The 72,089-nt window shown below is 41.9% G+C and overlaps 1 protein-coding gene across 1 annotated transcript; it reads right to left on the minus strand.

Moving 5' to 3' along the window:
* Window positions 1–17,015: 17,015 nt before the first annotated feature.
* On the minus strand, window positions 17,016–40,435 carry LOC115101720 (hepatocyte nuclear factor 6-like). Its single transcript, XM_029621188.2, has 2 exons — window positions 39,376–40,435; window positions 17,016–17,407 (listed from the first exon to the last, which is right to left on the minus strand). The coding sequence occupies exons 1-2, from the start codon at window positions 40,433–40,435 to the stop codon at window positions 17,025–17,027; spliced, it is 1,443 nt and encodes a 480-aa protein (XP_029477048.1). The 3' UTR covers window positions 17,016–17,024.
* Window positions 40,436–72,089: the final 31,654 nt, after the last annotated feature.

Consider the following 72,089-nt stretch of genomic DNA (forward strand, 5'->3'; position numbering starts at 1 on the left):
GGAATAAGTACTATTTTTTCTATCAAACAGCAGTTACCTTGCCAGCTAGATCATTCAACTAAAGAGTAACCAGTTTCTATTTGATCGGAGAAACCTGCATGATGTAAAAAGTGTCTGTCTCATTACATTGTCATACATTTTATCTCCAGCCTGTCGGCCACAGAAAATGACATGTATTCATTCTACCATATCCTATATCTGCTACATGATTTATGTTAGATAATTGTTTTGACGGAACGTTGGTGGAGCGCTGCAGCAATGCGTCACTCCAACAGCACCTCGGAGAGGCAAACTGGGAATGGACAAGCAAAATATTTGGTGCACCTGCCTTTGACAAAGTGGGCTCTGCTTATCACAGGGCAGCATCAACGCTCACCTTAAAAACCGTTATGCCATTGCTTGAGACAAAATATCATTGTTTTGGGTCAGAATTATGTGAGGATTTATGTGTTGTTGTTGAAGGTGGGTCTTGGTCAGTTTAGCTCAGAAAATGACGCCCTCGTTAATCTGCCACTGTTGGCGGCCACCTAATCCTGCCTAATGAGCGGGCCAGCCGTAATCCAAAATCAATCCAATTTTGCCACAGGTCGCACAATGGCCGGCTGAAGCTAGTTGTTGAAAGAAGTTGGCTAGCTTGCTAGTGAGTCTAGGCTGCTTCCAAACACAAAACCTGGTTAGACTGTTTCAAGTTATCTAGAACAACAAGATCTCATCGTGTCCCGTCTAACGTATTATGGATGAACGTCTTTTTGTAATGCATTCATTCCGCGTGGTTACAGGGTTAAAACAACATTAATTCAAAGGTTAACAGTTTAGGCATTACTTCAGAGTTGTTAAGATTTTGCTACGGTATGGGGAAGGCTTAAAAAAATGTTTTAAAGCAACACACTAGGTATCATCAGTATTCATGGCTTGCTATAGCATTGAGAACTGTCAATAGCGCAGTGGTCTAAGCAGCACGCTCCAGCTGCAAACCTCATGGCAGCAGGTAACCTAGTGTTAGACTGTTGGGCCAGTAAACGAAAGGTTTAGAGCTGACAAGGTACAAATCTGTCATTCTTCCCCTGAACAAGGCAGTTAACCCACTGTAGGGTGTCATTGTAATTCAAAATAATAATTGTAATTAAAAATAACTGACTTGCCTAGTTCAATTTAAGAAATGATTTTGCACCCAGTGCTGGGAAATTGTTTTTCTTTCATTTTGTGAGTGCTGAGGAAGGCATATATACTCAGGAACTTTTCAAACATCTGAAATCCCTGTCTACTTCTAGTGACCAGCCTGATCTAGAACAGTGAACGACTGTAACTGTGTACTTTTTTTGGCACAATGAAAGTACAAACGCTTACCACGTTCGAACACACACACACAAGAGACACCCACATCCAAGCACGGCCTCCAAGACCCAAATCTCATTCTCAGTCGTATTTCCTAATCAAATCAAATCAAATCAAATGTATTTATATAATAGCCCTTCGTACATCAGCTGATATCTCAAAGTGCTGTACAGAAACCCAGCCTAAAACCCCAAACAGCAAGCAATGCAGGTGAGAAGAATTGAAGGTAACTTATTATCAGTGGCGAATAAATTGAGACCCTCAATTCCATAAAAGGAGCCAGACCCGCCCTCTGGTTATTCTCAAGCATGCTTCTCTTTCTCACTCTCTTGCGAGCAAAAGGAATGCGGTGAGATGTATTACTCATAATTTCAGAGAACTGGGGTTAAGCAAGTAAGTTCTCTTTCAATTACTCGTTTCGATATCTCACATGTGGGGATATTGCCAACTCCCATATGCAATGCTCTCCAAAGCCAGGGAAGTCCCAACATCAGCAACCCTCAGAGGTCCCGAAACCAAGGGAGTGTGCACCAAAAAGGTGCACAGACAACCCAAGGGGAAAAATCTCAAAACAAAGTGAGGGGAAGCAAGACGCATACAACCTCAATCTAATGAGATATGCCCCAAACAGTGCCCGGGAGGTAAACTCCTATGTAGGAAAGGGACCTCAGAAGGCCATCAGCCAAAATAATGGTCCCCATGATCTGGCAGGATATCGTTGAAATGAGCGAAGAGCCTTGCCTGAGCTCTCCTATAACCCAAGTAGATGTGAACCACACTTACTGGGAAGCGACTGGGAAATGACGGGGAAATGAAGGAGGAATGTCGGGGGAACATCGGGGGAAACGACAGGCATCCCTTATAGGGAAGGAGACAGGCAAAAAGCCACAGGCTCCAAGGTGTGACAATGGAAAAAAGTTGACCCCGCCCAAAGATAGGGTTAAGTACAGTAACCTGAAAACCACCTGGACAGACTGTGGGCGCGAACAGTGGCTTGTAGAGCACTGTTCACACATACGCTTAGGGACACCAAGGGCAGTAGTAAAGCGAAAGGAGGAATATTATGTCACAATGCTTTTAATTGGCTAATAGCTGCTGTGAGAGGATTTTAAGCACAATAGACACAGACAGCTAAAAGCTTGGCGAATGGACGTAAGTGACGTGCCCACCATAGAGACTACCTAACAGTTATGGATAAACTGTATCACTGGCGGGACCTTGGCAGGCCGAGAAAGCGGCAAAAAGACCCTAAAAAAGATAAACCTTCTCCTACCAGGAGCATAGGAACCTGGAAAGCAGAGTGTAGAGATGAAAAATCTGTATAGTCACACCACTTCTCCACGACATAAACGCACCAACTGTAAAAACAGAGAGCGTGCATAAGTGGCCTGTATCATCTCCTTTTTTCTTTTTTTCCCCCGGCTACGCCCCGAAGGCTAAAGCATCTTGATGAGCAGGGTTGTAACTGCCGATGGGAAAAACGCTGGTCATCAAGGGCTCGCAGATGAGGAGGGAAAGCATACGGCATGACCCTCTTCTCCTGAATGTGTCACCTCTTCCACCCCAAACGGTCACCGTGTTTACCAGAAACAACTAAAAGCAAACAACTACCAGAAACAACTAAAATCAAAGGGTAATAGTTCAGGGGTTCATTCAGAGTGGATAAGGTTAGGGCTCTGGTTTGGGAAAGGATTGAAACTAAATAATTAAAAACGACAAGCTAAGTTTCACCAGCACTCCCCATCTCCTGCGCTATCTCAAGGATTTCTGTGAGATGAATCCCATTGTCATCCTCGTCATCGCCTAACTCGCCTTCCCCTGACACTGTGTCGTCAGACAGTGAGGGGAGGGAGGGAGTCGAGGCTATCCATGACCTTGCTCCAACTTGGCTCAGTTGCGGAGTGCTGAGCCTCGGCTGTCACTGTTGGCTCGGAGGCCAGACGGGATATCGAAATAGAAGCACGTTTAAGCCTCCTCTTCAGACCTGCCCTCGTCAGCAGTCTGCAGTGGTCATATGATTCAGGGTCCCAAGCAATTGATGCATAGAGGGTGGTACTCCCCACAATCATGGAGCCGCAATAACTTGGGGGTTCGAGTGCTAGGCCTCGTTCTGGGAAGGGATAGCAGTGGCCATTGTGAGGGACAAGGCTTGCTAGTGGGACCAAGCAATGCCTGTTGAAAGAACAACATAGATGTAGATGGCATGGGCTAGCTAGTTAGGAGCTTTGCGGCTAACAGCTAGCAATATTGGCCACTGTATAACGCTATAGCCACGAGGCTAGTGGAGTGTTAGCTAGCAAGCAGCTATCTTGTGGTGAAGATGTGCCGTGGCTAGCTCAGTGCTGGCTAAAGGAAACCGTGTGACTGAGTTAGCCTTCAGAAAGAGTGCTCCCGCAACTGACGAGAAGGCTGTGAGCGTTGGTCTAGTTAACAGAATGGGTGAATGTATGTTAAACTAGATGAGATAAGGGAGCTAGTAATGCTACCGTGTTGCTACCTTGCTTCTCAGCAAGCTAGCCAAGTCTCAATAGCTAGCAGTGACGCTAGCTACAGTACCAACAGAGACTGAGAAGTAGAAAAGGAATTTTATTGAAGTGAGGGTCTCACCTCATTCACCACTCTACCTGTCTGTCTCCAACAAAAGCTTTGGATAGGTACTTCCAAGAGAGTAGCTGGTCCTAGTGAAAAACATTTTTTGAAAGAGAACCATTACTGTATCTCTTTCTGTAAGACTGATGATTACTTTGAAGAGATGGATCAGTTCTCTCTCTCTCTCAAGCAAAACTGTTTTATTTTCTTGTGAGTTTAGCATGTTTAATCTACAGTATGCATGCCTGGTCTTGCCAAACACTCACTCACACCTGTATGGAGAGAAATGGATGCAATAGATGCTATCCATGGGACTGAGTGAAACCAAGTGCCATTAAAAAAACTGACTCCTGTCCTTAAGAACCGATGTAGGTGAATACAGAGAGACTTACCTCAGGTGATTTTGATATTGTAGTAACTCAGATCATGTATCTGTCGTTCTGCCCCTGAACAGGCAGTTAACCCACTGTTCCTAGGCCGTCATTGAAAATAAGAATTTGTTCTTAACTGACTTGCCTAGTTAAATAAAGGTAAAATAAATAAATAAATAAATGTATATTTTGAAATGTAAATGAAGGACTAATTAAAGGAATCTTTTGTTTTTGTTTTGTGCATAGGTTCTACTCTAGGACTACATTTCATGAATGTGTGACTCAGATAAATGCCGTGTAAGAATAGGATTCAAACCTCAGGAGTGGTAGGAGGGATACTTTACAGTCTGACCAGCACTCATTCCTAGGTTTCTAATCTCCAATGTTATGTTCAAAGTTATTATGATGTAATATATTTTAAAACAAGACGGTGCCCGGAAGATAATCTCTCTCAACCAGGTCTGAGCTGCTGTACTTAGCCTCTCCTACTCCTAAGAAGAGTTTAGATATAAAATAAGTCTCTCTGTACTACAACATTCAAATTCCCACCATGGGACCACCATAGATTTCCTTATCTATTCTTTATTATTTTAATTTCTATAGGGACCCCTCTCTGAGGTCCCAACGTGTACCTTCCCAAGGAGTCACTGCGCAACCTCAAATAACAGCCATTTCGGGTTGTTGTGTGGAGCGACTCAAGACCATTATGAGGAACACACACATTGTGGCTTCTCCGTTTGTCTCTCTATTTGTTTGTTTCATTGTAGTAAAGTATTTTGTTGGTCAAGTCTACAATGTTAAAGCTTCACTATATCACTGGCGATATAGCCTCGTTAAGTTTGGAACCTTTTATATAGTCTAAGTATTACTGGAGAAACCTCGGAATGGGTGCTGAACTCCATCGCTCCACCTGAAGGTTATCCACACTCACACACACAAACAGTTACAGGGGAAAGGTTCTAATCTCAAAATCACAATTCTAATTCAATGGAGATATATGAAGTATGCTAAATCCTAAATACTGTTCCACTTCCTGTTGCAAATAGTGCTTGGACCCTTGGCTTTGGAGAACAGAACTGTACATACTATATATATATCATGTCATCTTGTCTGTTTCTTCTGCCATGCCTGACAGAGTAAAATGACTGTTGATTTTTAAATAGTGTAGATATGGTTGTGTAGGATATAGGAAGTATCTATAATATTCTAGCATATATTCTCTAAGTGTTCAATCCATTTCACCCAGTCACACAGCAACTTGACTTGTAGGAGAGGTACATATATATATAAATCTGTCTCTTGACTATCTGGAGGCTTTTTTATTTATACATATGTTTTATACTGTCTGTCTTGTAAAATAACATATATTTTTTGTCATTAAAGCATGTTGTTACACTGTTACATCTGTCTCCTCTTGGTTTTAAAGTCAATATGAATTCAATTTCACACTGACATGCACAGCATGCACACACTCACAGACACACACAATATGTCTGGTCATTCTGGTTATTTGCCACTAGAGGACAGCAGTATAATCTGATAAGGACTATCCTCTCCTCTGCATCCCAATACTGAAAAATAATCTAGATGACATGCAAGATCCTTACAAAATGTACACTACCGTTCAAAAGTTTGGGATCACTTAGAAATGTCCTTGTTGAGTTGCAAAATGAATAGCAAATATAGTCAAGATGTTGACAATGTTATAAATAATGATTTTTAATTTAAATAATCCTCCATTTGCAGCAATTACAGTCGTGCAGACCTTTGGCATTCTAGTTGTCAATTTGTTGAGGTAATCTGAAGAGATTTCACAGCATGCTTCCTGAAGCATCTCCCACAAGTTGGATCAGCTTGATGAGCTCTTCTTACGTGCCATACGGTCAAGCTGGTCCCACAACAGCTCAATAGGGTTGAGATCCGTTGACTGTGCTGGCCACCCCATTATAGACAGAATACCAGCTGACTGCTTCTTCCCTAAATAGTTCTTGCATAGTTTGGAGCTGTGCTTTGGGTCATTGTCCTGTTGTAAGACGAAATTGGCTCCAATTAACCACCGTCCACAGACTATTGCATGGCGTTGCAAAATGGAGTGATAGCCTTCTTTCCTCAAGATCCCTTTTACCCTGTACAAATCTCCCACTTTACCACCACCAAAGCACCCCCAGACCATCACATTGCCTCCACCACGCTTGACAGATGGCGTCAAGCACTCCTCCAGCATCTTTTCATTTTGTTTGCGTCTCACGAATGTTCTTCTTTGTAATCCGGACACCTCAAACTTAGATTTGTCTGTCCATTACACTTTTTTCCAATCTTCCTCTGTCCAGTGTCTGTTTTGCCCATCTTACAGTTTTTTCCAATTGCTAACACACTAAAATGACATGCACAGCACAATTATTTAAACTGACAGACAGAGAGCAAAACCTCTTCTCAAGTCTCCAAAAGTCTAAACACATTTTCTGCTTTATACACATTTTGCAATTCAAAATGGCACGTTTTAAATGCACTGCACACGGTTCTCTGCATAAGACACAACAATCTGACATAAAGTCACATGTTTGCCATTTCAAAACACTGCCATTCAAAATGACACTACATGAGCTAATTGGCCAATACATGTGCCACTTGGCCAAACACTTCAATGGTTAATTGTTACCACTTCAATCAGGAAGTAAGCATTATGAAAAGACCACAGGTGAGCACCTTTTGATTTACAACAACAATGGAAGCCGTTGCAGAGAGAGGAAGAGGGAGGGTGAGAATGAGAGGGGGAGGAACAGTGACAGGTAGGGGTAGAGGAGTTAATGGCCAAAGAAGACAACAACTTTCAAATGAAATCAGAGCAACCTTAGTTGATCATGTCATCAACCATGGGCTGACAATGCGAGAGGCTGGACAGAGAGTGCAGCCCAACTTGAGCCGTTTTACTGTCGTCTGTGTCATCCGGACATTTAGACTGAAGTACAGGTATGTAACCAAAATTTATTTCACACTATGTAGTACACCCCATGTCATAGTGTATAAGTTGGGTGACACCTGTTTACTTCATGAATGGTTGATGTCATACACTAACTGCACAAATGTCCTGTAGAATTTACTCTACTGTGGGGGAAATATCTTTAGGCTGCATTGTCCAAGCCCTATATTTTTGTTTTTTGTTTTTCTAAAGGGCTGAGAGAGGCAACCATGGTGGAGGAAGGGGCCAAATGTTCACCGGGGTACAGGAAGCTGCCAACCATGGTGGAGGAAGGGGCCACATGTTCACCGGGGTACAGGAAGGGGCCAACCATGGTGGAGGAAGGGGCCAAATGTTCACCGGGGTACAGGAAGCTGCCAACCATGGTGGAGGAAGGGGCCACATGTTCACCGGGGTACAGGAAGGGGCCAACCATGGTGGAGGAAGGGGCCAAATGTTCACCGGGGTACAGGAAGGGGCCAACCATGGTGGAGGAAGGGGCCACATGTTCACCGGGGTACAGGAAGGGGCCAACCATGGTGGAGGAAGGGGCCACATGTTCACCGGGGTACAGGAAGCTGCCATTGTAAACTTGGTTTTGGAAAATAATGGATTCAGATTATGAGAAATTCAAAGCCACATCATCCAAGACAACACCATATTCAGCAACATTCAATGAGTCTGTCCACATTGGCTCGCATTCTCAAGCGAAACCAAATCAGAATGAAACAACTTTATAAGGTGCCGTTTGAGAGAAACTCTCAATTAAACAAAGAGGTCAGACGAGCATATGTGGATGTAAGTACAATATTGACTGCAGTACACTACACACTACACACTACACACTACATGTTTCCCAGTGTACTGGATAACACCATATTGACTGCTTTTGTTCTTTGTTTTCAGGGAGTACTGGAAATGGATGCTCATGCAATCCCACATGAGTTCATCTTTATAGATGAGGCTGGGTTCAACCTAGCAAAGACCAGAAGAAGTGGGAGAAACGTCATTGGCCACAGAGCCATTATAGATGTTCCTGGCCAACGTGGTGGGAACATCACAATGTGCGCTGCCATCTCCAATACGCATGGTATCCTCCACCGTCATGCCAACCTTGGACCATACAACACAGCCCATATTCTCACATTTCTGGACAGACTCCACAACATTCTCATACCACCAGAGCGTATGAATGATGCAGACCATCAAAGAACTCGGTACATTGTAGTATGGGACAACGTGAGCTTTCATCGTGCAGCCCCAGTCAAAAACTGGTTTGCTGACCACCCACCATTTCTTGTGCAATACCTCCCACCATACTTACCATTTCTGAACCCCATAGTAGAGTTATTTTCGGCATGGCGGTGGAAGGTATACGACCGGCAGCCCTGTGTGCAGGCCTCTTGTGCAGGCTATGGAAGAGGCATGTGATGAGATTGATGTGGGTGCGATTCAGAGATGGATAAGGCACACAAGGCGCTTCTTCCCTCGATGTCTGGCAAGGGAAGATATTGCCTGTGATGTGGACGAGGCGTTGTGGCCAGACCCAGCTGTGTGGCAAGATGCTGCCTAATTATTTTTCTTGCCTCTTTTTTTCTATATATTTTTTCTGCACAGTTTTTCTGCAATTTTCTTTTTCAGTTTACTGTTTTTTGTGAGCATATTTTTGTTCAGTCCAATGTAAATATATCTGCTGTGCATATGTTGCACTGACTTGTTTGGTGAAAAATAAAGAAATACATTTTTCAACAGCATGTGTGTGTATCTGCAAATATTTCTGTGCATCTGAAGAATTTTTGACAATTTGAACTAATTTAGTATTATGGCAAGCATAATAAAGATGAGAGTGCTTTTCATTATGCCCAACAGTGTGTAGTTGGTTAGACAAAAATCTGGTAATATGAATGAAGTGTGTGCCTTTTCGTGCAAACGTTTGATTTTGATAATGCTATATGTAGTTTTGGTTGCAGTGCTTCATTTTGTAGGATATATGAGGTATTTTGCTGTTTGGGGGTGTGGTTTTGTGAGTTGTGTTAAGTATTTTGATAAAACCAGCCTAGTTTGCAAAATTGTGTTTTAGCAATTGTGAAAAACTGTAATCTTTTCTTTGTATTGGCCAGTCTGAGATATGGCTTTTTCTTTGCAACTCTGCCTAGAAGGCCAGCATCCCAGAGTCTCCTCTTCACTGTTGACATTGAGACTGGTGTTTTGTGGGTACTACTTAATGAAGCTGGACACTCTAATGTACTTGTCCTCTTGCTCAGTTTTGCACCGGGGCCTCCCACTCCTCTTTCTATTCTGGTTAGAGCCAGTTTGCGCTGTTCTGTGAAGGGAGTAGTACACAGCGATGTGCGAGATCTTCAGTTTCTTGGCAATTTATCACATTTCTCAAAACAAGAATAGACTGACGAGTTTCAGAAGAAAGCTCTTTGTTTCTGGCCATTTTGAGCCTGTAATCGAACCCACAAATGCTCATTCTCCAGATTCTCAACTATTCTAAAGAAGGTCAGTTTTATTGCTTCTTTAATCAGAACAACAGTTTCAGCCGTGCCAACATAATTGCAAAAGGGTTTACTAACGATCAATTAGCCTTTTAAAATTATAAACTTGGATTAGCTAAGACAACGTGCCATTGGAACACAGAAGTGATGGTTGCTGATAACGGGCCTCTGTACGCCTATATTCCATAAAAAATCTGCCGTTTCCAGCTACAATTGTCATTTACAACATTGACAATGTCTGATCAATTTTATGTTAATTTAATGGACAAAAATGTTTGCTTTTCTTTCAAAAACAAGGACATTTTAAAGTGACCCCAAACTTTTGAACAGTAGTGTACTTTACTTTACATTTGAATCAAAGGCCAAAACAAGCCAGAAAACTCTACACATCGTCTATAAATTAGAATGTGTTGCATTGACCGAAAACATTTTTTAATTCCTCTTTCAATTAAATGAAAATCAAAGAAAGGACTACCATACAATTGTTTGTTTATTTATTTAATTACTCAAAACACACATTTTACCCATACTGTTTTTTCACTTTGGGTTTTTTCTGTTACAGTCATTACTCAGTCAGGGTCTCAACAGGCGGAAATCATGAGTAACTGCACAGGCTCTCTATGCTACTGTGGAATAGAGACGGGAGAATGGCTCTCAGGCAGTGTGTGTGTGTATGTGTGATTGTATGGACTATATTGGTAAATACTAGAATAGTGTGTGTGTGTGTGTGTGTGTGTGTGTGTGTGTGTGTGTGTGTGTGTGTGTGTGTGTGTGTGTGTGTGTGTGTGTGTGTGTGTTGACATGGATGTCTGCTCTCATAAGTCTTGTGGAATATCATTAGAGTCACAGAACCCTGAGTGAATGGATCTAGATAGAAGGGAACATTGTGGAACATTGTGGTGTTTGCAAAAAAATCTGTGCTAAAGGGAACCAGTACATGAACATTTAAAATCATTATCTAGTAACAATACACATACGATGTGACTAGAATTACTTCTGATCCTGGAGAAACTCAATTTCTGAGAAATTGGTGGCTAAACCTAGGGCCAATCTATCAAGTAATCAATAATTCCAATCAATGAATTAAAGGGTAATATGTGTTTGTTTACAGGGCTTGGTATGTGAGAGCAACACACTGGAGACTCCACACTGTAAACGTGTAAGCCCAGCACCTTATTACTTTCACATATCCAGTCCAGTCCAATTCAATGTGTCAGTGCGTGTGCCTGTGTGTAGTGCATGAGCTTGTGTGTATGTAGGTGTGTACATGTCTTGTGTGTATTTGGGTATTTGAAAAACATCTTCGATTAAACGTCCAGTTAACCAGTCAGATTATCCTTGGGGAGAGTCCCTGGCACCTTGACCTCTCTGCAGCAGAGGTCAATCCTAAAGGTTGAAGGCCGAAGGGGAGGGGCCACACACAATGGCTGTTTCACCCTGAGAGCCATTCCTCCTCCTAACCCCCCATCCTGTTCAGCAGTTCTCTGCCTGCCTTTCTCCATCTTTTCTCTCCATTTGTCTCCTCTTTATTGGAAATTGATTGTCTTCTACCATCACAATGACACTTGGTTCTGATTGATTGGCAGGTAAGGGAAGAGGGAGAGAACATTTTGTACTTGGGCTGAGAGAGCGCTGGGACTCTCCTACACTCTGGAACCAAAATGGATGCCTTACATCATATACATGAGCCTATTTCAGTAGCCTGAGTGACAGTCTGTTTCTGCATTAGCCAACACTTTATCTTAGCTTTGGTGAATGTAAAAACAGTCAGGCACCCAGGGCACTACTTCAGGACAGTGCTGGTTTGAGAGATACACCCAGGTGCCTTCAATTCAACAACATGAAACAAGCAGTGAATACGCATAAAATAATACAGAGAAAAGACCAAAAGATCACCTTCATCCCTCACTGGCACACATCAGGACAGGGTTACAAAAACAACAACAGACACAACAGACCAGGAAGAAAGACGTTGGGGAGGAGGAGACAACACATACAGTACATACACACAACACATACACAACCAGCACAAACAAAATAACAACTGAAAGGAACGAAAGCATCACATGGCATCACCAGTTTCCTTAACTTCTCTTTTCCAGCCCCAGTCGTTCTTTCCTTTTCTCGCCCTCTCCTTTACCCGGGAGTACATTTCATCCTGCAGTTTCTATACAGCTATATAATATCCATGCATATAAGAATCGCTCGCGTCGCCCCTGACAACAGAGGTGCTCTGGTGGGTTGGTTCTCTTTTTAATATGGGGATCACTTGAACACACAGGAGACAGTTGGCTTACAAAGCTGTCGTTTTTAAGAAAAGAAATAAGAAAAGAAAAAGGAACACTATTTGTCCACAATGTGTTATCGTTGGTTTTCAAATTATCATTTATCTTTTACTATCCTGTATTTTTTGCCATTCTTCAGTCATATCCCCTGATGTATACTGGATGTTACCTATACACCTCCACTCTAGATTTCTTACAACCTATTGCCCTTCCCCTCACACCATTCCTTATGCCCTAGAACCCTTTCACCATCCTTCCCCTATGGCCTTAAACCCACCCTACATCCCTTATACTTGACCCTACAACTCTTACACCCTATAATTCCCCTCTACCCATAATCCTATCTTCTTACACCACACCACCCTCACACCATACCACAATACTTCCCTATTCTTTCCACAACTCGTCAGCTTTTACTTTCTATCTTTCCCACATTCTTCTTTACCCATCCCATTACTTTTAGTTACAGTCAGTCTCCCTCATAACAGGATACAGAGGAATAAATCAATAAATCAACAAACCATATCAAACAGTAAAAAGTCTTTAGTACATATTGTCCATGAATAAAAACAATTATTTTAGCAGTGACTCATGACTTTCATTGCTAATAACGTTGTTATTGTTTCACCTTTGACCTTTATATTAAAGATTTGAGGTATATTGGGATGAATTGTCTACACATGCCTGCCTAGTTGCCAAGCTAGCTGGGACAGGGGACAGGTAAAGAGGGTTAGAGCCGGGTCAGGGGACAGGTGGAGAGGGTTAGAGCCGGGTCAGGGGACAGGTAAAGAGGGTTAGAGCCGGGTCAGGGGACAGGTGAAGAGGGTTAGAGCCGGGTCAGGGGACAGGTGGAGAGGGTTAGAGCCGGGTCAGGGGACAGGTAAAGAGGGTTAGAGCCGGGTCAGGGGACAGGTGAAGAGGGTTAGAGCCGGGTCAGGGGACAGGTGAAGAGGGTTATGGCCGGGACAGGGGACGGGTGAAGAGGGTTAGAGCCGGGTCAGGGGACAGGTAAAGAGGGTTAGAGCCGGGTCAGGGGACAGGTGAAGAGGGTTAGAGCCGGGTCAGGGGACAGGTAAAGAGGGTTAGAGCCGGGTCAGGGGACAGGTGAGAGGGTTAGAGCCGGGTCAGGGGACGGGTGAAGAGGGTTAGAGCCGGGTCAGGGGACAGGTAAAGAGGGTTAGAGCCGGGTCAGGGGAACAGGTGAAGAGGATTAGAGCCGGGTCAGGGGACAGGTAAAGAGGGTTAGAGCCGGGTCAGGGGACAGGTAAAGAGGGTTAGAGCCGGGTCAGGGGACAGGTGAGAGGGTTAGAGCCGGGTCAGGGGACAAGTGAAGAGGGTTAGAGCCGGGTCAGGGGACAGGTAAAGAGGGTTAGAGCCGGGTCAGGGGACAGGTGAAGAGGGTTAGAGCCGGGTCAGGGGACAGGTGAAGAGGGTTAGAGCCGGATCAGGGGACTGGTGAAGAGGGTTAGAGCCGGGTCAGGGGACAGGTAAAGAGGGTTAGAGTGGAGTGCGGTGGAACACTGTATGTTTTGGGGGGTAGCTGATTGGCCATTGGTTTACCCCAATGCTAGCCAGTTAAAGAGAGATATCTGAGGGTGTGGTTTTGAATAACAGAAAGTGCAGACACATCACGTGGCACACTCACACTCCCGCTATAAATTACACAAAAATATCTCTGGTAGGAGTGTGTGTGTGTGACAAAATACAGACACACCTCCATACCTGGGGCACATTAACATCCGACTGCAAGCACACATACACACTTGCACGCACTGGCGCGCACACACACACACACACATGCACAAACACAGGCTCTCTGTTGATCAAACCAACACCACCCATGTCAAATATGTCAAATATGTCTCATTCAATGACCCATGTGATCATTTGGTTAACGTAAGAATGAATAAATAATAGGAATAATAAAATGTACAAAACAAAGTGCTTTTTGAAATCAAATGGGAGTTGATTCTAAGCTTGTGGATACCGTTCCATCCTGTATGTGCCCCCCTACACCTTGGCATGCGTTTAATGAGGTGAGTGTCTATGCACATTTGTACTTCTGTGCATGTCTGTTTGTGCATGTGTGTGTTCAGAGCAGTCCAACCCGTGGTTGAAGAAAAAAGGCACTCAACTCTGTCTGCATAGCTACCACCTCCCTGTGGTCAATATGCAATGCAACTGCTCTGTGTGCGGGTTTATGATTTACAATTTGTGTGTGTGTGTGTGTGTGTGTGTGTGTGTGTGTGTGTGTGTGTGTGTGTGTGTGTGTGTGTGTGTGTGTGTGTGTGTGTGTGTGTGTGTGTGTGTGTGTGTGTGTGTGTGTGTGTGTGTGTGTGTGTGTGTGTGTGTTTGCGTGCATATATGTATATGTGTTATATGTATATCTGTGTGTGTTAGGATTGAGTCCTGGGTCTAGCGTCAGACCGGCAGCTGAAGTATCTTTGGTATCCGTGGCTGTGTCACAGTCCACTCTGTTCTGTGAGGTAGCCACACTGTGTATCTATCATGTCTCAGCTTCACTTTGGATTTGAACATAATGCTTTAAACATCCTCGCTACAAACCTACAAATCTGTCCCTGGACACCTATAGGTCTCTTCTCTGCCTCTAAGTGAGACCCATCTATATCACAGGAGGCTGCTGCGGGGAGGACGGCTCATAATTAATGGCCGGGAACGGATGGAATGGCATCAAACACATGATAACCATGTGTTTGATGTATTTGAAACCATTCTACTAATTCTGCTCCAGCTATGTCCACGAGGCTGTCCTCCCCAATTAAGGTACCACCAACCTCCTGTGCTCTACACCCCCCATAGTCCCTGTTCGCATCTCCACCTTAAATATGATTATCGCCCGCTAGAAGATGCTACACAAGTGGAAGGAAAAGGAACACATTGGTTTCCATGGTAACCTGGAAAAAATATGTCTTCCTGATTCCTGCCTTTTACAGTATGTCCCCCACTAGACCTCTCCAACAGGAAACAAGAGGTTAAAGAGGAAGTGGCATTGTCATTCCATCCTCCGCCCAATTCGGTGCCCCCTCATTGGAGCTTTCAGCAGAGAGGAATGCAGGGGGCAGTCCAATTCAGGGGTCAAAGTTCAGAGGTCATAAAGAGGTCCTTCGGTAAGTCCAGCTAGGAGTCCATCTACTTCATCACACAAGTATTAACAAATATGCAGTCATTCTGTTGTGTTCCGTTGTTTCGTTTGTAAATGATCAGTCTTTTCCATGTAGATCTTATTTATTTTAATTATTATTTTTTATGTTTTAGGTTTTATTAACAAGGTGCTTCTTTACATGTATTTCCAGCACTACAGAGCACAATAGTCACAAGAAAGAGAAACTTTGTGTCTATAGTACTACTTTTTACCCGCATCAATATTATAGAAAGAAAGAGAGAGGAGAGGAGGGGAGGGGAGGGGAGGGGAAAGGAGGGGAGGGAGGGGAGGGGAGGGGAGAGCTAAAGCTCGAAAGCCATAGTTTATTTACAGTTCATTTTCAGTATGTTTTGGTTAGTATTGATAAGATCTATTAATCCATTCTTGTGAGATATGGAATGACCACATCTCCCCATAGAGCTCGTTCTCTATGGGAGGATCTAGAATGATTTGTTGGTTGCTATGGCACTGGCCACCCACTAGGGGGCATGGTAAGGGAAGTAGTTGCACCTGCTCTCTCTGATTATCATAAAAGGGTAAATGTCATTGGCACTCAAATTATATTGTGACGTTTGACCCTTGTGTTTGGCCACTAGAGCAGGGCAGTCCCCTCCTGTTACCTCGATAGAACACTCAATAAGGTCCAGATTTTTCCCATTTGATTGTAAACTCTTCGGTACCTGAACATACCCTCCAGTAGCTACATAGTTAACAGCCATACAAAATATGGAATCTTAGTCAAATCAAATCAAAATCAAAATATGACTATGGATGATAGTCTTTGGACATGTCCTCTGTTCCCAAAACAAAGCAGTTCAGGCTGTGTGTGTGTATGCACATGTGCATATGCGTGTGCGTGTGTGAGTGTCTATCTCCCCATGTCACCTCTTCTTCATCTGCGCTGACCTGAAAGTGCAAAATAGGTGAAAGCAGTGTAATGATTGTTCTCCTGGTGTTTGGCTTTTACCTTTCTAGGTATTTTATATCAGTGCAGATGAAGGAAAGGAGACAGTTAGACTATTGAGATGTGTGCATGGAGTCAGATACCTCCTCACTCGCAACAGTGTGCGACCAGCAGGAGGCACTGTTGCACTTGCATGGCAGACCAGATTGCTGCAGAGAAACCACACTCCTGGAGTGTGATTGTACAAACACATTACACACACACACAAGCACACATGCAAGTACATAGCATACACACAAACACACAGTGAAATGTGTGTTTTTCTGACTGAGCAGAAGAAGAGAGGACATGTCTGACTGTTTATCCTTGCCTGTTTTACACACATGGCCACTGGTGCTGTGCAGTCAGGTCTATTGCCATGGGGTTGTCTTTGGTGTATTTGCTTGGCCCATTAGTCAAAGACTTGAGCTTGTGGATTTATCAATCCCAAAAAAGGGAGACACAGCTATTCTGTGGGACTATCTTATTTTTTAGCTATTTTAGACTCCTGATCTTGTTTTTTTGTTGTTGTTTTTTTTTGGGGGGGGGGGCAGATTTGCTTGATTTAGAGACAGATTTGCTCAAACTTAAGGGTCTGAGGATAATTTGGGACACCAATACACCATTCCGCTCTCAGACCTGTTGGTTTCTCTTTGGTTTCTGATGGACAAAACAAAATGGAGTAAAAGGTGAGATCAGTCACAAAAAGAGAACACGTTCAGACCAATGGTCATAGACACCTGATTCAATTCATCAACTATTCATCAAGACCAGGAGTTGAATCAGCTGAGCTGGACAAAAAGCCTGCACACCAGGGTCAGTGACCACTGCTTTAGATCCAAACCCCTCCATCCTCTCCCACCCCCTTCCCTTCTCTCTCATTCCTTGGAGAAGGTGGTAGCAGAGGAGGTACCCGGTTGCGCCGTGGATGAACCGGCGTTGTTGTTGTTCCCATGAGCGTGCATGTGACCGTGCCCATGCACGTTCCCATGCACACCCCCGTGCTCGTTCCCCTCAACGCCTCCGGTGGACCCCCAACGGTCGTGGCAGCGTCGCCGTGCATTCATGAAGAAATTTGAGACAGTGGAGAGCTCCAGGCCCAGCTGCTGGCTGATGGTGATCTGCATCTCCTTGGAGGGCCGGCGGTTCTCCCTAAAGATAGCCGCCAGCGTGCGGCGCTGCAGGTCGGTGAAAACCAGACGCTGTTTCTTGGGGACCAGGTTCCTTTCACGACCCTGGTCCTGCTCCTTCCGCTTACAGGCTGGAGAAGGGGAAGACAGAGGGAAACGAGAGGGAGAGAAGAGAGGGGGAGAGTTTAGTTTCCTCCTGTCTTTCCTGCTCTTTCCAAGTGTATTTCCCCCTATACTGTTGAATTTGACCCTGATTTTACTGGTAATATTGATAATACAAAAGTCTATTTCAAACAGGAACGTACTATATAAAATAGTCAAAATTGAAGGAGGGATGCAGGCAGTGTAAAGAATGGGGTGGATGGATAGATAAAGTAAAGTGGGATGGATGGATGGATGGATGGATGGATGGATGGATGGATGGATGGATGGATGGATGGATGGATGGATGGATGGATGGATGGATGGATGGATGGATGGATGGATGGATGGATGAAAATACATATATTTCCAGGTGGAATGATGGCGAAATAGAGGGATGCAGGGATACAATGAAGAACTGATATAGTGAAGGGACAGGGTGTTTAGGTGATGGAGAAGTGAGAGTGATAGGGTGGGAGGATTGCGGTGCGTGGTTCAGCTGTTTGTTCACCTGCACCTGCTTGCAATTGCTAATAACCTATCCGCAAATGCCCAACTATATGTGATAAAGGGAAAATCTGACCCTAACCCGCAAATATAGAAAATGCACTGTAGGCTACAGAACGTTTTGTTGACAGGGAGTGCAGGATTTTTTGTTGTTGCCTAATTTACACATGTTTCTGCTTATAATTTACTAATTTTTATTGGCTATTTCAAAAAAGCTTGGGATTATAAGGTTCTTTCTGCATTTTTGTCAACATGTAGTTATTGACATTGCCTTGTTCTGTTCAATGGTCTCTACCTATATAGTACTCTAAATACCCAAATTCATGTTGATAAATTAAAAAGAATGCAATATAAAAATTGCTGACACCATTCAAACCAATGAGGGTTCGGAATTTTAAAGCCAGTTATTTCAGAATCATCTTTTTGCAGATAGAACCTTGTAGTCCCAAGCTCTCCATTTGTTAATCATCTGTCTATAATTAGATACATACAGCATCTCTTCTGTGATTATACGTTGCCCTAGAAGACTAAATAAACCCTTGATCAACACAATAATAGCATAAATCGATAGAATCAACACTTCAATCCAGTTGACATCCGTGAAGTTTTCTCTGTCATCCACGCTTCTTTCGCGGAGTAAAGTTCTTTAGGCACCGGGGAGAAAATGCAATAACAAAAAAAACGGGAATGATTTTCTGTGCAAAATTTCAAAATGACATCAGTTTCACCAGTTGTATTAAAATAAATAGAAAGCTGTGAAAAAGACCCAACATGTTTCATATAATATTTTAGATTGGCTTGGATGCATATTTCATGTGGTTGAAATACCATCAGCTTTTATGATGCTGGTAAAGATAGAGCCCCAGCAGATGGTCCCTAACTGTGCAATTGCATTCTCTGAAGATGCTGAAATAAATCAATAATATTTGTCCACTCTTGTTCCCAGTGTCAAAATGTACATTTAGTGTATCATTTTACTGCAAGTAATACTTAATTCGGCAGGAGTTAATATTAAGGCAATGTAAGATTTCAGTTTCCATTTAAACAATCTGAACTGTAGGCTACAGTTCCCTTGAAGTGCCTTAGGCCTATTTGAAGTCCCCATCTTGTGTGACTGTAAAATGTGTAAAGCGCCTTATAATTATCACACATAACATCGCCAGCACTGCTATCATCCTCTTTTTCCACTTCACCACATCTTTCCAAAACATTCGGGCAGGGCGGTCTGTCCACCCATCACTATGGTTGGACAGACAGATGACAATAAACTGGGGATGGGAGGAGGGGTGCAGAGTTAATTACCCAATGTAGACATGATGTGATTTTGAGAGAGACATGAGTGGGATGTGAAGGGGGCAAGGAAACTGATTTTTCAGCTTAACTGAACTAACTAATGTGTGTGTGTGTGTGTGTGTGTGTGTGTGTGTGTGTGTGTATGTGTGTGTGTGTGTTTGTTTAGGGTTTAGGTTAAGGTTTACGGTTAAGGGTTAGGGAAAATTGGATTTTGAATGGGAATCAATCGTTTGGTCCCCACAAGGACAAGGACGTGTGTGTGGTATAAATTGAAGATCGTGAAAGAAGACAAATCTCAACACTTTTAATTGAATTATCACGAATCAGAGTAATCTATACAGCTTTTCCTTTTCGCATTATCACTGAGGTATGCAGGTAAAGTAACGGGTGTAGCATCAGACTTTCTTCGCGATTTAGCCTACAAAGGTTGGTTGGCAATGAAACCTGCATGTCATTGATAATTGCATTTTTAGTTTATTTCTATTGGTAATCACTGTAGTTTCGCCTACACCATGAGATGTTGGAACTGGACCATACTGTTTGCCTTTGCTGTGGTCGGCATTTTGTTCATCTTTAAGCTGCATTGGTAGCTTTTGGAGCGGTGTAGTAGAGAGTATTTTATTGCTTTGTCGGGTGCAATACTAGGCCTAGGGTTTCTGAGCCGTTCTGTGCTGCTGGTCTAAAAGCTGCAATGATCGATTTTCCGCGGTTTTCTCCTGAACACGTGGTCCAGTAATCAGGCTTCCCTTCCCCACCCAATTGATCCGTATTGATCTGCGAGCCCGCGGTGTGTGTGCGCGCGCATGTGCACCCGTGTGTGGGCGTGTGCACGCGCGCGTCCCACTCACGGCGGGAGAGTGAACCTGAGCGAGCATGTGACAGACAGCCAGAGAATAAATGGTTTATCTCGGGAGGGAAAGCAGTTGTGGACAGACTGCCAGAACCACTACAATACATAAGTTAAATACAATACTGTAGAATAGAATACATGACTACAATAAAAGTGGACGGTGTATGATTGCTATCCCCATGAGCCATGGATGAGGCATGCAATTATTTAAATCCAGACCTATGATAGGTTTGAATTCGCCATGCCAAAAGGTTTTTCTCCAGGTGCATGAAACAATGAGGATATTTCCTGAGATATTTTCTACGAGAACCTATTGCCAAATGCTCAATAAACATTATGTTTCTTTCATTTGATTACATTGTGAAAGATGTTTTCAATTATCACACCTTTTATCACACATATTATAGAAATGTGATGTTCAGTTCATTTTAATGGGTAATGCATGTGTATTGCCTAATGTGAATATAGTGTAATTTAGTGTAATTTTAGAGTACTCTAGCATTTGAAACATGTATCTAAAATGTTGTTGGAATAACTGATTGATATAATTGTGTTGTGTTTTGGTGATTAAACCAATGTACTCATTATATTTCACAGTAAATTTATATTTAGGATCAGTAACCAGGTTTCCATCCAACGTTTTTATGCGAGTAAAGTAGGTACATGTCGGATAAAACATTTAATGACAGTGCTGATGGAAACAGAACATTTGTCGAAACATTCCAAATGTCAAAACAAAATAAGCTAGAGAAGGTGTGATCTTTTTGTGTGGGTAAAGTTCATTATGCGAGAAATGTTGCCGGGAAACGCATTTATGGCCAAATAGGATATTGATATAATAACCATCATATCGAAATAACTTTGGAGTCAGTCACACAATGACATGTGTGTGGTCCTCCCACTACTATTTTATCAGCCTATATATTCAATGAATGATGATGAACTTTACAGGGTGAAAGTGCATGGTGATGAGCTTGATGCTCCTTTCCAATAATTATCCAGGGTTTTATTCTATTAATTAATATCAAGGGTCATAACGCACAGTCTTTTATCCCTAACAAGTCAATCTGATATATCTGAAATATTTCTGGTGGGAAAATGCGCATATTGTTTTTATGCGGATTTGGATGTATACAATTGGATGTATACAAACACAATTAATGCACAATGAAAGGTTTTGAATGTAAGACTGGTTGCATTACAAGTGTTTCCAGTTTGGAGTTTAAAGAGTTTTGAAAAGTCATCACATTCTTGTGAAAATATTACCAAAGCTGTGGAACAACACAAAGGAATGCCTTTCCTCCTCTCACAATGTGTGTGTGCGCCTGCGTGCATGAGTGTGTGTGCGAGTAATGATCTCTGCAATGTTGAGGTGCTGTGTGAAAATTATGGATGACTGAACGGCAAATTTAGACAACACCAGTAAACAAATATGACTGTGTGGAGTTGATCAATGTGTGTGTGTGTGTGTGTGTGTGTGTGTGTGTGTGTGTGTGTGTGTGTGTGTGTGTGTGTGTGTGTGTGTGTGTGTGTGTGTGTGTGTGTGTGTGTGTGTGTGTGTGTGTGTGTGTGTGTGTGTGCGTGTGTGTGCGCGCTGAAACAGTGGCATGAATTGCAGATCATAAAAGAAGACTAATCTCAACACTTTTAATAAAAAAATTACGAATCAGAGCAATTTATATTGCTTTTGCTTTTAACATAATCATTGAGGTGTATACAGGTAAAGTAACAGGTGTGGCAGCAGACTTTCTTTGGTTGGTCGACAGTGAAAGCTGCATGTTCGTGTGTGTGTGTGTGTGTGTGTGTGTGTGTGTGTGTGTGTGTGTGTGTGTGTGTGTGTGTGTGTGTGTGTGTGTGTGTGTGTGTGTGTGTGTGTGTGCGCGCGCGCGTGTGTGTCTGTGTCTATGTTTGTGAATGATTTGACTGATTTGGTAATGCGGTTGATGTGTGTGTATAGCCCTATACTGTACAGCTTTTCCTTTTCAACAATTTGACTTCAGATTCCGACGTTTGTCCAAGTTTGTCCAATATGTAAAATTCAGAAGTTTTCCCAAACATCAAATTTCAACGGTTCAGTTTGGGATAGGGTTACGGTTACAACAGAAACAACTGGTTAAGTTTAGGTATTCATTCCGAAGGGTTATGTGTTAAGGTTTGGGATAGGGTTACGATATTGCTAAATTGTAATTAAATTGCCTTACTTTGAAAGGTCTCCCTAATCTTACCTAAATTGCACACACATGATATATAATTTTTTCTATTGTGTTATTGACTGTACGTTTGTTTATTTCATGTGTTGTTGTTTGTGTCGCACTGCTTTGCTTTATCTTGGCGAGTTCGCAGTTGTAAATGAGAACTTGTTAAATACCTGGTTAAATAAAGGTTAAATAAAAGATCAATAAAAAAGGGTTACACCAGAAAGAAAGTTTAGTTATTCATTCTGAATGGTTAAGGTCAGGGTTATGGTTTGGATAGGCTAATACTTTTATTTAAAAAATATATAAACGCATGGCTTGCACTGGAATTTAACATCCGACCCTCGGGTCCGGAGCTCGTGGACTACTTGATGGTAGTGCTCACCATTTTCCCTGGTGGCAGGGTCCCTAGTGGCAACGTCCTGGGTATCTGGACGGAAGTCAATTGCCTTGGATCTTGAGCAACCTGACTGATACTGTAGGCTATGTTTGTGGGGGAGCAATGTGAGTGTGTGTGGTCTGTGTTTTTGTCTCTGAAAGCAAAGCATGTTAACCCTCATACATCACCATTACTCCAAATGTCTTGCAATTTATTTTCTGAAATGTATTTTCCATTCAATCTCATATACAGCACATTCGGAGTATTCAGACCCCTTTACTCGTTTCACATTTTGTTGCATTATAACCTTATTCTAAAATGTATTAAATAGATTTTTCATCGATCTACACACAATACCCCACAATGACAAAGCAAAAACTGTTTCTTAGACATTTGAGCAAATTTATTTAAAAAATATAAAAAACAGAAATATTCAATTTACATAAGTATTCAGACCCTTTACTCAGTACTTTGTTGAAGCACCTTTGCCTCAATTACAGCTTCAAGTCTTCTTGGGCATGACGCTACAAGCTTGGCACACCTGTATTTGGGGAGTTTCTCTAATTTTTCTATGCAGATCCTCTCAAGCTCTGTCAGGTTGAATGGGGAGTGTCGCTGCACAGCTATTTTCAGGTCTCTCCAGAGATGTTCGATTGGGTTCAAGTCCTGGCTCTGGCTGGGCCATTCAAGGACATCCAGAGACTCCTGGGTAGTTTTGGCTGTGTGCTTAGGGTCATTGTCCTGTTGGAAGGTGAACCTTCACCCCAGTCTGAGGTCCTGAGCACTCTGCAGCAAGGTTTCATCAAGGATCTCTCTGTACTTTGCTCTGTTCATCTTCCCTTGATCCTGACAAGTTTCCCAGTCCCTGCCGCTGAAAAACATCCCCACCGCATGATGCTGTCACCACCATGCTTCACCATATGGATGGTGATAGGTTTCCTCCAGACGTGACGATTGGCATTCAGGCCAAAGAGTTCAATTTTAGTTTCATCAGACCAGAGAATATTGTTTGTCATGGTCTGAGAGTCCTTTGGGTGTCTTTTGGCAAACTCCAAGCGTCCTGTCATGTGCCTTTTACTTAGGAATGGCTTCCGTCTGGCCACTTTACAATAAAGGCCTGATTGGTGGAGTGCTGCATAGATGTTTGTCCTGCTGGAAAGTTCTCCCATCTCCACAGAGGAACTCTTCCTTCTGTGTGACCATCGGGTTCTTGGTCACCTCCAAGGCCCTTCTCCCCTGATTGCTCAGTTTGGCCGGGCGGCCAGCTGTAGGAAGAGTCCTAGTGGTTCCAAACTTCTTCCATTTAAGAATGATGGAGGCCACTGTGTTCTTGGGGACCTTCAATGCTGCAGACATTTTTTGGTACCCTTCCCCAGATTTGTGCTTCGACACAATCCTGTCTCAGAGCTCTACAGACAATTCCTTCAACCCAATGGCTTAGATTTTGCTCTGACATGCACTGTCAACTGTGGGACCTTATATAGACAGGTGTGTGCCTTTCCAAATCATGTCCAATTAATTTAATTTACCACAGGTGGACTCCAATCAAGTTGTAGAAACATCTCAAGGATGATCACTGGAAATAGGATGCACCCGAGCTCAATTTCGAGTCTCATAGAATAGGGTCTGAATACATATGTAAATAAGGTTATTTCTATTTTTTATTTTAATACATTGGTATAAAAATAAATAAATAAACGTGTTTTCAATTTGTCATTATCAGGTATTGTGTGTAGATTGATGAAATAATATTATTTTTTAAATCAATTTTAGAATAATGCTGTAACATAACAAAATGTGGAAAAAGTGTCTGAATACTTTCCGAATGCACTGTATGATATCTCTCAGGTTTGTTTGTTCTCCGCAGCCCTATAGGTTAGTAATTACTTAACTAATTGTGTCTCTCCAAGTCTTCAGTTTGGCATTAACAACTGCTGACGGAGCCACACATACACGTCACACTTCACACTTCAACTCTATAGTGTTCCCCTTTCCTCCCTTTCCTCCCCCTTTCCCCCCTAAAAGAAAAGCAGCAGAAGTCCATCCACTCCAGTCTGCTTCGTCTGTTAGCTCCCCTTGTTGTTCTCAATTGTTTTCATTTGTCCTCAGATTGATAGTCCCCATATTGATTGATCTACGCTTCAAAACCATTCCATGGAACGTTTATTCAATTCGTTCAGGCTCGGCCATGCAAAGCTCTCCCCAGGCTTTCTAAGTGACGTTCCAACCCAACTCAATACTGACTAATGTAATGACTGAATACTAGTGCTAATATACTGATACTTCAATACGTAATGCCTGTTTTCAAACAACTGCCGCTACCGGCCATTTTACAATGCCAACAACACTCGCCCCTTCCTTTCTCTCCCATTAGCTCAACAAATAACATCGCAAACACTTGTGCGGCAGACCCCAGGGTGCAGTGTAGGCCTACATTGGAAATCTTCTGTAGAATAAGTTAACACATACTTATAATGGTCAATATAATATATTATGTTTGAATTCAAAATGAATATATTAATATATCATGTTAATATTACTAAAACGAACAAAGGACTGGGAGGATTACATGTTATTATATTGGCCCTACAGATGCAGGCTATATTATCCAGAGATACTTACATCTCTCGGGTTAGGCCTAATTCTAATCAACCCAACTTAATCATGCACCATTCAAACCGCGATCTGTAACTTTCAATTCCAGTCAAAGGTGCTCTCTGTTTTTAGTTTTGGTATGACTGCCAATGGGTTATTAGAATCTGTTCTAACCAGCCTGAAAATTAAACTCCAGGGGGTACCAAGGCATTCAAATAACTTAGATTTTATATTTCCATAAAGACCCACACTGAAGACATACTCTTCCCTACCAATGCATTATCATTTGTTTGTGAAAATAGCAAAAGAAAGAAAGTTTGGCCTCCCTTTACTCATCATAATCATCACCTTTACATGTACACGTGATGTCACACACTTAAAGGGTAGGTAAACATAAACGTAACCACATGTAACATATGGATTTGCATTAGTATACACATCATAAATCCCAATGCAAAGTTATACCTCAGTTTTCTATTTTTTTTTAGTTATTACATAAAACTGATCAGAATTCCGAAAAATACGGAGGTCATGTCGGAAAATGTTTTTCCGGGGTGTGATGTAATATGGAGGACCCTGCAAGCCAGCCTACTCCCTGTTAATGTAAACTCCAGCAGAAATAACTTCAAATGTAAAACTTCTAATGAAACCAAACCGTTTGCACTCATGATTACTAGTTTCAATTGAATTTTCAGCCAATTTACAAGCAAATATTTAATGAATGTATTATTGTTACAAATTAACTTACAAGGTTGCGATCCAACTAGCCTGCTAATATTAGCCCTACTAGCCTGCTAATGATACATTAGCACTGAATGAGTCAGCCAGCTGCTATCAACATCTAGCTCACAGCTACATTAAAGTAATCCAAAGTTTTGGAAATACATAATGCTATCCAACCAGTTATCAAAGATTGTTAGCTATAGCCAGCTCATGTTAGCTATTTAGCCAACTAGCTATTAGCCTAGCCACCCTAGCCAACCACCATGGTTATGGTTGGCAACATAGAGCCCAATTACTGGAGACCTGCTAGAACACAACTAACACAACTAAAACATAACCGCAGATTAAAAGCAAAGAGCAAGCAGAGACCATCCGATGGTAAAACTTTCAAAAGAGTGCAGTCTGAGTTAGCTCCCAAAGCAAGGGGGAGGTGGGTGCTTCACTGGGCCGAAATCCAACATAGATAGATTTCAGATATCCGTTAGCTAGCGCGCTAGTGCTGAGCCAAGGTGGGAAATGTTACAAAACTCCCACAGCCTTCACAGAAAACTTCACAGAAAACATGCCAAAAAGTTGACAAAACAAAAAAAGGAGAACAGACGAGTTACTACACAATTAGATCAAGCAGATATGATTTTCTCTTTCGTTTTGAGCCCACGGCAAGAAAGCATCAGAGCCTGCCATGCCAATGGGTTTCCACTAGATAACACATCCACAATGTCCGGAATAGCGTGAGGTGTGGCTAACATTAACCAGCTTGAGCTAGCTTCCAGGCTAGCATACGAACTCGGTAGCGCAGAATAGATCCTCCATATGTAGTTGAGAAATAGAAGTTATATGGAAATAAGTGAATAAATACGTAACAACCCAAAACATAAGTGTGTTTGTACTTATAGGTAACCAGATCGTGACTACACCTAAGTTACTAAGTCTTTGACCACACTGTGTTGTTAAATTGGTAAGTAAAAACTCAAGCTTCTTACCCTTTAAAGATGAGAAGGGTAGCAGGTAGTTGGTCGAATTGTACTTCCTTACTGTGAGCTATAACTCTTGACAGTGTGCAGGATATGACAGAGATGTGAGAGGTAGATGGGGCATAGTTATCCAGGGCTCAGAGTGTAAGATAGTAACATAGGGCTTAGGGCATTGAGAGATGGTTACCTTATAGGGATTTCCTTTGGGCTTGGTATCATATGATGGACATACTGTAATTTAGGCTGCAGGAGGCCCAAGGGTAGGCCTACATTTAAAAAAAACATGCAAATATCGATGTGTTTGTGAAATAAAAACCCTCCATGTTCCGAGCACAGTTTTGGAGAGAGTAACTAGATTTGTATAGGTTTATACAATAGCTCATCTTAAACATTTGCATAATAGGCCTGAAAGAAGATCCAAAAAGGCATGTGCAAACTGCAAATATATTGACCGAAACGTTGGTGAGCAAGTGATTATGTATAAGCAGCAGGGGTGGAACAAGTACCCAACTGTCATACTTGAGTAAAAGTAAAGATACCTTATTAGAAAAAGTCAAGTAAAAGTCAAAGTCACCCAGTAAAATTATACTTGAGTAAAAATCTAAAAGTATTAGGTTTAAAATATGCTTTAAGTATCAAAAGTAAATGTAATTGCTAAAATGTACTTAGGTAGTCAAAGTAAAATAATAAATCATATCAAAGTCCTTATATTAAGCAAACCAGATACCACCATTTTATTGTTTTTAAAATTACAGATAGACAGGGGCACACTCATTCAGACATAATTTACAAACAAAGCATGTGTGTTTAGTGAGTCTGCCAGATCAGAGGCAGTAGGGATGACCAGAGATGTTCTGTTGATGTTCTGTTGATGTTCTGTTGTGCGTGAACTGGACTATTTTCCTGTTCTGTTAAGCATTCAAAATGTACAGAATACTTCTGTGTGTCAAGGTAAATGTAAATGTAAAAAGTACAACATTTTCTTAAGGAATGTATTGAAGTAAATGTAAAAGTTGTCAAAAATAGAAATAGTAAAGTAATGTACAGATACCCCAGAAAATTACTTTAGTTGTACTTTAAAGTATGGATACTTAAGTACTTTACAACACTGATAAACAGGTCCAGGCATATTTATTGTTTTAGGTGTGATTGTTGAAATTTGTAATTGATTAAAATGACTGTTCGCCTACTTTTTGAAGTGTGCATTATATCTCAGCCAGGTCACCCATGGTTCAAGTCAGTATTCAACGTCCGTCCATGTCTGAAGACATCGGGAGATGACGTGGAAACTGGCCACTAGGGGACAAATGAGCGCTGTGAACTTCAAGCCTGTTTCAGTTTTGCTTGGGCGTTGTGGATGGGCATGTCGGATGGGCGTAAGCATCTGCCTCTGTTGCCAAACGTTGGTGCCCAAGGTTGCATGTTGGAATCGAATAATAAAAAGTTGGTTTCGAGAAAAAAATGTAACGCCTATCCTAAACCTTAACCCTTACCTTAACCATTCACAGTTAATGCCTAATCTTAAGATTTACGAGTTAATGCCCAAACTTAACCCTAACCTTTAAATTGTGGGGCTCCGAGTGGTGCAGCGGTCTAATGCATTGCATCTCAGTGCTGGAGGCGTCACTACAGACACCCTGGTTCAAATCCAGGCTGTATCACAACCGGACATGATATCCAACAACATTGAAATTTGACATTTGAGAAATATGGATGAACATCGAATTCTGAGGTGAGACTGTGAGAGCTTGTTGTATATTTTGCCCTTTCTGCTTTAAAAAGCAACTGCTGTCGTGGCAGAATCAGAATCCTTTAGGTAACATTTATAAATAAGATGTTTTATAATTTTTTATACTTGAAGTATGCTTATGTGGGGGAAATTACTTGGACCCAGAGAGGGGAGAGGTCGGGTTAGTCTTATCTGTGAATGTGTCTAACTATTCCTAAACCATGTGAAGGGATGGTGTGATTAATGGGGAACCAGTTAGGTGGCTCCACAATGTCTGTGTGCCAGTCACTCCTCTCTGTAAGCTTGTCCAGTAGGGGGTTATTTGATATATGCAATTGAAAGAAGGTAATGTTTTTGGTTCTAAGTGGTACCAAGAATGAGATAAGAGCTTTGTTTAGGAGACCAAACTGAACGATAATGTATAGCTAATGCTATAAATTATGGGATACTCTTTTTTCTGGTAAAAGGTTATTTATATAATGTTCCTAAGATCTGTTATTCGTCATGTGAGTTTTGATGGGTGTGTCTTGGCTATAAATGATACTAAGGACTGTTTTGTAAGCACTCTTAGAGAAATCAGTTTTTGACACTGAATTGATCTGAGAGTCACAGGGCTATGGTGAAGCTCATATAATTAAAGATTGACTTTATGATAACTCTGACTTGTGTGTGGTTTGCTTTCTCATGATTTGGTAATACAGGAAATTTCCACGACACTGCCCCTAAAAAACAACTTCTCATTTAGAGAACAGCCTATGTGGCATCGATTCAGAAACATTTATTCTACTGTCAAAATTGACTACAAAGTTTAAATAGGATCATTTTAGTTATAAAGTCAGTCTTGTCCAAAACTGAGCTATGTGAGACTTGTGGTCATGACTGCATCACAACGTAAATAAAGGTTGGGTTTGTTTCAATCCTGCCCACATGCCCGCAGCTGGCAGCACACAAGTAATAATTCATTCAAAGTGCAGATAAACACGACCTGATTGTAATGCCTGTGGTAAATTTGGAATAGAAACTACTCATACCCCTTGACTTATTTCACATTTTGATGTGTTACAACCTGAATTCAAAATGTATTAAAAAATAATAATTCTCACCCATCTACACACAATACCCCATAATGAAATTTTTGCAAATGTATTGAAAATGAAATACAGAAATATCTCATTTAAATAAGTATTCACACCCGAGTCAATACTTTGCAGACGCAGCTTTGGCAGCGATTACAGCTGAGAGTATTTCTGGGATGGTCTCTAAAATCTTTCCACACCTGGATTGTGCAACATTTGCCCCATATTCTTTTCAAAATTCTTCAAGCTCTGTCGAAATGGATGTTGATCATTGTTAAACCAAAATGTTCAGGTCTTGCCAAAGATTTTCAAGCAGATTTAAGTCAAAACTGTAACTCGGCCACTCAGGAACATTCACTGTCTTCTTCGTAAGCAGATTTCTTCGTAAGTAGATTTGGCCTTGTGTTTTAGGTTATTGTCCTGCTGAAAGGTGGATTCGTCTCCCAGTGTCTGGTGGAAAGCAGACTGAACCAGGTTTTCCTCTTGGATTTGTCCTGTGCTTCACTCCATTCCATTCATTTTTTTATCCTGAAAACATCCCCAGTTCTTAAGAATTACAAGCATACCCATAATGTGATGCAGCCACCCCCATGCTTGAACATATAGAGAGTGGTACTCAGTAATGGGTTTTATTGGATTAGCCCCAAACATAACACGTTGTTTTAAGGAATAAATGTGAATTGCTTGGACAATTTGTTTGCAGTATTACTGTAGTGCCTTGTTGCAAACAAGATGTATGTGTGGGGTACAGAGGTGACGTAGTCTTTCAGAAATCATGTTAAGCACTATTATTACCCACAGAGTGAGTCCATGCAACTTATTATGTGATGTGTTAAGCACATTTTTACTCCTGAACTTATAACACAACAAAATGTGGAAAAAGTTATGGGATGTGAAAACTTTCTGTGCAATTTATTGAAGGGCCCTAACGAGTCCCGGAGATAGGCTATCCAAAAGTCAAACCAACATTGCCACTGTTCTTTTCAACTTAAGCCATTTGATAAAATTCTCACTACAAAAAGAATGGTCAGTATATGGGGCATTAAACAGTAGAACGGTGCAGACTCTGCAACATGGAAACAGAATCAATAGAGCATCTCTTTTGGTGCTGTCCATCTATGGCTTGTTTTTGGAGTCAGGTCCAGGAATGGTTTTTGGGTCATAACATCGGGGTGTGAATGAACCTGCAAACTGTATTGTTGGGGGATTTGAAGGACCACAGTCAGTCAATAGGAAATATCATTGTACTCTTTGGTAACATTTTAATTTTTGGGGCAATTTCGGCAGAAATGTTGCAGATGGGGAGGTTCAAGTCCCTAGTGAGACACCAAGGGAGAATGGAGGGATGTATTGCAAGAGGAAATGGTAGAATGCCAATTTACTGGGAAAGATGGGGTGATCTGTGGCTGGAATTAACAAGTGTTGGAATAAATGCACAGTATAAATGTTTGAGGTCCTCCAATCAGGGGTGAGGGTAGGGATGCATTTAGTTATGTATGTTTTGTGTTTAGTTATGTATGTTTTGTGTTTTGGTTTCACACTGTGACTGGTGTGTGTGCTGGTCCTGATGATTATTGGTGCGCTCGCTTCCATGCCCACCTGGGAGTCAGGCAGAGCTTGGTCCTTCCCGCCCTTGGAAAATCCCTTTGGGCTTTGGGTCAGGGGCTTAGCTCTGCAGGCTTCTCGGGGTGGGTGGGAGCAAGCGCACCCACTGACCAGAGCACCCGCTCATGGGAGAGGCCATTTGTATAGTCTTTGTATTGTATTGTTGTTGTTTTAATAAATGCAATTGAAAATATATATTTATATATATTTGTCACTGTCACACACCAGCTAGCTGAAGCTAATTGGAGACACCCACATCAAACCACACCCTGAAACCAGCCTAGGTTTGAATTCAGACATAGCCACAACCATTTCATAATGAACCTACTCTAAAACAAGGCCAAATCAGGAAGTTCAGTCGCCCTTTACAGTAAGTGTGTGTCTCTCTCTTGCTGTGTGTGTGTGTGTGTGTGTGTGTGTGTGTGTGTGTGTGTGTGTGTGTGTGTGTGTGTGTGTGTGTGTGTGCGTGCGTGCGTACGTGCGTGCGTGCGTGCGTGCGTGTGTGTGTGTGTGTGTGTGTGTGTGTGTGTGTGTGTGTTTCATAACTGACCGCACCATGCTGCTATAGTGGTGTGCCCCTGAGCCTGGGCGTGCCTGGGACCGAGGCAGGGGCGGAATGACGTGATCGCGTTTTGCGTGCGGTGAGATGAGCCCTCTCCCTTACCGGCCGGACTACTGCAGGCGAGAAACAGTTTATGTCAATCAATCACTGTCGGTCACACCTCTGGGATCTACGCTCATTGGTTGTCTTGATTAGAGCCCATATATTGCTGTAAAGTCAACGGTTGGATTTCCACAAAGACATGCAACAGCAACTGTACAGCCGTCACAAAATATTACATTAGAAGCTGCCGTAATTAATAGAAAATTATTTGATTTCGATTATGAAATCCTGTGCTTCTAATGAAGTCTACAAGCCAAGCATTATTGCAATTGAATTATCTTCTACTTGCTACACCACCATGCGTTCACATTTTAGCCAACATTGGCTATTCAATGCAGATGTTTTTGCAAACTATAATAATGCATGTTTGGAAAAATAATTCACAATAATTCTAAATATATTCACAATTTAAAGAGCCTACTTCCTGTAGCCATTTGGTATAGGCATAGTATTCCCTGCTTATAAATTAAAAGAGACACTTCTGCTGTTTACTCGATGGGACAATACGGTTTCTGAATAGTTTAGTCTGCTGTTTATTAGTCTGTTATGTCATTTAAAAGCTATCCTATTGCGCCACGAGATTTGTTCAAAGCAGTTTATTCGTATGGTGTTTATATGGTGTTTATAAGCTATGGGTTTGAAAAGGATATGCCTAAATATATTGCATATAGGTCACGGGCTCTGAATGCTAAATTAATTTGGCTATTGGGTTCAAATAAGGGCTTTTAGAGCCCCGAAAATTATTTAGTTTTTTCTCCAAATTATGGAAAACGTTTAAATAATAATAATTTGGAGGGAGAAAAAATCATAAATGAATCAAATTAGTGAAACAGAGAAATCGGTGATGCGTATTTATTCATACAAATGTTCATGAAAAGAGGGAAAAGTTACTGACGTGACTATGCGGATTCGTGTCTTTAAAAATACACAGAAATTGTATGGATTAATCCTATCATGCAGGATTGAGGTATTTACATCATAGTTGTTCCATTTATTTTTTGTACATTTTAGTCGAATAATTGAATCCTTAAACCGGTTATATTATGCGAAAGCAATGTTGCTGTTGCTGTTGCCGTTGTATTTTGTTTTCGTCTTCGATTGCATTTAATTGAAGTTGTGTGAATTAAGTGTTATGATTGTACATTCTAAACCTGAGAGAAGGTGTCAACCTCACTGAAGATATTAACACACACACACACACACACACACACACACACACACACAGGTTTCAAGTTTCAAGTAGCCTAGTGATTGCACTGCAGGGTTTACAAAACTGAAATGGGGAATTTGGGGAAAATGGACTGGCTAAGTCAGCTTGCCAGTTTTTGAAGGGGTACAATGTTGCCACCAAATAGAAATGGTTTTATTTCGATTAATCATTTATTTTTGATGAAATCCTGTGCTTTCTAATGAAATCTACAAGCTCCAGTGAGAATGCAAATACGAATGCTGTTGTCCTTTGATGCTAACTCTGTTCAGAACCACAAACAACGCCTCGCCAGCCGACAGAACTTTTACCCAGAACTATGGACAACGCTCAAAGGTGCGAGCGCACAAAAAAATACTAAACCTTGCGTGCGCCAGTTTTCGCATAAAGATTGGTATTTATAAAATGTGAGCTTGACGCAAGAGTATGCATTTCTCAGGCCATGTGTATGCTTGTACAACTTCTAGTGGTCCATCGATTTTTTTTTTGCAGGCAAATATTGTTATTTTGAGGGAAATGGAGATGATTGATGCACAGGAATTATAATAATTGGGAGGGTAATAAAAACATTCCAAAAGTAGGCCTAATTATAAAACAGGTGCATTTGCCGTTGGTAAGGAGATCACATAGCAGCATGTAGCCTAATGTGTTTCTTCTACATTTAGGCCTACATTTTAGTCGTTTAGCAGATGCTCTTACCCATAGCTCATTTAATAGCCAAGCATTGCTCGAAAGTAATTTAGACTGGTAGCCCATTTAAAAATATTTGGTATTCGTAGGCTATAGTATTGCTGTGCGATAGTAGCGGGATATCATAGACTATTTAAATTCAGCGCCCATATATACAATGGCAGGATAAACAAAATACTGAACAACATTTCATATTTTCCTTAGAAGTGTGTAGTATGCGCGGCCAGTGTTTGGCACTTGCTAAAGGCGGAATGCCTTTTTAGTTTGAAAATGGTGCAACTCAATATTAGGAAGGTGTTCGTAATGTTTGGTAAACTCAGTGTATATTATGGCTCTGAATTATGTAACGTGCGACAGTATGATAAATCCCAATAATTTGTTGAGCACCAAACGAAAATTCTAGAATCTCCATGTATGCCAGAATTTAGTGAGAAATGTACTCTGAGGCCCCAGTCGCCCGAACAGTCTACCACAAACAGCGCGCATAGGCACTCTGAACACTCCTCCGTACCACGGACAGCGCCTCATAGGCACACAGAACACTCTTCATAACCACGGACAGCACCTCATAAGCATACCGAATACTCTTCAGAACCCCAGACAGCGCCTCACTTGCCTAGAGAAGTATGCACAGAAGAACCCTTGACAGCGCCTTTCCAGCCGAACCCTCACAGCTGAGCGTGTCATTCGACCTCCATCAGAACATTATTGACCTAATCTATTCAGGTTTACTTTACTTCTCAACCTCTTCATATTCTGTGTTTGTCCACGTTTTTTTCTGAATAGAACTGATCCTACCCAGTCTTTCACAACATTTTATTAGGCTACGTAATTGGACAGCATTTAGCTTTTATTTTATTTTTGTATCTAAAATTCTCAAATGAATTCCTCTATTAAACCCCAAATGTGAATATGAGACGTGTATATGTCATGCAAATATTGACTTATTGGCCTTTATATATAGGCTACATGCATTGTTTTTAGTCTACTGTATGGAGGTTACTGCATTGATGTAGTGTGGTATGCTCTGTGGTCCAGTGCATGCAGGGTGTTACTAAACATGTGGTGTTTGTTTGGTGGTAGCAGGGAAGACCATTGATGGGAGAGCCTGTGATGCAGAGTGTGGGGGGGGCTGAGGAGGAGTTGGGACAGATCTGCTCGGTTGGCGCTGCTGGTGCAGTGCCAGAGATGGATGGAGGGAGGGATGGATGGATGGATGGAGGGAGGGAGGGAGGGAGGGAGGGAGGGAGGGAGGGAGGGAGGGAGGGGGAGGGAGGGAGGAGGGAGGGAGGGAGGGAAAATCGATTCTGATTCAGAGGGAGTCAGATAAGCCTGAACAATGTATAGTGCAGACACACTCTATAACCCAATCACACACGTACACACCACACACAAGCACACACACACACACACACACACACACACACACACACACACACACACACACACACACACACACACACACACACACACACACACACACACACACACACACACACAGTGAAATGTGCTTGCATGCCCACATAAAGATGCATTACATACCCCATAAACCATAACAACCTTTAAAAATCTAATGACATCACAACCTTGGATTGCATTGAGGTCGATTTGCTGACATAAGCAGAAACAGATCATTACTATGGCTGACTACATACACTAGAATCCCCCTGTTAAAAAACACTGCCTTCGTCTTGTGAGGGTTATTTCTATGTAGATCTTCCTTCTTGGCCAGGCAGCCTTTCTACAAGAGATTCTTTATCATAAAAGGATCTTCAGGTTTCAATAAAAGTTCAATTAGAAAGTGTTTGAATATTAGTACGCCGTCGGAGTTAACAACACATTTAAACAGTGCATTCTCAAGTAACCCAGTTATTTTACTGTCTGAGATGTGATTTTGTTATTTTCCTACAGGTGTAAAAACCGCATGTTGTACACACTTTTGTTTGTAGCTACCACACATATGTTGGGTTGTGTTTGACACTGCGTGTTGTTAACCACACATTTGACTTTGCTTACCCAGAAACAAATCTGTTACAAGGGCTACACCACTCATCCTTCCCTCTCTCTTCTCTTCCCATTTTCTTTCTACTCTCCTCCATCTCCCTCTCCCTCATTCTTATCAATTATTAAAGTCTCTATTGATCCTTTCTCTACCCTACCTCTATCTGCCTGTTGACACAAAGCCCAAACTCACCAACCCTCAAACAACACCTGCTCTCCCAGCTGGCAGTGTTAGGGTATGGGCGCCCCCACAACACAGAGACTTTGTATCTAGTGTTATTCCAAAAACGTATCTCTATCAATCCATTCTGTAGATCACATTTCTAATAATAACAACAACACAATTCTGAGCATTGAACCCCTATTAATATAATCAAGCAACATCTGATGTCACGAAACAGAAATCTGGGGCCAGCTTCTGAATAAATGTTCCCAGCTGTCCGTTCAGAACCACAGCAGTCTGAATCATCAGGACCAAGGATAGCTGCCTAACTGGCTCTATATATCCCCCCAAAAAACACTGCCTTTGTCTTGCGAGGGCTATTTCTATGTAGATCTGCCTTCTTGGCCAGGTCTCCTTTTTACTCAATTATATGAGTTGGGACTAGGCTGGAGCAAAAGCATGCCAACCCTGTAGCTCTCTTGGACCATGATTTGTGACCACTAACTGACACAGTCGCAGAGAAAGAATGAACCAAAGGCAACTGCTTGTACACCATTGGCCGAATCCTAACTTAATATCAGTGGGCAAAAGTCAAATTCACATGTACAGACAGAATACTGCTAGATGGATTTGCAACTATTCCTACTCGCAATTATTTGCCCATTTTGTCATATTTTATCAGATGGTTCTCCTTCTATCCTCCAGCTTTATCCCTCAACTCTTTGTCCTGCAGTGTGTGGGTTTCCAATCCACTGAAGCAGCCAGTCCAGTGCTAGCGGCATTGGCAATCATAATGGATTATAGGTTGCATTTTTGTGCAGAGGAGGGAGAGACAAAGGAGAGAGAGAGAGAGAGAGAGAGAGAGAGAGAGAGAGAGAGAGAGAGAGAGAAAGAGGGAGAGAAAGTGAGACAGAGGGAGAGAGAGAGAGGAAAGAGAGAGTGGGGGTTGGGAATTGGAAGCAGCTTTATTGATCTCCTATCTGCGAAGCCAGGCAAACAAGGAAAGGACAGAGCTACACTATGAATGGCCCTCCACACTGTTATGGCTGCTGGCTACAGCTATCTGTCTTGCGTTTTCACTATTTATTAAATATGCTTCCTATAAGGAAAAGGTTGCACCTGTATCCGGTCTATGGCTGTACAAGTTCAGACAGCTCTAACACTGCTTGTGATCACAACACCATGTATACAGTGTGACAGTGCAGAGGAATCAGTTATTGACTGTAACACTTGGGGAAATCATATCACGATCTGGTGGTGTCAACACCATCTCCAACAACCTGCTAGAAGCTCCAACACCTACGGACCCCTGAGCTGATCCAGTCTGAGCTTCAAAACGTTTTTGTGTTGGTTCAATGGCTTTACAAATGTGTATGGTTTGATAGCGAGATTGGTGAGATCAGCATTTCCACTTAACACATGCTTGCTGACACATACACACACACATACACACGCACAAAGGCTTACGCACACACTTTTCATGAGTCTGTAACTCACCAGCCATTCAGATGTACCTGAATTAATTGAAAACTGTGGTCTGGGAGGGGCACTAAAGTCAACCCCTCTGGCCGCTATTGACAAGGGAATTTACACACGCCTACACATTGGTCAGAGTGATTTTTATTTGACAGATTAGAACAGTGAAAAGCCACAGATGTAAAGTGATCACATAGCCTGTACGTTTTGTGTGGTTTTGTTGTTTCAAACTGCCTGTTTTTGAGTAAATTGAAAAAGACATTCGAAAATTTTAAAGCATTGGCCATAAACGGAAATTCCTAGTAATTTCTTAAATATAATGTCTGGACTATTCTGAAATTGTATAGGATGAGGACGATAGGGGAAGCCCATTTACTCATTGGTGTGGACCAAACATGAAGGTTTTTGCCTCAAAACACCCCCTCCTGTTTTACACTAAAAATATACATATTCTCTGAAATACGATAACCATTTGGAAAAACAACTTTCCCTATAAATGTGGATTATTTATTGATTAAATTATTGTATTTTTTGTCTTACACTCATTTCGAATGTCTCTTGTTTTTAAACTATTGATTGGACAGTGATTAAAATGTAAAACCATAATCTGATAAATTAATCAAACCAATTAACTGCAGAGAGAAAATCTAATAAAAATAAAATGGACGCGTTTGTGGCCTTTATTTTGATGATTTAGGGTTGGCTGGAGGGCCTGTATGCCTACTAGTATTGCCAAAAGCAAGAAATGTCCTTTGAACGAAAATACTTTGTATTTTACTTGAGTAGTAGATGTGTTTCTAAGCCCAAGGGATGGGCCCCATAGCATTTGAGATATGGCATGAACTAAAACCCGCGTCATCGAAGCAGAGGGAAGCTAGTTGTAGACTGACAACCCATATGTAGTCTAATTTTAGACCGTTAAGGGTCTAAATGAAAAGCCGGCGCTGCCGTGTGGTTGGCTGTATTTCAGGTCGGATTCGAATATTGATTCGGGTGCCACATTTTAAAGGGTAGAGTGGGACGTAGCGTATTGATCAGCAGACAGAGGTCACGCGCCGCTGACGCGCTCTCCTCCTGCGCGACTAGTTTATATGCCTCCATGTTCAAGCTGGTGGAGCACACCGGACCCATGAGAGCGAGTGACTGTGTGAGTTACATGTTTGGAACATATGGGATTCACTAGAGAAACCCACGATGGACAGGGTGACATGTTTTAGACACACACACACCCGGCCTGGCGCGTTAGATAGCACACATTCCCCCTATCTCGAGGACCTTGTGGACATAATACACCCAGAGTCTCATATTAGCCTTATATGACAATGCCCGGGTCCTCTCAGTGATTATATTTGGCTATATGGGTACAAAAACCCTGTTAACATTAGGCTGAGGTGTAAGACAGTGCATGCAGCTGGTTTCTCTTGCAACGTGTCACAACAACATATGGTGACATGGATACCATGCAATCACTTTCACTGTAACGCAGATATCTCTCTAAAACCGTGATTTAAAGAGAGAAAGATTCGCTCTGAAGTTCTCCTGAAAAACCGTTTAGGCTACTTGGTCTCGTGAGTAGCTTTGCTCGCAACCGTTTTACACTGACCGCTGTCCATGGTGCTGAATCGTTTGGAAGTTGAGGTTTTGTCTGATAAAGTTCGTTAAGTCTTTAGCATAAAACAAGTTATTTGTATAGAATAGCAAATGTATTATATAAGCCTATACAGAAAGCGAGAATGTATGCTTTTAATAAGCGCAAAACGTCAATTGGTTACGATTGACTGTTCAATAGGAATCCCACACGACATAGGCAGTGAGACCAGGTGCATCTTACCAGCCAACCGAAGGGCAGACATCCGCTGAAACTCGGGCTCCTGGAGCCACTTCCACATCCTCCGGAACGTCTCTCTGCCAGACTTGAGTTTACTCCATGGCTTGGGGTTCCGCAGGAGATCTGAGAGGGTTCCTTGGGACCGACATAGGATCCTCTGTGCGAAAATCGCCTGGGGGATGGAGTAGCGCTTCAGCTCCGCTGTTATCCGCAGAGCCACCTCCTTAGTGTTGATCTCCTCCGCCTGCCCGCCTGACCCTCCTCCCTGGCCGGCCCCAGCACCGTGCCTCTCCCGCTCGGCCAGCATCGCTGCCCCATTGGCCTGGGAGTGGAGGTGGCTGTGCGTATGGTGCATCCCGTTGAGGTTGGAGATCATGCCGTGTCCATGGCCACCTAAACTCCTGGCAATGTGCTCCTCGCTCCGAGACAGCATAGTGGCGTGGGACTCGAAGCCTGTCACGGGGGAGAGCATCTTGGCATCATTGGAGAGGTGAGCACTTGGACCGTAGGCTGAGAGCGTCTGCTGGGAGTTGTGCAAAGAGCCAAGGCCGTTGGACAGCGGGGAGAGGGACCCATGGCCCATGCTGGACATATCTTTGGGGTAGTGGCAGTATAGGTTGCCCATAGACGCCAGCCCCCGGTGGTCATCCCTCATTAACGTGAAGCTCCCGCTGACATTCCCCGCGGAGAGTCGCTGTTGGGCGGCTGCGTGGTGGTGGGAGTGTGGGTGGTGGAACTTGTCGGAGACGGTGGATATGGGAGGTAGGTGCTGGAGAGGTGTCAGGGTGGTGTAGGTGTTGCTCAGGCTCATCCCGGACTCGCACATGCTCATGGCCGGGTGAAGGTGGCCGGAGAGCGACGAGGGGTCTGTCCGGTAGTCCCCGGTACCATCCAGTATCGAGGCCATGCTGGACACCATCGCCGACCGGCCGTGCGCGTGAGAAACTAGGTTCCGGTGAGAAGGGGCGGAGGACTGCCGAGCGTGTGAGGAGCTCATCAGGTCCCCTGCCTGTGAGTGCGAGACGCCGTGAAGGTTGCCAAGGTTTTCCATTGTGACTTCCATCGCTGAAAGAATATATCTTTCCCGATCCCACCTCCCTCCCCTCCCTCTCTCTCCCTCTCTCGCTCCTTTCACTCACACACACAAACAGACAGAGGTGCGCGCTCACTCTCCTCCCTCTCGCTTTCCTGGAGCGATAATATTACCAAACAATATTACCAAATATTACCGAATTTTTCCCCAGTCAATCCAACATGTTCCAACAATTTATCTTGATCCAAAGTGATTAAATATCGAGTATAGTCCTCGTCCACGTTACATGTGTTGGTGTCCTGTGTTATAGGCGATCGTAGGCTATATCTCATCCCTTGTCCAACAGCGCTTCCACTGAAAACTGGCTGAGCCGCGTGTCAGTGTGTATGTGAGCGCGCCCCCTGTGTATTTAGAACTGTGCCGGTTACGCGCATGAAAGTCGTGTGGGATTCACAGACAGACCACACTGTAGTGGTGTGTGAGGAGTATATAAGGACTTCAAGGCATGCACCTGTGTGTGTGTGTGTGAGTGAGTGAGAGAGAGAGATTTAAATGTAAAAGTAACAATATATCTCTCTGAGTACTTCACTGCAGTATATGCACAATTACATTTGATTCACTCCACACACAAGTGCCCCTTCTAAATAAACTTTGTTTCCCACGGAGTGAATGGTTTGGCATTTATGCGCTTAGTGATAAACCTGATCAATGTATTGATTGACAGAGATTAATGACGTGGCCTGGCCCAGTTAGGGGTGGAGGGATGGAGAGGTCACAAAGTTAGGATCCTAAAGCCGTGCATGGCGATGGTAAGGAAAAAGAGAGGATGGTCTTCTGTTCTGAATCGTTTCCCTCTAGTCTCCAGCCAGCATTCTGAGGTTCACTCGGCTGGTACGTAGCTATTTGTTCGTCACAAAAGACAGCATGGACATGTGAACGTAGACTTAATAATAAACAAGTTGGTTCTTCTATAAAAAAAAGAAGCTTTTTTATAGTTCTGATCTCGCGCAAAAGCACGTTTATATTGTTTTCAGATATTTTCAGAACTTGTGACCGTAAGATTCCATTCTACTAACCGTCTTTAATTTATCAGGACAGACTGGAAAATAATCACATGTATATAATAATACAAATCATAATCATAATACTTGTTTATAGCATTTGCGAATGCAACATAACAATTGCTTTATAATTGCTTGTATTTGGGAATTTCATTTTAACCGTCCGGTTTCAGATGGTATTTTCATGATTTACAAAGGCATACTTTCTGGTTACATACTTTAGAGTAAAATGTGATGTGTGATTTAAAGTGTGGCAGATGGACACTGAACCAAATACAGATAGGCCTATCAGTTCCAATGGACTTTACTTATTTTGTACGTGTTTTATTTTTTTGGTTGTGACAAGAACTACGTACGCCCTAGTAGACAAAATGCATATGACTACGGCACAAATACTGTAAATAACTTTTTTGTGCAGAATTTAGAGAAATGATACGCATATAAGGTTGCAACTATGTAAGATTGTCTCTTTGACAAAAAAATAATTTAGTTTAATAATCCTGTTCATGAATTAGATCACTTTTGATTGCACGATAGCTGCACACTTCTCTCATGTGACCATGGGCCTTCTGAAAATATATTGAATCTTTAATTTAGATGGGATAAAATGAAGTTTTATTTGAACAGTAAATCTCAAAGGAATTTGTTAGAAACACTTCATATATACAATTGAACAGCACACCCAGTTTGATATCAACAAATGGTAGCTGTTGAGCGAAGATTTCCGGAGATCAAGACATCAGATTTTCCAGCTGCGAGTTTTACGGGCACCTGTTGTCAGTGTTGTCTGGCTGGTAAGATGGAACTAACCAATTTAATGTTATGTCAGGAAAACCCTTGTGTGTGGAAAATAGATAGAAAAAGTCAACCAGAAGTTTGAGCATCTGTGTTATCTAGGCAATGCATAAATGTTTGGGCCTTAAAAAACCATTTGAATTCCTTTTGATGAATATTATGACAGGCCTCCTTATTTATAAAGATCTTCCGTTAAAAAAAACGTCATCTTTAATAGAATATATTTAGTTTAGATTTTATTTAGGCTAATGTATATTTTTAGAAGTCGCGAATAATACAGTGATTTTAGAGTCAACCTGTTGTTTTGAAAGGTAAAAAAATAAATGTGTATTCTATTTATAATATTATCCATATTATATCGTATTAAACATCATTTGGAATCATTATTCGTTTTGTAATAGGAGACTCAAGTTACTGATAAATACAACTGAATCACCGTTATTTTTTTTAACCACACAAATCTTCCTCCTTATGGGTAGTACTGGTACTTAATTATTTAAAAACAATTCAATTGATTTACTCATTCGATTTATTGACCAAATTCATACACTTCTCAATGTTCGGCATGGTTATTTCCACAAAAAAAAAAACAGTAAGTAAGCCTAATCGCTCGTCTTTGAAATTAATTTTGTGTTCATAGTTTATTTTTATTGTTCATAGTCTATTTCCCGGAAACGGGAAAGTACATGTGTCTGTAGGTGTGTAGGGCTAGGTTGGTTGCTCTATTTATTTTGATAGGCCTACATCCGTATGATATCGAGATATTGCCTCTCACACATTATATTTAGGCCTATAGTTATAACACAATAAATTAGCAATAATTGCGCTCTAGGTCTTGGTGGTGTCTGAAATATAAAAAACGAACTTCCACATGTTTACGCTACTGTTTCGGCTTTTCGTCATAACAGGGGATTGCTATTGGAGTGCAACGACCGACGGACTGTGGGCAGAATACTGAACAGCGTGGCCTACGTCTTATCGATGTAATTGGTAATCAATACCCAGTGAATAGAAATCCAAAGGTTGTTAAATGGATCTGTTTAGGTAAACAACTCATTTGAAGTTGCTAGATTCGTTGAATAATGTGTTTAGGTTGTCTACCTAAAACTGCTGTAGGCTAAATTTGGCTGTGTGACAATAACATTGTCAAATTAATTTTGAGTTGGTTATTACAAAATGCTGATTTCATGAATTAGCCTATAGGTTTATTGTTGCTTTTAATGCAACCCACAGGCTAATTGTTGGTCAAACTTTAATAGAAATATTTAGGCCTAAGCTACCCTTTTAATTATTGTGACATACATTGGATAGGTGCAGTGTTCATTATTCGTTGAGATATGTATGTGGATGTGAGAAGGGGCCTGTACCGTTCACATAGTTAACGAAAAACCGATTTATTGGGGGGTTTCTCCAACTCGACAAAGTTAACCGTTTTTTTAATCGAATTATTTGTTCAAATGGCTTTGAATGAGATAGTTCAGGGCCTCGTTTCCAATAGCCTTCAATAATAAGATCATCGTTAGAAGCTTCTTACGATGTACAGTATCTTTAGTACAGTAGTCAAGGTGTTTCCCAGAGCCTGTGTTAGTAATATGGCTCTTAATAGCCTTCGTACATCTACGAGTGACCCAGAGCACTTGTAGAGGAGCCAAAGTGCACAGTTAGATATTTTTTTCCACTCTGCGTCACTTTATTTACAGAAGATATCCGCTAAACATAGCTTCGAGATGTCTGCTTGTGATCTGATCTGTCTGATTGTGACTGCCGATACCTTCAGAACGAAGTTGCAAAAATATTTGCAATTGTTACAAACAAGTGAAGGTTAAAATTATGTTTCAAATGAAAACCCAGATGACTGAATTCCAATATACATGGGCCTATATAGGCTATTTCAATCATATTTCAATGTTATGTTCAATCAACCCAGTTCTATTTTACAACTAGGCTACTGTCTGTCATTTTTGCCTCGACGTGTTTCATGATGTGTAACAAATGAATCTGTGATTTAGTGCATTATTATTGGGTAAGCATATTTAAGCTCCATCGAAAGCCCATTTGTAGCCATAGGTACTAACATCTCTCTGGGATCTGATCCATCACTAGTATGTGGAACAATTATAATGTTGAGGTCAAATTTGATTGGAGAAAGCTGATCCAAGAGAACGCTGCTTTTCTTGTGATCCCACCAGTATTGACACATGGTCTAACATGCACTTAGCTAACATTCTCTCCAGGGGCATAGGCATGGATTGGCATGGGTGGGCGCAGGTCCACCAATCAGATTGAGCAAAACATTTGAATAATTATGCTCTACTTTTCAGTGCTCCAAACGGGACATTATTTGTCTTTTTACCTAAGCACAGTACTTGACTTGGGCAGGAGCTCACCGGAATTGAGTACCGGCACCTCACACTTTCTTCTGCTTGAGATCCTGCTCCTCCTATAGAATATTATCTCAAAAGTATTGAGGAGTTCCTGCACCTAAATATAAAATGTACTGGTACCAAACATGAGTACCGGCACCTATTTCAGTCCAAGTCAAGCACTGGCCTAAACACACACCATCAGATAGAATTCAAAGCAGGCAGTAGGGAGGCGGTGTAAAAATGAACGGGATATACACTCAGTTGACCAGTTTATTAGGTACTGGGTCGGACCCCCCTTTGCCTCTAGAACAGCCTGAATTCTCCAGGGTACGGAAACATTGCTCATTTGGTATAAAGGGACCTAACGTGTGCCATGAAAACATTCCCCACACCATTACACCACCACCACCAGCCTGTACCGTTGATGCCAGGCAGAATGGGGCCATGGACTCATGCTACTTACGACAAATCCTGACCCTGCCGTCAGCATGACCCAACAGGAAGCGGAATTCATCAGACCAGGTGATGTTTTTTCCACTCCTCAGTTGTCCAGTGTTGGTGATCGCGTGCCCACTGGAGCCGCTTCTTGTTTTTAGCTGATAGGACTGCAACCCAAAGTGGTCACCTGCTGTAATAGCCCATCCGTGACAAGGACCGACGAGTTGTGCATTCCGAGAGGCCGTTCTGCGCACCACTGTTGTACTGCGCCGTTATTTGCCTGTTTGTGGCACACCTGTTAGCTTGCACAATTCTTGCCATTCTCCTTCGACCTCTCATCAACAAGCTGTTTTCGCCCACAGGACTGCTGCTGACTGGATGTTTTGTTTGTCACGCAATTCTTGGTAAACCCCAGACACTGTTGTGTGTGTGAAAAGCCCAGGGAGGCCGGCCGTTTCTGAGATACTGGAAACGCCGAGATTGGCACCGACGATCATACCACACTCAAAGTTGCTTAGGTCACTCGTTTTTGCCCGTTCTAATGTTCAATCGAACAGTAACTGAATGTTACGATGCCTGTCTGCCTGCTTTATATAGCAAGCCACGGCCATGTGACTCACTGTCTGTAGGAGCAAACCATTTTCGTTTTTTTATAAACTGGCCAATAAGTGGATATTGACAGCAATAATGATAATAACAATAATAATACATTTTATTTGGAAGATGCCTTTCAGGACACTGAAGGACATCTCACATAAAATCTAGTGCTGTACATAAAATCAATTTAATTTACGCCTATGTAATACATTTCAAATCAAATCAAATGTTATTGGTCACATACACATGGTTAGCAGCTGTTAATGCGAGTGTAGCAAAATGTTTGTGCTTCTAGTTCCGACAGTGCAGTAATATTGTCAGAGTATTGTGTATAGGTGGCAGGGAAGTCAGGCGCAGGAAAATCAAACTTAATGGAATGGAGTTGTTTAATAACTTGAAAACAAACATAACTCCAAAACCATGAATACAATAAAACAAAGTGGGTACGAGGACACGTCGCGCACCAATACAAACAACACGAATACTGAACAACGAACAATCTCTGACAAAGACATAAGGGGAAACAGAGGGTTAAATACACAACAGGTAATGAATGGGATTGAAACCAGGTGTGTAGGAAGACAAGACAAAACCAATGGAAAATGAAAAATGGCAGTGGCTCGGGGGTTGTTGTCCTTAATGATCTTTTTGGCCTTCCTGTGACATCTGGTGCTGTAGGTGTCCTGGATGGCAGGTAGTTTGCCCACGGTTATGCTTTGTGCTAGAAGACCGGTGACGTCGACTGCCGAGCACCGCCCGAACAAGGAGAGGCATCGACTTCGGTAGAAGTCGTGACAAATATCTAACAAGTAATCTAACAAATTCACAACGACTACCTTATACATACAAATGTAAAGGAATTAATAAGAATATGTACATATAAATATATGGATGAGCGATGGCCGTGCAGCATAGGCAAGATGCAGTAGATGGTATCAAACAGTATATACATGAGATGAGTAATGTAGGATATGTAGACATTATTTAATGTAACATTATTTAATCTGACTTGTGATACTTTTATTAAATCAATTTATTACATTTATTAAAGTGGCCAGAGATTTGAGTCTATATGTTGGCAGCAGTCACTCTATGTTAGTGATGGCTGTTTACCAGTCTGATGGCCTTGAGATAGAAGCTGTTTTTGCAGTCTCTCGGTCCCAGCTTTGATGCACCTGTACTGACCTTGCTTTCTGGATGATAGCGGGGTGAACAGGCAGTGGCTCGGGTGGTTGTTGTCCTTGATGATCTTTTTGGCCTTCCTGTGACATCTGGTGCTGTAGGTGTCCTGGAGGGCAGGTAGTTTGCCCACAGTTATGCTTTGTGCAGACCGCACTAACCCCTGGAGAGCCCTGCGGTTGTGGGCGGAGCAGTTGCCATACGAGGCGTTGATACAGCCCGACAGGATGCTCTCGATTGTGCATCTGTAAAAGTTTGTGAATGTTTTAGGTGACAAGCCAAATTTCTTCAGCCTCCTGAGGTTGTGGCGGCAGGTAGCCTAGTGGTTAGAGCGTTGGGCCAGTAACAGAAAGGTTGCTCGATCAAATCCCCGAGCCGACAAGGTAAAAATAGACCGTTCTGCTCCTGAACAAGGCAGTAAACCCACTGTTCCTAGGCCGTCATTGTAAATAAGAATTTGTTCTTAACTGGCATGCCTAGTTAAATAAAAAAATAAAAAGAGGTGCTGTTGCACCTTCTTCACCACGCTGTCTGTGTGGGTGGACCATTTCAGTTTGTCTGTGATCTGTACACCCAGGAACTTAAAACTTTCCACCTTCTCCACTACTGTCCCATCGATGTGGATAGGGGGGATGCTCCCTTTGCTGTTTCCTGAAGTCCACCATCATCTCCTTTGTTTTGTTGACGTTGAGTGAGAAGTTATTTTCCTGACACCACACTCCGAGGGCCCTCAACTCCTCCCTTTAGGGTGTCTCGTCTTTGTTGGTAATCAAGCCTACCACTGTAGTGTCATCTGCAAACTTGATGATTGAGTTGGAGGCGTGCATGGCCCCGCAGTCATGGGTGAACAGAGAGTACAGGAGAGGGCTGAGAACGCACCCTTGTGGGGCCCCAGTGTTGAGGATCAGCGCGGTGGAGATGTTGTTTCCTAACCTCACCACCTGGGGGCGGCCCGTCAGAAAGTCCAGGACCCAGTTGCACAGGGCGGGGTCAAGACCCAGGGTCTCGAGCTTGATGACGAGTTTGCAGGGTACTATGGTGTTAAATGCTGAGTTGTAGTCAATGAACAGCATTCTTACATAGGTATTCCTCTTGTTGAGATGGAATAGGGCAGTGTGCAGTGTGATGGCGATTGCATCGTCTGTGGACCTATTGGGGCGCTTAGCAAATTGGAGTGGGTCTAGGGTATAAGGTAGGGTGGAGGTGATATGATCCTTGACTAGTCTCTGAAAGCACTTCATGATGACAGAAGTGAGTGCTTCGGGGCGATAGTCATTTAGTTCAGTTACATTAGCTTTTTTTGTGAACAGGAACAATGGTTGCCTTCTTGAAGCATGTGGGCACAGCAGACTGGGATATGACTGGTATTTGAATTATGCTTGATTATTTACTGGAGAAAAACAAAAACAATTTGTAAAAAACAAACAAAAAAACAATCAGCTGATCAATTTCAAAATAATGGGCGGGTTCTGGCACATGTCACTTCGCACTAATACCATTGCAGTAAACAGTAGCTATCTCTGTGTAGGCTAGGCTACACTGTGTAGGATACTCACTGTTAGCTACCTAGCTAAGACTCACTAACCAACTTGACTAGCAAAAACAAGTAAAATGGCCAAACAAAGCTCACTGTTAAATTTTTCCAAGAAACCGACGTTGGAGCATTCGCCAAATTATTTCATATCAGTGATTTCCCAATAAGGGCCTCCAGTCCCCTTATATATCAATCACTGATTGCATTGATCTAATTGAGGGCCTTAAATTTTTTTTAAGTACATTCAGAGACACTGGTTTTATTCAACACTTTTAGAAATCATGAAACACCCTTCTTCACTTCGACTCGCACTCTCTCCCTCCCTCCGCTGAGACACGACCATCAATCAAACAAATTATTTCAATTTACGCTCCGATGTGCCTCACTAGTAATGGGCTACAACTGGCCTATTACTAGTGTTATCATATAGCTTGAGACTCAAGTTGTTAAATATAAAGGACTCGCAAAATATAAAGGACCCGCAAAACACCAGTCTCAACGTCAACAGTGAAGAGGCAACTCCGGGACGCTGGCCTTCTCAGCAGAATTTCTGTCCAGTGACTGTGTTCTATGCCCATCTTAATCTTTTCTTTTTATTGGCCAGTCTGAGATATGTCGTTTTCTTTGCAACTCTGCCTAGAAGGCCAGCATCCCGGGGTTACCTCTTCACCGTTGACATTGAGACTGTTTCTGTACTCAAACTAGACACTCCAATGTACTTGTCCTCTTGCTCAGTTGTGCACCGGGGCCTCCCACTCCTCTTTCTATTCTGTTAGAGCCAGTTTGCGCTGTTCTGTGAAGGGAGTAGTACACAGCGTTATATGAGATCTTCAGTTTCGTGACAATTTCTCACATGGAATAGCCTTCATTTCTCAGAACAAGAATAGACTGATGAGTTTCAGAAGAAAGCTCTTTGTTTCTGGCCATTTTGAGCCTGTAATTGAACCCACAAATGCTGATGCTCCAGATTCTCAACTATTCTAAAGAAGGCCAGATTTGTTTCTTCTTTAATCAGAACAACAGTTTTCAGCTGTGCTAACATAATTGCAAAAGGGTTTTCTAATGATCAATTAGCCATTTAAAATGATAAACTTGGATTAGCCAACACAACGTGCCATTGGAACACAGGAGTGATGGTAGCTGATAATGGGCCTCTGTACCCCTATGTAGATATTCCATTAAAAGAATCAGCTGTTTCCAGCTACAATAGTCATTTACAACATTAACAATGTCTACACTGTATTTGGGATCAATTTGATGTTATTTTAATGGACAAAAAAACTGTTTTTCTTTTAAAAAATAAGGACATTTCTAAGTGACCCCTAACATTTGAACGGAAGTGTACTTGTTTTAAGTTTTAAATCACAGGTTATAAGGTCTGCGCCCCCTCGGAAATAAAATTAGTATAAGAAAGCGATCCCCATAAAAATCCATCAGTTTAAACTAGAGATATATATTGTTTTTGCATTGGATGCGTCTCAATCCACCACATCCGCGTATGTAACACTAGGTGACAGAGCTAGAGTGGTGTCAGATCAAACAATCGTCTGTAGCGGCCTGCAAACTATTATGACCCCTCTATGGAAAGATGAGACTCTCAAGAACAAGATGGTGTTCTCCGTTTTGGGTCTTGTCTGAAGTCGCTACAGCCGATCTGCCAACTTCTGTCTGTAATGTTCGTTGGGCTACACACTAACTGTGCTAAGATGACACTCTCAAGAACATGTACATGTCGGTTGTTTTCCTCTAGGACGCCCACAGGCCTCAAAAGACTCGCCTGAAGGTCCCCCAGTACCAGTCGAAAAAACTAATGGAAGTACACTACATGGCCAAAAGTATGAGAACACCTGCTCGTCGAACATCGCATTCCAAAAGCATGTGCATTAATATGGAGTTGGTACCCACCTTTGCTGCTAAAACAGCCTCCACTCTTCTGGGAAGGCTTCCACTAGATGTTGGAAAATTACTGCGGGGACTTGCTTTCATTCAGCCACAAGTGCATTAGTGGGGTCGGGCACTGATGTTGGGCGATTAGGCCTGGCTCGTAGTCGGCAATCCAATTCATTACAAAGGTGTTCGGGGAGGTTGAGGTCAGGGCTCTGTGCAGAACAGTCAAGTTCTTCTACACCAATCTCTACAAACCATTTCTGTAAGGACCTCTCTTTGTCATGCTGAAACAGGAAAGAGCCTTCCCCAAACTGTTGCCACAAAGTTGGAAGCACAGAATCATCTAGAATGTCATTGTCGGCTGTAGTGTTAAGATTTCCTTACAATAGAAGGGGCCTAGCTCGAACCATGAAAAACAGCCCCAGACAATTATTTATTCTCCACCAAAATGTACAGTTGGCACTATGCATTGGGGCAGGTAGTATTCTCCTGGCATCCGCCAAACCCAGATTCTTCCGTCGGACTGCCAGATGGTGAGGTGTGATTCACCACTCCAGAGAACAGATTTCCACTGCTCCAGTCCAATGGTGGCGAACTTTACACCACTCCAGCCAACTCTTGGCATTGCGCATGATGATCTCAGGCTTGTGTGCTGTTGCTTGGCCATGGAAACCCATTTCATGAAGCTCCCGATGAACAGTTTGTGTGCTGAAGTTGCTTCCAGGAACTCGGTAGTGAGTGTTGCAACCGAGGACAGACAATTTTTACGCACTACGCACTTCAGTGGTCTCATTCTGTGAGTTTTTGTGGCCTACCAATTCACGACTTCACAATAACAGCACTTACAGTTGACTGGGGCAGCTCTAGCAGAGCAGAAATTTTATGAATTGACTTGTTGGAAAGGTGGCATCCTATGATGGTGCCACGTTGAAAGTCACTGAGCTCTTCAGTTAGGTTATTCTACTGCCAATTTTTGGCTATGGAGATTGCATGGCTGTGTGCTTGATTTTTACATACCTTTCAGCAATGGGTGTGGCTGAAATTGCCTGAAATAACATACTTTTGTATGACTGTTTAGTCACAAAAATAAGGGGTTAAACACAATGTTTCCAGATCTTTCTTATATCTCTCAGAACAAACTCCCTTTAGATTTTTTTTGGGGGGGGACTATCTGTTGTTCCATGTAAGTGAGTATGTTATTCAATGCGTTTGTATGGGCTAATAGCAGTAACAGTTTTTCATCTAAATATTTTTTTAATATTTTTTTTTATACTTCAAGGGGTCTTAAAATTCTAAATCAAATAGCAAAATTATCCTTGCTATTACCTTTTTTTTTCCATCATTCTTTTATCTCATCCTCAGCAAATGACCAAATATTAGAAAAAATCATGAGAACAATAGGACAATTCAGAACTGTAATGTGCACGTGAACTATTTTGGCAGAAGGATTTCAATTATATTGAATGAATGAGGATTTTGGGAGAGGGAGGGAGGGGGTATGAGAAGGGAGACTTCGTATCTTTGAACCAGCACTTCAGTATTGCTTGTAATGTCATGATCATAATTTCCTGTTGTCCTCATTAAATTGAATCAAAAAAAAATCCCCCATTTTGTCCTTCCTTCATCCATCCTTCTATTAAATGATTTATTGATCTAGGCCCGGTTTCCCGATAGCAACGGGATTTAGGCTTACGAGAGTAATGATGCATCTTTCCTAACCGCCGAAGATGTTACATGTGTTTCCCAAAACATCACGCAGAGAGAAAGTGCGTCGTTGAGGCATGTGTTGCTACTGATAGGATCGAAAGAAAGGCAGCGCTGCTCTCAGATCAGCTTTCTCCATTCAATTATTCCACAATACTGACAATTGATCAGCTCCTAGGGTAGAGGAACGCTTTCCATTTTACCTGTATGTATGTCATGTCATTGGTTGCCGGTTCAATAGGATTCTCTGTAATTTTGTTCAAAGTTGAGATCCTGTTGAGGACAGGATTCTCTGTAAAAAAAAATGGAAATATATCCTATGGAATAAATAACAGTCCACACGAACAATCAATAAATATATACACCCACTTTAGAATACAGCATACTGGAGCATACATGAAGTATCTGGCGTTGATATGAATAATATCTACTTTATTTACTGAAAATACACTGGCATAAAACTCCCACAACCTTTAGCTCCACTGAGGCACTGGTTGCTAAGTAACAGAGGGAGAGATGGATTGAGACGGAATAGTCGATCGATTCTTCAGGGAGGTGTGTGTGCGCGTGTGCGGGCTTGTGAGCATGCACTCATACACGTGTGCACGTGTATATGAATATACAGTAAGGACTGGGATGGGGGTATGGGGTGAGGAAAGGACGATCTTCTATTCCTCCAACCATATTGTTCCCAGACAGATAGATATATACTGGGCAGATCACAACATGCCCATTCAAATGCCCAACCATACCAATTATTTGATCCCGATGGGGATATCGACTAAGTCGTTTTATTTCTATAGGTCACAGGTCATCCTCCATCTCTCCAGAGGCTTATCTGATTAGCTGTGTCTAGTTTAGGGAATATGGGAATATCTTATCTTCTCCATACAGAGGCATGGCCTAACCAGTCAGATATACAGTATCTTTACACTCCCAGCACTGCGAAGCCCAACAGGGATACATTGATCCTCCAACATCACCTGAAAATATAACCCTGTTCATACCTTTGAGTCTCACGGACCAATGAAAAGTCCTATCGTTAGATAACTGAACAGTCCCTGGCCAATAGGAGAGAGGAATGTTGACACAACTGGAGCATATGTTGAGTGAAATACAGTCCCAATAGTCACAGGGAAGGTGAAAACAATGTGGATGCTTTCTGTGGCAGGAATTTACTTTCACCATTCCGTCACATCAGTGCAGGTTAATTAAAAGAGAGGAAGCCTAGGGTAGGCTACTGAGATAGCCTACCCTAGAGCATGGTTAGGCTAGTAAGATAAAATAGGATGACTACAGTATGTGCGGTGCTGCATATTTAGGAAATTACTGCAAATACATGTAAGTCATACGAATACAGTAAAATTTCTATAAAATGCTGAATATTTCCAATACATAACATTATGTAAACAAACAAAATGTATGTTTTTTTTCACCCAATTCCTCACACTAATCTAACATGCCTGTTCCTCCACCAACCATTTCCCCTGGTCGGCTACTACGAGAGGTAGAAAAATATGTCTGTTTCATACACCTATCGATTTTGCCCACAAACAAAGACAGAATGAGAGAAATGGAGGGAGGGATGTATGAAGTGAGGGAGGAGGGGGATATAAAATGCTTGCATTTTTATTTGATTAGATAATGCATGGCCAGTTGGCCCCAGATGTTTGTTGGGCATATACAATATCTGTACTGTAAGTCTTATGAAGGTATACATACTGTAGATACTGCCTTCCTCTTCAGTATGAGGTTGGTTTTGACACTCGGCATATATCAATGCACAAAAATCCCTCAGCATTTGATCTGAGAGCTTATAACAATGAATATGGTTGTGTAGGTATTTCCGACTGTGTGTTATGGAGAGGGAGAAATGGAGAAGGAGAGGGAGGTGGACAGAGAGAGAGCGATGAACATAGACAGAGATGGGGAGAGAGATACAGAGAGTTGGAGAAAGAGAGAGTTGGGCTGGTGTTAAGGTGATTAGTCTGGTGGGCTGGCGATAGAGAGAGTTGATCAATAACCTATTGATCTCAGCTGGCGAGTGTCAGGGGGATAGTGGGAATGAGAGGGGGATAGGGAGGGGGTGGGCCCTGGGTTGACTTTTAAAAATCCTTTACTCTGCCGATGACAAATAACCCTCTGAATTGGAAGGGAGCTGGGAAATGCTCATATTTCTGCTCTGTCTGAAATCCCATATAAAGGCACACACAAATGCATGCATGGATGCAGCAGGCGCAAACACACACACACATCACGTGCTTTCCAGGCTACTCATGTATGTATGGGTCTGAATAAAATCGTTTTAAACTAGGAAAAGGAGAGAGAGAGAGAGAGAGAGAGAGTGTGTGTGAGAGAGATAGAGAGTGAGAGATATATGCCTTTGTTTGTTGGAGAAGTAAATATGGTTAGTTGGTGGTAAAGGTGTTTTGGCCTCTTTGCAGATCCAGTAGCTAAAATCATTTCTGTCATGAAGAGAGGGGAAAGCTATTGAATTCTACGCAGAGCAGGTGCTTAACAAAGCACAGCATCACAGGATTCCTATAGACCCTAATATTCACTGGACCAAACCCTGTCAAATACCTGGTCAAATACTCCAAAGTCTGTCAGAGTCCATCTCTGAGGTATTGAAAGATAGATTGTGTATCAGATTGAAAGACAATAGGAGACCAAAAGAAAGGCTGTATTTGGGTATGCATTTAGCTTGTATTAGGGACTGGAGAGAGTGTATATGAGTAGACAACCTGGACTCAACGGTATACATAACATAGTAAATGTAAATCCGTGACTCTCCAATTAGTATGATATGTTACGTTTCGTACGTAATGTATTCATTTTTGGATGTCCATCATCTATTTCATATGATACGTTACGAATTGAAATTCTTACAATACGTTACAAATTTGCCAAATGTGATATGTTACTAATTCCAATATGTTGTGGCTAACATTAGCTAGGCTAGGGGTTAGAGGTTAAGCTTAGAGGTTAAGGTTAGGATTAGGAGTTAGGTTAAAGGGTTAAGGGTAGGTTTAGGGGAAGTAGTTGCAAAGTAGCGAAAAATTAGTTAATATTAGAAAAGTTTCTAATTATATAAAATGCTAACATTGTCCATGATGAGATTCAAACAAGTAACTTTTGGTTTGCTAGACATCCACATTGTATGCCTACCCATCCACCCCACGTTAATTTTTGCCTTAAGTAACCTTCTGTCTTATGTAGCCATAGCAAACTCAACAGATCATAATAATTTGAGTGTCCTGGAATTACGTTTACTATGTTACTTGTAGTCTATGAGACCAGGCTGGGGATGAGGGTGGTGTGTGTGAGAAGGGAAATGATATATGATTACAGGTGCAATGTTTATGTTGATACATTGAATGTAGAAAAAACAGCTAATGTTGATAATCAAACTATGGGACCATTTACATTGTGTGCAAGTATTTCTCCTCTTTTCCAATGAAAAGCCAATAGTCCCACCCCCCTCCCACAGCCCAGCCTGACCAGCCCAGACCCTTGACAGCCCAAAGTAGGTTTCTTACAGTGGAGGCTGCTGAGGGGAGGACGGCTCATAATAATGGCTGGAATGGAGTAAATGCAATGGCATCAAACAGATGGAAGACACATGTTTGATGTATTTGATACTATTCCACCAAGTCCACTCCAGCCATTACCACGAGCCGCTTCTCCCCAATTAAGGTGTCACCAGCCTCCTGTGGTTTCTTGGTATTCTAAACAGATAGATAAGAAGATCAGGCAAAACTATTAATAACAAACAGATAGGAGGGGAGTTATATCATAAATCAATCAACCCAGGGAAGCAAAGATGACACCGGGGAGAGAGAGGAGGTTAGCTGCAAGGTTTGTCGCTCCCCAGTGTAATCTAGACCATGTGGTTGGGGTCAGAGTTGAGGGGTTAAGGGTCAGGGGGAATTGTAAAAAATACCTCTGAGCCCTGGAGATGGATGTAGAGGGGATGGGGAGGGGAGGGGATGGTTATCGAGTAACCCATCAATGTTAAATGTCAGGCCCCCTGGACCGGAAGTGTTTTTACTAGCCTGGTACCTAAAAAGGTCAGTAGAGGACATGGTTGTATTACTGCAGTAAAATAAGAAAGCACTTCTCCCCAATAAATCACTGTTCTCCGACATCCTCGCCCTGAAGAAGCCCGGAGATTTGATGGCTCAGAATGATGGATTTGACATGCATTTTAGCCCAGTGTTCACTTGGCCATTATCAATAGGGATTCTGCTGAGTTCAGGCATTTCTCAAACAATGGGAGTATGTTTCTCAGACCATCCATTTGATACTTGACGAATGGGATTAAAGAGAGAATAGATTAATGTACTTTTCATCTTAACTGTTAAAAAAGTGAATACAGCCTGCAGTGTTTCCTCAATCTCTCTCTCTCAAGCCTCTTATTATATTCCCTATGTTTCATTTAATCTCTCTCATCCTTCTTTCATTTCTCTTTCAGCCTTCTTCCCTTTCTCTGTCCTTGTCTAACGACAACTCTATTACCTTCCTCTTCTCCCTGCATACATCCACCCCTCAGGCTCGTAACGCCTCTGCTCGGAGCTCGTCCGTGGGGCTGTATGCATCACCATGCTGCCTGTAAGATTAAAATGTTGATATTGACAAGCCATCTGCTCAGGGGGCATAAATCATCAGGAAGAAGGAAGGAAGAGGGGCTGGGATGATATCACACTGCTTTATATGGTCAGACAGGATTTCCTTTAGGCTGTAGGCTGCTATGGTACCACACGTACTTGAATGTCTTGGGTTGCTAGATGTACAGTTTTTTTGTTCTGGCTCAACTGTAACAAACATGATTCAAACGAGAGACGTTTTCTGAATTGAGGAATATTATCAGTGAATCCCAGAACTGTGCACACACTGCATTCCTTTAGGACCTGAGTTGCCCCCCCTGCACCTGTAACCATAGTGGGTTATTCATTCACCAGGTAATCATTGAATAAAAACCTTGTATGATCACAATAGAAAAATAGTTTCACAAGACTCACAGACCCAAAACAGACACGTTCAACAGAAGTGCTGCAGTTGTTGAATGTACCATTCCCATAAACATTATACATACCGACTTACCCACTACACCTTAGCCCTGTAAAGTGGATAAGGTGTTATGGACAGTATACGAGTGGCCAATTGGTCAATACTGCAATTATATCGATGAGGCTATCGCCAGGGCAAATGAGAGCCAATCAGTGAAGTGCTTTAACTGCCCCTCTGGCCAGTGTTGACCCCCTGACTCTTGCTGATGACCCTCAAGCCAAAGGTCACCTCTCCAGGGCTCAAAGGGCATCGCTATGGCGCTGAACAGAGTGCCGTCACCATGGTTACCCACCTGTCCATTCAGGGATTGAAGGGGGGTATATGGGTATAGAGACAAATGACCTACAGTGGGTTGCCATGTGAAACAAGTGATGACTAACTGGACTAGACTGGACTATAGCTCCCCCCAAAGGTTATAAACATACAGTTCAAGTCATTTACATACACTTAGATTGGAGTCATTAAAAGTCCTTTTTCAACCACTCCACAAATTTCTTGTTAACAAATTAACAAACTATAGTTTTGGCAAGTCGGTTAGGACATCTACATTGTGCATGACACAAGTAATTTTTCCAACAATTGTTTACAGACAGATTATTTCACTTATAAATCACTGTATCACAATTCCAGTGGGTCAGAAGTTTACATACACTAAGTTGACTGTGCCTTTAAACAGCTCGGAAAATTCCAGAAAATGATGTCATGGCTTTAGAAGCTTCTGATAATTGACATCATCTGAGTCATTTGGAGGTATACCTGTGGATGTATTTTAAGGCCTGGATGTATTTTAAGTGCCTCTTTGCTTGACATCATGGGAAAATCAAAAGTCTGGTTCATCCGTGTGAGCAATTTTCCAACACCTGAAGGTACCACGTTCATCTGTACAAACAATAATACACAAGTATAAACACCATGGGACAACGCAACCGTCATACCGCTCAGGAAGGAGACGCATTCTGTTTCCTAGAGATGAAGTACTTTGGTGCGAAAAGTGCAAATCAATCCCAGAACAACAGCAAAGGACCTTGTGAGGATGCTGGAGGACGCAGGTACAAAAGTATCTATATTCACAGTAAAACGAGTCCTACATCGACATAACCTGAAAGGCCACTCAGCAAGGAAGAAGCTACTGCTCCAAAACAGCCATAAAAAAAAGCCAAACTATGATTTCTAACTGCATATTGGGACAAAGTTCGTACTTTTTGGAAAAATGTCCTCTGGTCTGATGAAACAAAAATAGAACTGTTTGGAATTGTTAAAAACTGAGTTTAAATGTATTTGGCTAAGGTGTATGTAAACTTCCGCTTTCAACTGTATAAGCATATCACATTGCATTATATGTAATTGTAGATCATGCATTATGAAACTGTATAATAAAGAAGGCAGGCATTAAAGGACATAATATATTGTGAATACATTATAGCTCCTGGGCCTTCAGAGTTTGCTTGATGAAAAACAAGCAGCTGGTTTCCAACATGGAGGTTTTGACCATGATATTTAACAATATGAGACGTTTTTGGCTTCTATAGGCGAATGAGCTTGATGAAATTGGTTATGTTTCTGCATGTTTACAACGAAAATCATTATGATGCAGACACTTTGTTTATAATGTACTTCCGCCATCTAGTGGTTTCTAACGACACATTGAACAATGCTGCTGAACATAGGCAACAATTTTACTTCATTTTTACAAATATTTTAATATGAACTTGTGATTCTAAACATAATATTAATGAGTGTTGTAGAATAATAGTGAATACATCAAAACAATGAAATAACACATATGGAATCATGTAGTAACCAAAAAAGTGTTAAACAAAACAAAATATATTTTATATTTGAGATTCTTCAAAGTAGTCAAAGTAGATGACAGCGTTGCACACTCTCTCAACCAGATTCATGAGGTAGTCACATGGAATGCATTTCAACTAACAGGTGTGCCTTCTTAAAAGTTCATCTGTGGAATTTCTTTCCTTCTTAATACATGTGAGCCAATCAGTTGTGTAGGGGTAGGGTTGGTATACAGAAGATAGCCATGTAGTAAAATACCAAGCCATGTGGTAAAATACCAAGTCCATATTATAGCAAGAACTGCTCAAATAAGCAAAGAGAAACGAGAGTCCATCATTACTTTAAGACATGAAGGTCAGTCAGTCCGGAAAATTTGAGTGCAATCACAAAAACCATCAAGCACTACGATGAAACTGGCTCTCATGAGGACCACCACAGGAAAGGAAGACCCAGAGTTACCTCTGCTGCAGAGGATAAGTTCATTAGAGTTACCAGCCTCAGAAATTGCAGCCCAAATAAATGCTTCAGAGTTTAAGTAACAGACACATCTCAATGTTAACTGTTCAGAGGAGGCATTCATGGTCGATTTGTTGCAAAGAAACCACTACTAAAGTACACCAATAAGAAGAAAATAATTTCTTGGGCCAAGGAACATGAGCAATGGACATTAGACTGGTGGAAATCTGTCCTTTGGTCTGATGAGTCAAAATTTGAGATTTTTGGTTCCAACCGCCGTGTCTTTGTGAGACGCAGAGTAGGTGAATGGATGATCTCTGCATGTGCGGTTCCCACCGTGAAGCATGGAGGAGGAGGTGTGATGGTGTGGGGGTGCTTTGTTGGCACACTTAACGAGCATGGCTACCACAGCATTCTGCAGCGATATACTATCCCATCTGTTTTGCATGTAGTGGGACTATCATATCAGGGCTATTTGACCAAGAAGGGGAGTGATGAAGTGCTGCATCAAATCACCCGACCTCAACCCAGTTGAAATGGTTTGGGATGAGTTGGGCTGCAGAGTAAAGCAAAAACAGCCAACTGGTACTCAGGAGATGTGGGAACTCCTTCAAGACTGTTGGAAAAGCATTCCAGGTGAAGCTGATTGAGAGAACGCCAAGATGGTACAAAGCTGTTATCAAGGCAAAGGGTGGCTACTTTGAAGAATCTCAAATGTAAAATATATTTTCATTTTTTAAACACTTTTTTTGGTTACTACATGATTCCATGTGTTATTTCATAGTATTGATGTCTTCACTATTATTCCACAATGTACAAAATAGTACAAATAAAGACAACCCCCTGAATGAGTAGGTGTGTCCAAACGTTTGACTGGTACTGTAAATAAATATATACATTTCCCCAAAAATATATGGGGGATTGGAAATAATGCAGAAAATCACATTGATGGAAGCTACAATCTGCAATATTAAAGCTGATATTAACAGCTGATATTAACATTTTGACAAAAATCTTGCCTACAGAAGTTCTCAGATTGATGTGTGTTGTTCGTTCGAAGTGCCATCTACCTTAGCGGGCGGTATCTGCATTCGCTATGAATTCTGGACTTTGTGGTTCACTATGAGCAAACAAATACACAGGAAGTCGAAACTTCAATTCTTCCAGTGAAATTAAAATGTGCTAGTTCTAGCTTGTGATTTGGATAATTGTAATGTTTATGATGAAAAAGTAATGTTGTTAATATACAGTTGAAGTCAGAAATTTACATACACCTTAACCAAATACATTTAAGCTCAGTTTTTCACAATTTAAACCTAATAAAAATTCCCTGTCTTAGGTCAGTTAGGATCACAACCTTATTTAAGAATGTGAAATGTCAAAATAATAGTAGAGAGAATGATGTATTTCAGCTTTTATTTCTATCATCACATTCACAGTGGGTCAGAAGTTTACATACACTCAATTTGCTCGCACATGCTTTTTCAGTTCTGCCCAAAATTTTTATATGGAATTGAGGTCAGGGCTTTGTGATGGCCACTCCACTACCTTGACTTTGTTGTCCTTAAGCCATTTTTCCACAACTTTGGAAGTATGTTTGGGGTCATTGTCCAATTGGAAGACCCATTTGCAACCAAGCGTTAACTACCTGACTGATGTCTTGAGAGGTTGCTTCAATATATCCACATCATTTTCTTACCTCATGATGCCATCTATTTTGTGAAGTGCACCAGTCCCTCCTGCAGCAAAGCAGCCCCACAACATGATGCTGCCACCCCCGTGCTTCTCGGTTGGGATGGTGTTCTTCGGCTTGCAAGCATCCCCCTTTTTCCTCCAAACATAATGATGGTCATTATTGCCAAACAGTTCTATTTTTGTTTCATCAGACCAGAGGACATTTCTCCAAAAAGTACAAACTTTGTCCCCATGTGCAGTTGCAAACTGTAGTCTGGCTTTTTTTATGGCGGTTTGGAGCAGTGGCTTCAGGTTATGTCCATATAGGACTCGATTTACTGCGAATAGATACTTTTGTACCGGTTTCCTCCAGCATCTTCACAAGATCTGTTGCTGTTGTTCTGGGATTGATTTGCACTTTCCGCACCAAAGTACGTTCATCTCTAGGAGACAGAACGCGTCTCCTTCCTGAGCGGTATGACGGCTGCGTGGTCCCATGGTGTTTATACTTGCGTACTATTGTTTGTACAGATGAACATGGTACCATCAGGTGTTTGGAAATTGCTCCCAATGATGAACCAGACTTGTGGAGGTCTACAATTTTTTCTGAGCTCTTGGCTGATTTCTTTTGATTTTCCCATGACGTCAAGCAAAGAGGCACTGAGTTTGAAGGTAGGCTTTGAAATACATCCACAGGTACATCTCCAATTGACTCAAATGATGTCAATTAGCCTATTAGAAGCTTCTAAAGCCATGACATGATTTTCTGGAATTATCCAAGCTGTTTAAAGGCACAGTCAATTTAGTGTATGTAAACTTCTGACCCACTGAAATTGTGATACAGTGAATTAGTTTTAATGACTCCAATCTAAGTGTATGTAAACTTCCGACTTGTATGTAAAAAAAAACATGAAAAATATTGTGAAACATATTGAAGCTAAAAGACAGACAGTAAATACTGATATGAATAGGAAAATATATTTTAATTTGCAGAAGGAAAAAATTCCCAAAACAATATTTCTACGTTGTACATAGCTTTAGCTAGCTTTGACTAAATTGCATTCCTTAAATGGGCAATTTAACCCTCTGGTAGAGCATATTTTTCAAAAGTTCCTAAAATTATAAAACAACCACAATTTCATCATTCCAAACTAACGTTTTATAGGTCAACAACATTTGACAGTCTTTCCCATTTTATACACAATTAGTACAACAAAAATTGTGATTAAGATTCGGTTTTGCTAACGTTCATTTCCTGGTTTTAACCATCTTTGAATGTGTGTTTAAAAAATACAGGAGTCCAACAATGAAAACCACATGATAATTTACTAAAAGGCGTTGGTTGAGATGATAAAATATGCCAAACAAAAATAATATGTTTAATTTAATTTCAAATTGGTTGTCAAAATTTGCTCAACCACCCTGTTGAGCTGCCTGTTAAATGGGTTAAGGAATCATTATGTATCATTAATTCAAATGATAATTGAACTGGTAGAGAGGTTTGCTTAGATAACCTATAAAGAGTTTTTTTTTACATAGAATTAGGCATAATGATTATGACCTGGAGTTTGCCAATCATATTTGTCAAAACAGGAGATGAACAAACTCAGCAATGAAGGAAGACACTTGAAGTACCTTCAGATATGGCATTTTATGATCATATTGCATAATTATTTCATTGAAATATGATATGGAAGTTGTTTGAGTACAGTCTATGTAAGCAAGCTGTTAAATGCAGTGTATTCAAGGGTGTGGCCAAGATACAGGAGGTCGGGAAAGATGAATGACTCCCACACATGTCAAATGCCGACTTTCAGCTGCTGAGGAATTCGCCAGAGTTCGAGACCAATTTGTTACATAACGTTAGTGAATCTTTTAAGTTGGTAACGCTAAGTTAATTTGATAACTAGTAATAGTAAGCTAATGGTAGGCACCCATGTTGTGTAATGTTACCTTATATTCTATGTCAGAATGGCAAGCTATTCTCTGTACTCTGTTAAACACATTGTCACATCACTTTTTATACTTCAAGGTTCTCTCTCTCTCTGTCTCTCTCTCTTTGTGTGTGTTTGGCTACTTCTGGCAGATGCGGCTTGTTGTATCAAGGGCAAACAGATCCACAGATCATTGACTACAGCTCAGTGTTCAACACCATAGTACCCTCAAAGCTTATCACTAAGCTAAGGAACCTAAACACCTCCCTCTGCAACTGGATCCTGGACTTCCTGACGGGTCGCCCCCAGGTGGTGAGGGTAGGTAGCAACACATCTGCCACACTGATCCTCAACACTGGAGCTCCCCAGGGGTGCGTGCTCAGTCCCCTCCTGTACTCCCTGTTCACCCACGACTGCATGGCCAGGCACGAGTCCAACACCATCATTAAAGTTTGCAGACGACACAACAGTGGTAGGTCTGTTCACAGACAACGACGAGACAGCCTATAGGGAGGAGGTCAGAGACCTGGCCAGGTGATGCCAGAATAACAACCTATCCCTCAATGTAACCAAGACTAAGGAGATGATTGTGGACTACAGGAAAAGATGCACAGAGCACGTCCCCATTCTCATCGATGGGGCTGTAGTGGAGCAGGTTGAGAGCTTCAAATTCATTGGTGTCCACATCAACAACAAACTAGAATGGTCCAAACACACCAAGACAGTCGCGAAGAGGGCACGACAAAGCCTATTCCCCCTCAGGAAACTAAAACATTTCGGCATGGGTCCTGAGATCCTCAAAAGGTTCTACAGCTGCAACATCGAGAGCATCCTGACCGGTTGCATCACTGCCTGGTACGGCAATTGCTCGGCCTCTGACCGTAAAGCACTTCAGAGGGTAGTGCGTACGGCCCAATACATCACTGGGGCAAAGCTGCCTGCCATCCAGGACCTCTACACCAGGCGGTGTCAGAGGAAGGCCCTAAAAATGTTCAAAGACCCCAGCCACCCCAGTCATAGACTGTTCTCTCTACTTCCACATGGCAAGCGGTACCGGAGTCTAGGACAAAAAGGCTTCTCAACAGTTTTTACCCCCATGCCATAAGACTTCTGAACAGGTAACCAATGGTTACCTGGACTATTTACATTGTGTGCCCCCCCAACCCCTCTTTTACGCTGCTGCTACTCTCTGTTTATCTTATATGCATAGTCACTTTCACCATACATCCATGTACATACTACCTCAATTGGCCCGACCAACCAGTGCTCCCGCACATTGGCTAACTGGGCTATCTGCATTGTGTACCACCTCCCGCCAACCCCTCCTTTTACGCTACTGCTACTCTCTGTTCATCATATATGCAGTCACTTTAACCATACCTACATGTATATACTACATCAATAAACCTGACTAACCAGTGTCTGTATATAGCCTTGCTACTCTTATTTTCAAATGTATTGTTTTTATTGTTTTATTTCTTTACTTACACACACACACACACACACACACACACACACACACACACACACACACACACATACCTTTTTTTCCCGCACTACTGGTTAGAGCCTGTAAGTAAGCATTTCACTGTAAGGTGAACCTGTTCACCTGTTGTATTCGGCACACATGACAAATAAACTTTTATTTTATTTTATTTGAAACATGTAAGGTCCATGTGAAGGCTTGTGCTTTTGGAGAACATGATCAAATAGTAGAGGAAAAATACAAAAAAAATTAAGTAGCCTAAAATGTGTACATCCTCACTTGCCTTGCCTATGATATGACTGAGCAAACCAGACAGAAATGAAAGTGGAACATATAACATTTATCATTGAAATTGTATTTAAGAACAGAAGTTTGTCAACATAATTTACCCATTTAAGACCAGATCAACTTTGTCAGTGTCGTGATCAAGGTTACACTTAATTAGATGTGCAGTTTACACAAAGACACATCTGTACATGGTAAGCTTGTTCGAGCTGCAGGTACATCTCCATTTTACACATTACACATTACACATTTTCTTGCAGGAGCAGTGCACAAGCTCCAAGATGCCAGCTGGAGCTGGAGGGAGTGTCATCCAGTCGATCACCAAGAAGTCTCCCTCAATCTTCTAGCTGTGGGCCACTGGGGGATGTCTGGCTAGCTCTGTAGGCTCCTCCAGTGTATGACTGCTTAGTTGTTTGCCCGTTTTTGTTTGGTGATAGACCCCTGTCTGAGCACTTTCTGTTGCTGAACATCTGACATCTTGTTTGATATACATCACTTTTTGATCATACAGGTCACACATGAAAGCTTCTATGGCTTCATATACAGTGCATCCAGAAAGTATTTAGATCCCTTGACTTTTTCCACATTTGGTTACGTGACAGCTTTATTATAAAATTGATTTAAAAAAATGTTTTCATAAATCTACACACTCATAAATCTACACACAGTACCCCATCATGACAAAGCAACACTCATGTGTTGTCTTGGCTGTGTGCCTAGGGTCGTTGTCCTGTTGGAAGGTGAACCTTCGCCCCAGTCTGAGGTTCTGGAGCAGGTTTTTCATCAAAGATCTTTCTGTACTTTGCTCTGTTCAGCTTTCCTTCGATCCTGACTAGTCTCCCAGTCCCTGCCGCTGAAAACATATTCATGGTGTATATTTGTAAATATACACCATCGAACAGCTGATTGAGCTGTTATTTGACCGAATGCTGCAGTTTTGGCAGTGGTGTAAAGTACTTAAGTAAAAAATATTTTAAAGTACTCCTTAAGTCATTTTTGGAGGTATCTGTACTTTACTTTAGTATTTATATTTCTGACAACTTTTACTTCTACTTCACTACGTTCGTAAAGAAAATTATGTATTTTGTTTTTACTCCATACATTTTCCCTGACACCCAAAAGTACTCGTGACATTTCGTATGCTTAGCAGGACAGGAAAAGGGTTCAATTCACACACTTCTCAAGAGAACATCCCTGGTCATCCCTACTGCCTCTGATCTGATGGACTCACTAAACACAAATGCTTTGTAAATTATGTCTGAGTGTTGGAGTGTGCCTCTGGCTATATAAAAAAAATATATATATATATGGTGCCATCTGGTTTGCTTTATAAAGGAATTTGAAATTATTTATACTTTTATTTTTGATACTTAAAAAAATAAAACCAAATACTTTTAGACTTTTACTCAAGTAGTATTTTACTGAGTGACTTTCAATTTTACTTGAGTCATTGTCTATTAAGGTGTCTTTACTTTTACTCAAGTATGACTATTGAGTACTTTTCCCACCACTGAGTTTTGGTTCCTGACTCAAATGGAATACCCTGCCATCTCCCTCTGAGCATTAATGCCGCGTTCAAAACTACTGGGAACTCAAAACGGGGAACTCGGAAATCTCAGACTTCTGAATTCCGACTTAGGGCGTTCAAGACAACTGGGAAAAATAGTTTTGAATGGTCATCCAACTCGGAATTCCAACTCTGGAACTCGGGCCTCTTTCTAGATCTCTGACTTTCTGACCTAAAGATCACTGAGGTCATGATTTGGCCATATATCTTTCCAAGTTCCAAGTTGTCTTTAAAACACCATGGGCCTCCTGGGTGGCGCAGTGGTTAAGGGCGCTGTACTGTGCCACCAGAGACTCTGGGTTCGCACCCAGGCTCTGTCGTAACCGGCCTTGACCGAGAGGTCCGTGGGGCGACGCACAATTGGCCTAGCGTTGTCCGGGTTAGGGAGGGCTTGGCCGGTAGGGATATCCTTGTCTCATTGTGCACCAGCGACTCCTGTGGCGAGCCGGGCGCAGTGCATGCTAACCAAGGTTGCCAGGTGCACTGTGTTTCCTCCGACACAGTGCACGGCTGGCTTCCGGGTTGGATGCGCGCTGTGTTAAGAAACATTGCGGCTTGGTTGGGTTGTGTATCGGAGGACGCATGACTTTCAACCTTCGTCTCTCCCAAGGCCGTACGGGAGTTGCAGCAACAAGATAGTAGCTACGAACAATTGGATACCACAAAATTGGGGAGAAAAAGGGCTAAAAATTCAAAAACAAAAACAAAACCACCATAAAACTCGGCTATAATGGTGGTCAGCTGTTTGTTCTCCAGCACCCACCCGCAATTGCTAATAACTCATCCACAAATGCCCAATTGTATGTCATAAAGTGAAAATCACCACACTGCCAGGTCTCTGACCTCCTCCCTATAAGCTGTCTCATCATTGCTGTGTCGTCAGCAAACTTAATGATGGTGTTGGAGTCGTGCTTGGCCACACAGTCGTGGGGAGTACAGGAGGGGACTAAGCACACTTAGTGTGCAGCGTTCAACACCATAGTGCCACAAAGCTCATCACTAAGCTAAAAGCCCCCGTGTTGAGGATCACCTGGTAAGGGTAGGCAACAAGTCCAGGATCCAGTTGCAAAGGGAGGTCTTTTAGCTTAGTGATGAGCTTTGTGGCACTATGGTGTTGAACGCTGAGCTGTAGTCAATGAACAGCATTCTCACATCCTTTTGTCCAGGTGGGAAAGGGCAATGTGAAGTGCGATTTAGATTGCGTCATCTGATTTGTTGGAGCGGTATGCGAATTGGAGTGGGTCTAGGGTTTTATGGGATGATGGTCTTGATGTGAGCCAAGACCAGCCTTTCAAAGCACTTCATGGCTACCGACGTGAGTGCTATGGGGCGGTAGTCATTTAGGCAGTGTCACACCCTGACCATAGTTTGCTTTGTATGTTTCTATGTTTTGGTTGGTCAGGGTGTGAGCTGAGTGGGCATTCTATGTTACATGTCTAGTTTGTCTAGTTCTATGTTTGGCCTGATATGGTTCTCAATCAGAGGCAGGTGTTAGTCATTGTCTCTGATTGAGAACCATATTTAGGTAGCCTGTTTGGTGTTGGGTTTTGTGGGTGATTGTTCCTGTCTCTGTGTTTGCACCAGATAGGGCTGTTTTGGTTTTTTCACATTTCTTGTTTTTGTTAGTTTATTTATGTATAGTGTCTTTATAAATTAAACATGAATAACCACCACGCTGCGTTTTGGTCCTCCTCTCCTTCACCACAAGAAAACCCTTACAGGCAGATTACCTTTGCTATGTTGGGCACAGGTACTCTGATGGTCTGCTTGAAACATTTAGGTATTACAGACTCGGTCAGGTAGAGTTTGAAAAATCCTGGGGAAGATGACCCGCGAGAGCTACATCATCCTGGACCACAGTGTGGCCTTCGGCTTGGGCTACGCCTGCCTCTCTCTCCTCGCCTACTTCATACGGGGTTGGAAGATGCTGCTGGTCGCCTCCGCTATACCTGGCTTTTTCTACATCCCTCTGTGATGGTGAGTGATTAGCGCGGAGCGTGGCTTAGTGCGCACGCTCCAAACCTGTTGTGATAGATCAATGGATAATGATCACAGCCCTGCAGATCACGGGACAATTATGCCATTGATATATGATTAAAATGTAACTAAATGATATGTGCATGTGAAGACAAACCTGGAAGTAGGAAATATGAAACATAATTATTATTTGCTAAAATGATCATCCTGATGTCAAATTGACTGAGTTTATAGATTGAATCATTGATAACTGATCCATTTATTTGCATTTTCATAATTATGAAGAACGGTTATGATCCTAAATTGAATTCATATTGAACTGAGTTGCTGAATTACTTCATTATGTCACACCCTGATCTGTTTCACCTGTCTTTGTGCTTGTCTCCACCCCCCTCCAGGTGCCCTCATCTTCCCCATTATCCCCAGTGTATTTATACCTGTGTTCTTTGTTTGTCTGTTACCAGTTAGTTTTGTTTCGTCAAGCCAACGAGCGGTTTCCCCATGCAACTATCTTCCTCTAGTTCCTGGTTTCCCGGTTTAGACCATTCTGCCTGCCCTGAGCTTGCCTGCCGCTCTGTACCTTGTCACACCACCCTGGATTACTTACCTCTGCCTGCCCTTTACCTGTCGTTTGCCTGCCCCTTGTTTTAGTAAAATACTTATGTTACTTCAAAACTGTCTGCATCTGGGTCTTCTCCTGAGCCTTGACAGTACGAACTCGCCATGACGGACCCAGCAGACTCGGACCAGCTCCGCAACGCAGTCTCCTCCCAATGAGAGACTTGTTGTTAAACAGTCTGATGTTTTAAAAGTTGTTCAGGGGATGTAACGCATACAAAAACCCAGGCCCAGACAAAATAAGTGGACATGTGTTAAAGCACTGTGCTGAACAATTGGCTGGTGCAACACGTGCCAGTATTGTGGAAAAACTCAATTATACCAATTCCTAAAGCATCTAATCCCTCTGTGCTGAATGACAATCTCCCTGTCGCCTTGACATCCTTAGTAATGAAGAGCCTTGAGAAAATTGTGAAAGTCATATTCTCAGCGTCACCCAGAAGCTCCTCGACCCATTTCAGTTTGTCTATCAGCCTAGCAGAGGAGTTGATGATGCCATTCTTACCCTCCTTAACTTCATTAGGGTAGGGTGCAGTATTTTCACCTCCGGATGAAAAGCGTGCCCAAAGTAAACTGCCTGCTACTCAGGCCCAGAAGCTAGAATATGCATATAATTGGTAGATTTGGGTAGAAAACACTCTAAGTTTCCAAAACCGTTAAAATAATGTCTGTGAATATAACAGAACTCATATGGCAGGCGAAAACCTGAGAAAAATCCAGGAAGTGGGATGTTTTTATTTTTGTAGTTTTCTATTGAATGCTATTACAGTATCCATTGACTTAGGACTCAAATTGCACTTCCTATGGATTCCACTAGATGTCAGCAGTCTTTATAAATTGTTTCAAATCAAATCAAATCAAATTTTTATTTGTCACATACACATGGTTAGCAGATGTTAATGCGAGTGTAGCGAAATGCTTGTGCTTCTAGTTCCGACAATGCAGTGATAACCAACAAGTAATCTAACTAACAATTCCAAAACTACTGTCTTATACACAGTGTAAGGGGATAAAGAATATGTACATAAGGATATATGAATGAGTGATGTTACAGAGCAGCATACAGTAGATGGTATCGAGTACAGTATATACATATGAGATGAGAATGTAGACAAAGTAAACAAAGTGGCATAGTTAAAGTGGCTAGTGATACATGTATTACATAAGGATGCAGTCGATGATGTAGAGTACAGTATATACGTATGCATATGAGATGAATAATATAGGGTAAGTAACATTATATAAGGTAGCATTGTTTAAAGTGGCTAGTGATATATTTACAACATTTCCCATCAATTCCCATTATTAAAGTGGCTGGAGTTGGGTCAGTGTCAATGACAGTGTGTTGGCAGCAGCCACTCAATGTTAGTGGTGGCTGTTTAACAGTCTGATGGCCTTGAGATAGAAGCTGTTTTTCAGTCTCTCGGTCCCAGCTTTGATGCACCTGTACTGACCTCGCCTTCTGGATGATAGCGGGGTGAACAGGCAGTGGTTCGGGTGGTTGATGTCCTTGATGATCTTTATGGCCTTCCTGTAACATCTGAAAAATGAGGGAGTAAGACCAGTCTGAATGAGTGGACCCTGAAGTGTCCCAGAGGTTTTTCATGTCCGGTTGAAATGTTATTGATTATTATGACTAAAAACAACCTGAGGATTGATTATAAACATTGTTTGACATGTTTCTACAAACTTTACTGATACATTTCGTCTGTCTGTTGTGACTGCCTTTGAACCTGTGGATTACTGAACAAAACGCACAAACAAAACTGAGGTTTTTGGATATAAAGAGGGGCTTTATCGAACAAAACAAACATTTATTGAGTAAATGGGAGTCTTGTGAGTGCAACTATATGATGTTCATCAAAGGTAAGTGATTAATTTTGTCACTATTTCTGACTTGTGTATCTCCTCTACTTGGCTGATAACTGTTTGTAATGATTTGTCTGCTGGGCGCTCATCTCAGATAATTGCATGGTATGCTTTCCCCGTAAAGCCTTTTTGAAATCTGACACCGGGGTTGGATTAACAATAAATTCATCTTTAAACCGATGTATAACACTTGTATGTTTTATGAATTTTTATAATGAGTATTTCTGTTTTTGAATTTGGTGCTCTGCAATTTCACTGGATGTTGGCCAGGTGGGATGGTAGCGTCCCACACACCCTAGAGAGGTTAACATGGTCTATAGACATCTAGAGGGTGCCAAATCCCATGTCAGGGTTCTGTTTGTTGACTTTTCTTCTGCCTTCAACACAATCCAGCCTTACATTCTGGCATAGAAACTCATTCGGGACTTCTCCTTAGATGGGGGCTGGTTTTGTGGCTGTTGGACTTCCTGATCCAATGCTCACAGCGAGTCAAAATAGGTCCCCACGTGTCGGACATACGCAATACCAACACAGGCTCTCCTCAGGGATGTGTTTTGTCCCCACTCTTGTACACTAATAGTTGTACTAGTTCGCATCCTGACAGACACCTCGTTAAGTTCGTTGATGACACTGCCTTGATCATGACGAGGAACATCATGGCCCGGTCCTAGATGACTTTGTAGAGTGGTGTGAGGAATCACACTTTGTCCTCAATACCAACAAGACCAAAGAGATGTGCATAGACTTCAGAAAGCGTACAACACCTACCTCTGCAACATCTATCAGAGGTCAGAATATAGAGATTGTAGAGGAATACAAATATCTGGGTGTCCTCTTTAACAATAAGCTTCAGTGGAGTAAATGTACAGACCTGATATACAAAAAGCTAGGTTCTTTTAATGTAGACTGTACTACACTGACTCGTTTTACAAATCTTTCATTGCGAGTATTTTAACTTTTTGTATTGTTTGTTGGTTTGTCAATGCCACTGTCAACCAGAGAAATATGCTGAGAAGGATTATCACCACTTTAAGCAAGGTACTTGGAGTCAAACAGACAGGCCTGGATGAGATCTTTAAGGTCAGGGCCCTCCGCAAGGCTCACAAAATCCTTTTAGACCCAAGCCACCCCCTGTACCCAGACCTTGAACTACTCCCCTCTGGGCGCAGGTACAGCGCACCCCTCAGCAGGAAAAACAGAACTAGACAATCATTTGCACCATGTGTGATATCCCTCCTAAATAGCTCAGGCTAATGTTCCTATCGACTCAGTAAGGCCAGCAGGCTAGTCTCTTTTTATTGGTATGTAACTGTTATGAAAGTTGTATTGTCAATTTTGTTTTGTATTTAAAACGCTGCGTTAAATGTGTACATGACACTACAACAAAATCTAAGTA

This window comes from Oncorhynchus nerka, linkage group LG20 (assembly GCF_034236695.1).
Source record: "Oncorhynchus nerka isolate Pitt River linkage group LG20, Oner_Uvic_2.0, whole genome shotgun sequence".
NCBI lineage: Eukaryota > Metazoa > Chordata > Actinopteri > Salmoniformes > Salmonidae > Oncorhynchus > Oncorhynchus nerka.

Bases quoted from the DNA above. Each gene is read 5' to 3' on its own strand.
- LOC115101720 (XM_029621188.2), bottom strand. From the start codon at position 40,435: ATGGAAGTCACAATGGAAAACCTTGGCAACCTTCACGGCGTCTCGCAC. The intron at 17,408-39,375 runs GTAAGATGCACC...CCCCTTCTCCAG, and splicing joins GTCTGCCCTTCGGTTGGCTG to CCTGTAAGCGGAAGGAGCAG.